The 72089-nt window shown below is 32.9% G+C and overlaps 4 protein-coding genes across 5 annotated transcripts in view; 1 reads left to right on the forward strand and 3 right to left on the reverse strand.

The window, feature by feature from the left end:
• Window positions 1-1513: 1513 nt before the first annotated feature.
• Window positions 1514-18064, reverse strand: LOC126750623 (trypsin I-P1-like). Its single transcript, XM_050460280.1, has 6 exons — window positions 16659-18064; window positions 8449-8568; window positions 8284-8391; window positions 7571-7690; window positions 7406-7513; window positions 1514-1680 (listed from the first exon to the last, which is right to left on the reverse strand). The coding sequence occupies exon 1, from the start codon at window positions 18039-18041 to the stop codon at window positions 17139-17141; it is 903 nt and encodes a 300-aa protein (XP_050316237.1). The 5' UTR covers window positions 18042-18064; the 3' UTR covers window positions 1514-1680; window positions 7406-7513; window positions 7571-7690; window positions 8284-8391; window positions 8449-8568; window positions 16659-17138.
• Window positions 18065-21051: 2987 nt separating this feature from the next.
• Window positions 21052-22674, reverse strand: LOC126734611 (uncharacterized). Its single transcript, XM_050438336.1, has 3 exons — window positions 22491-22674; window positions 21419-21513; window positions 21052-21363 (listed from the first exon to the last, which is right to left on the reverse strand). Exons 1-3 carry the CDS (start codon window positions 22672-22674, stop codon window positions 21052-21054), a joined length of 591 nt encoding a protein of 196 aa, XP_050294293.1.
• Window positions 22675-54413: 31739 nt separating this feature from the next.
• LOC126733545 (procathepsin L-like) lies at window positions 54414-66613 on the forward strand. The gene is made up of 4 exons (XM_050436883.1): window positions 54414-54615; window positions 54732-55073; window positions 62939-63227; window positions 66125-66613. Exons 1-4 carry the CDS (start codon window positions 54523-54525, stop codon window positions 66445-66447), a joined length of 1047 nt encoding a protein of 348 aa, XP_050292840.1. The 5' UTR covers window positions 54414-54522; the 3' UTR covers window positions 66448-66613.
• Window positions 66614-71586: 4973 nt separating this feature from the next.
• The window catches only part of LOC126733561 (uncharacterized), a 7700-nt gene continuing 7197 nt past the window's right edge, over window positions 71587-72089 (reverse strand). For both annotated transcript variants that reach the window (XM_050436911.1, XM_050436903.1), the window contains exon 2: window positions 71587-72089. This exon is cut by the window's right edge and continues 263 nt beyond it. In XM_050436911.1, coding sequence (XP_050292868.1) covers window positions 71666-72089 — 424 coding nt within the window. In that variant the 3' untranslated portion in view covers window positions 71587-71665.

The raw sequence follows: 72089 nt of genomic DNA on the forward strand, positions 1-72089 counted from the left end.
CATATGCATAGAGACAAGAGGGGTGTTTTATTTATAAACATATTCATCGATTTTATGTTGTCAAGCTTACACGCATTTTCAAAAGAGGAAATGTTAATTTAACTTATTGATGCTAGATTTTAGATTAAAAATAAAAAGTAGATATAGGTATATGTTATTCCAATCGCAAAAATAACATTTTTAAAGCAAAAAAAAATTATTAACATTCGTATTCCCAAAACCGCTTCTAAAAAATTTATAATGACAACCCCAAAGGCAATAGCTGATGTCATCTTGTGAAATATCATCTTGACAAACGGCTTTGTGTGTACATTCGGCATTTGTAAAGTTCTGTGTTTTTTCTTTAGTTTTTAGTTGAAAAAAGAAAAAGATTAAGTCATTTTAGTGTTTTTGTGAATTGTTACGATAGTAAAAGCTTGTGCCGTTTGCGCCGCACCATGGGAAAAATTTAACCTGATCTTTTCACAAGTATATACCGATATTGTCATAACATCGTATCAAGGGACAACCGTCGTCATAAACGTAGAATAATAAAAACTTATTAAGAAATCTATAAGAAATATAAAATATTTAATTTCTATAAAAACGCTTTTTATTAGATAAGTAGGTACCTTTACTCTAATGAAGTACGTTAAAAAAACGCATAAAGAGTTCATAAACGGTAATATTTTTTATAATTTAAAGCATAATCTTAATATATTAATAATTAATATTTATTATGTCAATATTGTTTGACGACGTCAATGGTAAAGATTACTTGTGTCAGTGAAATCAACGATACGCTGGAGCAGCGTTGCGATGTTGTTGACTTTTTCTCTAATATACGTTAGCTACATTCATTTTACTTTGAATGTTGACTTCTTTATAGAGTCAACATAAGTATAACTGTAAAATTTTTATAATATTATAAAGTGTGTTTTTTCTGCCATTTCTACACAAGGATTTGGCATCATTGCATCAGAGATGTTGCAAGCAAACAAACTGCCTATAGTTCAATGACAATGCTAATTCTAGCCTTTCAATATTCTAAAACTTCATCAAAGCAGTCGTTTATATACTCATCTAACTGTTGACAATTTGCTTGACAACGGACAATACTTTTTTATAAAAATTTCGGCTTTTTTAACTGTGTGAATCTAGCAAACGTCGAATTTTGAGTACTCTATCATTCTAGATTTCCATTTTTACCTGCGATATCAAGTTTTTATGTAACCGGCAATACAGTTTGTAGACCTCAGGGCTTAGGCTATTTAACCACAAACCTTGTGAAATACAATAACTTTTTAGTAAAATTTATTTGAACTACTTCCTGCATATTAAATTTTTTATTTAATCTTTCTCTTTCAATAAATAAATTCTTACAAAAGCAAATTATTTATTTGACAATTCCTATTTTTTATTATTACAGCTTTACTTATTAAAATGTTCATTTTAGTTTAAAAAAAAATCTAGTTTATTAATTTTCTATTAACCACTTTACATTAATTTTCTCCGGATCAAAATTAAAAGGAGGTTAAAGTTTTTAAATCCTCTAATGTGATATACAGTTAAAACAGTTAGTATCGGAGAGTACATTCTAAATTATTAAAAAAAAACATAAAAATTCAGTTCATTTCAGATTATGCTTTTAACTCTATGTACTTTTCTGGAATTATTGATGATCACCTCTTACAAACAGCACTATAAATAAACAATCATTATGAAATAGTCAACAATAGAGAAATATAATTTTTTTTTGTTTTTCTTTATCATCCCGGAGCTCATTTCGCGTGTTTTCTCAAGACGTCACTTGGTAATATTCCCACGATTTTTCACCAAGGTTTCCGTTTACGGGTATCGAAAAAAGAAATAAAGTATTTTTATAGAACACGGATGAGTTTTTAATAAAGACGGACAAAAACAACAGCATGAATATAAGCCGGACGGCCTTAGCACATTTTCTGTTTCATTAATAAGGTAAACAACGAGAAACTGAATGGTCCATACTGTTTTAAAGTAAAATTTTCCAGGATTAAGTAAGGAATGACATAACAAATACAAATTTTAACACAAGATTTATTTTAGTTCGGTTCATTACAGGTTGTCCAAGGCGCATATTCGTATCGAACGTACCTTATTGCATATCGTAATTAACCGAAACAATACGAACTAGCGCACGTATCGGACGAGCGACATTACACCGATATGTGCAATATCATATCAATCGACAACTGTCATATCAGCACGAAATGACCGTTAATCGTTAACGGTCATTTCGTGCAATATTATTATGACAGTCAGTAAAATTAGTTTGTCCTTTGTATTCTTTGAGTAAAGTCCTAAGTGAGTATATGAAAATGCCGATTTATCCAGATAGTGATGATTATTATCAATCAAATGACGATCATATTCTAAGAACTAAATTTAATTCTGAGGAGGAAATAAATGTAAGTATTTAGATTAGAATAATTTAATGGCAGTGACGTACTAAATTTATCCAAAAACGTCATATAGGACAAAATTCCACGGTTCTTTCGCGGTTTTCAATTTCTTGAAAAATTTACGCCGTATGGTCTCCTGTATAAAGTTGTTTTCAGATAAATTTAATACGTCACTGCCAATAATTTTGATCACAGACTATAGATGTCAGCTTAATAATGGCTTTAAAACTAGATTTACGTTTATTGCTTTTAAACATTATGTTTAATACCTTTGGCAGTATAAAGTAAAATATTGCACTTAAAACCTCTTTTTCTTAAATGAAGAAAGCAAAAGACGAAAACACTCCAAATTTGTTAAACACTAAGTATATGGAACTTAGAAATGAAGGGATGAGTTAGAGGTTTGAAATGCGAGTGAATGAAAAAACAATACAATAGCAGCAAAAAATATAGTGCTGATTATATATGATCTAAAATAACATTATGCCGAAATATACAGGGACGAAAATATTGCTTGACATTAAAAAGTGTAAAAATTGGGCACACCTCATTTTAAAGCTATTTGAATATACATTACAAAGAAAATATTTTTAGCCCTCTAAAAGTTACCCCCTTAATTAAAAAAATATTAAATGTAAATTTCTAACTTATAGTACCTCGTTTTAAAGCTAAATGAATATGAAATACTAATTATTATATTTAGAGTGAGGGCAGTTTTGGCTAAACAAATTTACTTAATTTTTTTTAATATTCGAACTAGTAGATATTTAAATCAAAATTGGTACAACTCCTTCAAAAGTTATTGATAGAACGCATAGATAGATGCGCGTGTAAATAAATAAATAGACAGACCGACAGATACAATTTTTTTTTTCAGACTGATTTTTTTTTAGCTCAAAATAGGTTTTGCTTATTTAGAAACATTTTTAGTAGATTTAAACAATAGAAAAATTTAGAATTTTATTTTATCTATACAAGGCTTTCCCTCATTTCACGATGTGGAAGCAAAAGGGCATGTTTCAAAAATAATTCGATAATTTAAAGACAGTTGAAATCTTTTAACAGCTTATAAACCAGCTTAGGAGATCAAAAAAGTTGTCTAAAAAAATATTAAAAGTAATAAACACAATGTTAATTGGATCCAAAAAAACTTCAACAGATATTTATTTGTCCAGAGACGGGTGAACTCATATTTGCGATTTTGGAGTTACTTGCACCTACGTCTATAAACCAAAAGGGACAAAAAGTGGCAGCCAAATTTGGTATGGAAAAGAAGGGATCATAAATAACAAATTAAAATAAAAATAACAAAGGTTATTTATTTATTTGGGACAGCCTATGACAAAATAGTTTTTGGTCCATCATATGTTTTTAATAAAAAATATATTAATTTCTATCATTTTTTTAAATGAAAAACTAAAAATTGTGTATTTTTTTATGACGTGATAAGTCTAATTTTCCATCTTTTCAAAGTGCAAACAATTGTTAAATATATTAAGACGTGTCGGATTAAACGCCTCTGAAAGTGTGTTCCTTTTAGATATAAAATAAATTTAAAAAGTAATAAATTTATAGTTTGCAAAACAAATTATCCAAAAGAAAATTGAAAAATAAAATTATGTGTTTTAAAGTTAAAAAAAAGAATCTGTTTTTTGAAATTAATCAAATTTTCTATATTTATTGAATTTGAATTTAGGTATTTTTTCCATAGGACTCAACTACTGTGCGGCACCAGATACGAAAAAATATCAAGAAGACAATTTTATTTAGAATTAAATGCACTACTTAGAAATGACCATGTAAAACTTAAAACAGGGCCGTGCTATTTTTTTAGCCAAATTAATATTATTAAATGCCACTCTATATTAGCTACTGATGGCTAGAGTGACAGTTATTTACGCTTATGTATATTACGCTAGTATTTTTTGTACCAATTTTAATTTCAATATTTTTATTAGTTCGAATATTAAAAAATAAACACGCAATTTTCCGGAAATTTTGACGCCCTGCATTTAAAACATAAAAGTTTTTCAATTTCAAAAAAATTTCAAACATTCATGTTTATACATCTTAGATACCTTTAAATTACTTTTTCTAAACACTATTCAAATTTTTATGAAAAAATCTGGGACAGGAAAAAAATACACAGGGTTATTTTTAATTTAATTTTAGGGATGGGTTTCCAAATTATGTGAACTAAACAAGATTACATGGTCTATAACAAGGACTCTGAGAACACCTGTGGATAAGGCCAGAAAACATGTTTTCAGGAGATAATATCAGTGCCATTTTAAAACCATCGTTCACAATTTGAATTAATCTAGAAAGCGACCCTACCCATCTAGAAATATAGACTGTCCAGCCCAAATGATTGTAACAATTTGCCATATTTCAAAACGAAAATCTCGTGCAAAATGTCCTGACAACCTTGTAAGCGAATTGCCCTGTATTACTGAGTTTAAATTTAAACATAACCACACAATCGAAAGCGCTGCTGCATAAATTAAAAGATCAATAGGCAAAGACACCAAAACAGAAATTGTAGAATATTTTGAACGAGGACATTCTGCAGCATCAGCTTACCATAGCTTCTGTTTAAAAAAGATGGAAGAATTTGGTGAAAAATATGATAGTTTATCTTCAGATCGTTATTACTGTCCCAAAAAAAGTGATTTCGAAAATTTTGGAGGCGACATTTTAAATCTACCTATGGGGAGAGAGCTAGTGTAAATATGTTAGTAAAACTGGAGGAAAATTTAAGTAAATTGATAGGAGTTTCTTACAAGATTAGTCAAATTGGAGATTATTACGCGGTATCATTTTGTACAACAATAATGAAAAGAGCATGTGAGAAAATTTGGCAGGCATCCGAAATTTTATTTGTCGAGCAGTAATTGTGATGTTCAAAATCATAAGATTTACTTCTTTGCTACACATTCCGTTGCTGGAGGTATACCATTAGGATGCATCATATCTACGAGTCAAAAAGAAGAAGTATTTGACGTAGCTGTTAGCAAAATTTGATTGACATTAATCCAATTATTATTCAGAAAGGGGCAGCTAACTCGTGAATCAGATACAAACAACTTCATCGAAGTAATGTTCCGACTATTTAAGGACATTCCTCTTGCGTTGAACGTACCAAAGCGTACAATTTGCCACAACTTACTGATTTTGTAATTAGTGACTTTGAAAGCTATTACAAGCAAAGAATATTGGACCTGATTTTTAATAAGATAAACAGCGCCAGTATTAAAAGGATTTATCTATCACATACAGATATGAATCTAAAACAAGTAGAGCAATTAAGTGATATATGCAGTTTAAAGTACAAAGCAATACCACGTCGGAGGAGTATTTTGTTGATATCAGTGTTGGGATGTGTAGTTGTTATGTTGAAGAGAATGGCAAAATCTGTAAGCATCAGTCTTTTATTATTATTCACTTTGGATTTGAAAGTGTACGCAACTATCTTTCCGAAGAAAACAAGCTATTATTATATGAAGTTGCTACTGGAACTGAACCTCAAAAATAACTTTTTTTGCCATTACCACTTACAAAAGTTTTAACAGAAAGTAACCCGATAACTCACAGTAAAAAAATCACACGCACAAACAAATATGGAACTAATCTTCCTGAATTAGCAGTCGAGAATCCAGAGGAAAATAAATTAAACATCGAGGAAACTATATAGAATGCCCAAGAAAATTGGTCTAAATTTATTAAAAAATTTGATGATGATGTAATGGAAGGACTAAAGGACGACCCCCGTGGTTTCTCCGCAGCAATAAATTCATGCGCAGCATCATATAATAAAAATATTACAACGTCGTCAAATCTAATAAGTGGACTTCTTCAAATGTTTAAAAATCAAAAATATAATACACAAAAATAGTTTCGAAAAACCCAAAGAAAAGGGAAAAAATAAGTGTCCAGCCCACGTCTGTCGCTAGAAAAAAAACGTTAGCAAGTGGTAAAAGGCGATGCCAAGCTGGGAGAAAAACGGAAAGTATTACAAAGAAAAGAAGCAAAGCATCTTATTCGTTAAATTCATGCGTAGATTTAAATATTAATTTAGGGGATAACAAATTTTCAAAGTAATTTATTGTAATGAACATTTTTTTTTACTTTATAAAAGAATTTATATTTTATTTTTTATTATCATAATATAAATATTATAATTAAAACTTTGTGTTATTTTCCTAATTTCAGTTTTATTTAACAAGTCCTAATTTCATAAGGACTAACATGCGAACTTACTAGTCGTATCGAACAACTGATATTGCACACTCTTGTGCAATAACGCGCGTTGAATACGTGTTTTCGTTCGGCAATTTCCAGCAGTGTAAAACACACGTATCTATCCACAACGTATCTTACGTTCGATACGGATATGCGTCCGGGACAACACACTCCACCTTGAACACCTTGAAAAATAAATTGTTTTGTCAAAAACCACAAACCACGTCAAATTTAATATTAAGGGTGAGATTTATTGACAGAAATTGCGTTTCTCTGACGTCATCCGCTCACCTCCCTCCAGTGCCCCCATGTTAATTTTTTTAATTGGGATTAGGAATCGAATGATACCTTGAATAAAAGGTAATTTTATTTTCTAAATAGCCCTATGTTTATTTATTTATTTTATCAATTCGCTCTCAAGAAATATAAATAAATGAGAATAAAGTATCTAATACCCATTTTGTTAAATGCTGAAAATGATCTCTGTTGACCTTCAATACAATTGTTGTTCAAAACGTTTGCGCAGATTAGCGAACAGTTCAGGCGTTATTAACTAATATAAAATTTTAATTCGAAGATTGAAGGGACACAAAGTCAAATGGTCTCAGAATATGTTTATTTTAAAAAAAAACTATTACACGTGCTTCGCCCTAAGGCATTATCAGATCTAAAAGTAGAAAGTAACCCTAGTATAAAAAACAACAATGCATAAACACGAATTACAATATTGAGATACGACTTACCAGTAAAGCTATTAGTTTAACACCACAAACATTTAATAATTCATAAGTAATTCGAAAATCTTCAAGGCAGTCAGGTTTTATAGCAAAGGCTCTCGTTTTTAGATTACCCTATAAAAAAATCCAAAGGGGTAAGATCGGGAGATCTAGCAGGCCATTCTACGGTACCTCTCTGGCCAATCTATTATCCAGGAATAACGTCTTTCAAAAAATGAAGAACGGGAGCAGGGTAATGTGGTGGTGCATCTTGTTGAAACATCAGCTCATTTTCTAGGGATTGATGACATCCTGCAGAAATTCCAAGTAATTTTCAGCATTAAGATTTCTATTATTATTATCGCAATCTATATGCTTGGTATATAATAGTATCGGAATAAGACTTAAAATAAATAAATATATAAATAAAAAATATTTCTTAATAACTGTGCCCGTTAATATTAAATTTGACGTGTTTGGCCGTTTTGGCTGAACAATTTATTTTTCCACATTTTCAGGATGGACTGTTTTGTCTCGGACAACCTGTATGTCTTAAATATTAAAAAGTCCCATTTTTTTTTTGCTTTAAAGACTTATATATTAATACCCTCCTAGAGAGGTCCCTTAGTAACGTTTGGAAAATATAAAATCTTTATTAAAATCAAAATGCCAACCCGTCCATTTAAATTATGCCTCAATATTATAAAAGCGTAAACTCCCATAAGGATTTTAATTTTATGCGGTATATACTGTAAATAATTTAAAAGTAAATTTAGATACTTGATGAGACTCAGTTGGCACTAACCAAATATGACGTTACTAAATAAATATAAAAGTAGAAAGTAACCCTAGTATAAAAAACAACAATGCATAAACACGAATTACAATATTGAGATACGACTTACCAGTAAAGCTATTAGTTTAACACCACAAACATTTAATAATTCATAAGTAATTCGAAAATCTTCAAGGCAGTCAGGTTTTATAGCAAAGGCTCTCGTTTTTAGATTACCCTATAAAAAAATCCAAAGGGGTAAGATCGGGAGATCTAGCAGGCCATTCTACGGTACCTCTCTGGCCAATCTATTATCCAGGAATAACGTCTTTCAAAAAATGAAGAACGGGAGCAGGGTAATGTGGTGGTGCATCTTGTTGAAACATCAGCTCATTTTCTAGGGATTGATGACATCCTGCAGAAATTCCAAGTAATTTTCAGCATTAAGATTTCTATTATTATTATCGCAATCTATATGCTTGGTATATAATAGTATCGAAATAAGACTTAAAATAAATAAATATATAAATAAAAAATATTTCTTAATAACTGTGCCCGTTAATATTAAATTTGACGTGTTTGGCCGTTTTGGCTGAACAATTTATTTTTCCACATTTTCAGGATGGACTGTTTTGTCTCGGACAACCTGTATGTCTTAAATATTAAAAAGTCCCATTTTTTTTTTGCTTTAAAGACTTATATATTAATACCCTCCTAGAGAGGTCCCTTAGTAACGTTTGGAAAATATAAAATCTTTATTAAAATCAAAATGCCAACCCGTCCATTTAAATTATGCCTCAATATTATAAAAGCGTAAACTCCCATAAGGATTTTAATTTTATGCGGTATATACTGTAAATAATTTAAAAGTAAATTTAGATACTTGATGAGACTCAGTTGGCACTAACCAAATATGACGTTACTAAATAAATATAATATTCTGTTATATGCGAGGGAGAATTTTTAGTATATTAGTTAAAACTGGAAAGCAAATTTAATTGTTTGGAGAATAATATTTAGTCAATGTTCTAGGAACGTTCTTCTAGTAAAACGTAATTTGTAATTTTGCATTTTTTGTTTTGATATAAAAAAATATACTTATTACAACTATTCAGCTCAATATATTAATAAAGTTGGGATTAATTTTATCTCATAAGCTAATTGAGAAAATAACAGTGTTAAAAAACTGCAACAAAAATTAGCAATAATAATAAAAGACGTAACTCATAGATAACACATGGTTTAATGAAGTGAGTTAGTACAAAGAAGGAATTATATCTTGATTTCAAGAATTTTTTTGATGCTATTGAAAAGGAAACTAGGTAGAAGGACTACAAAAGGTATTTGGCAAAACTTATATTAAACACGAAAACAAGATATTATAAACTATGTAACTTGAGTGTAACTTAGGTTAACACTAAGCATGTGAAATTAAGCAACCTTTAAGTCTCATAAATTTACCGTGGTACAATAAATAGCCCACAAATGATGGTGATATTATAGAATTATTAAAAACACTTAAACTAAACAAAGAGCCAGTTATTAATAGCAAAAAAGCAAAGCATATACAGCTGGTTACTTCCCATATGAAAAAACGCTTAGTGTATATATTTAATCAAATAGTTTTTAAACGGGTAATTATCCACAGCTGTTTAAACTGGCCTGGGAAAGCCATTATATATAAAAAAGGGGATAAACAATCAACCTGTAATTATCACCCAATTACCTTTATTTAATGTTATATCGAAAAACAATTTGGTTTAAAATTAAAGACTTCGGTCAAAGATGCAATTATTTTCCTCACCAATCAATAATATTGTAGTTTAGATAATAATAAAAAAATTGTGTTTTTCGCACGCGATTTTAATACTGTTAAGCACTATTATAAATTTACGGTTAATATTGGTTTGCTTTTTATATCTTTTGTTTAAATGTTGTTGCATTGTCTAAGTATAACACCTGGAATCCTCGTCTGGCAAAAATCTCCTTAATGCTCGGATACAACTCTCTGTTGACAGGTCTACTACAAGTTCCAAAAAATCGAACAATTGCACATGTACCAAGCATTATATATACTTTACTCTTTTATTCATCAATAGTAGTTATATACGAAGGTTCTGCAAAAAAAAATCGGTACCAGTAGTTCTAAATGGATTTGCCACGTTAAGACGGTCTTTAGGAAAAGGAACAAATTACTGTATTTCTGCTTTTCCCTTCAATTTTTTGCATACCACGCACTTAGTTATTATGTGTTTTATCCTTTGTCTTTCTTTAATCATCCAAAAGGTTTTACACAATTCTGCTAATGTAGCGTTAACACCAGAATGCTCTGTAGGAGCATGAAAACTTCTTGAAACCAAATATTCTAAGTGAGATTTTTTTGGTAATAATACTGGATGTCTGGCATTGTATGATAATGGTGGTTCCTGCAAACATCCCTCAACTCTTAAGATTCCATCATCATCTAGATGCCAGACCCAATATTTTTGAAGTTGTATGAATAGATCTATTATTCTCTATAGCTTGAATGTCATTTTCAAATTCAAGCCATTGATTATGTTAAATCCAATATTTTAACGCACGTTTTAATACTTCAGCAGTCGTTTTACCTTTTTTACCTCCACTCTCGTTTTCAGATTCGATACGAAACGTTTCACATAAGCTGTCACTCTTAAAAGTCGTTCAACTACTGTAATCTTCAATTTTTATTTTAGCTGAAGTATAATTTTCATCATTAATTAATCTCCTGAATACTTTAACGGTACTATATGATTTTCATAGATTCATTGATGCCTTGACGATATATCCCGTGAACGAATATTTGTTTAGCTTATTCTATTGAATTGCACGATAAAACCAACGTAAAACGATTGCCTGAAAATATCGCAAATACTTTTGTAATTTTTTGGGTTGACTTAACAAATGTTTATTCAAAGTGGCACCTAATAAACATGGACTGCATGCTACTCCGGAAGTAATCCTTTTCATTCGATATTCAACAATGTTCGGTAATATATTGGTATCCATTTCTAGAGGTTCTGAAAACCATAAAAATCTATGAGAATCTCGTTCCTTTTCTGCTGGCACAATTTGTAAAAAGGGCTTTTCAATATTAGCCTTTAATCCGATATTACCAATCCTAAAATTAAACAACACTCGAAGGAACAATCTTACTATCCATATAATTAAAAAGTATAACCAGAAAAAAAATTATGACATTTTTATCTGTGCTGACCACTAATTTTAATCGACCCTGTATACATTTTAGCACAAAGTGTTATAAAATCACATAGTAACAATGACAGTAGTATACGATAAATATTTCAATAAATAAAGACCAGGAGTTTCAAATATATTAACAAAAAACCATCTTCAATAGAAATTATAAAACACCCTGTAATATGAAAACGATTCACTTTTTAAGATTTCTGTATGTGAAGTTTCTGTCTTATTTTTAGACAAAAAAGTAATTTCGGGATACCCTGTATATGATAAGAGATTTTCATCAGGTTTTAATAAAGACATTTAGATTGAAAATGGTATCCTATTATTTAAAAATGAACTTTAGTTCCAATAAATTGATGAATTTTGATATAATAATGTTGCCATGAATTGTCTTTAAATAATTAAAATTCAGATACTGAAATATAGTAGAATTACGTAGTGCGTTTAGGGCACCAATAAGAGTAAGAATTTTATCATGTCGCAATTCTGGGATTATGAGTATTATAAATGCATGTAGGTAACGTAGGCTACTACACGAATCGCCATTACGGGACAATGCGTAATCGTCAATTCCCTAACCTGTATAATATAAATTAAAAATATAAATCAAAGGAATATGATATAAATCTAATGAATTTTACATAAAATAATGACGATTCTCTACAGTGCGATCGCAAAGATAATACGCTATATAAAAGTTCGATCGAAAAGTCGCTTAAATTTAAATTCTTAGGTAAGATTGAACTACATAAGAAGTTACTTGTTTATAAACCTGCACTAATTTTGGTTGTTTTATTTCAATCTCTCTTTAGGGGACGATTCCTGCAAGTTGAACCTTACCTTTGCATCATAAGCTGTACCAGTGGCATATAAAATTAAAAAGAAAATTCCTTTTTTGCTGCAATATAAATCAATCGCAAATCACGTGCTTAGCAACTTATCCACGTCATTCCGCGGCGTTGCACGAACATTCTCCGTTACAACCCAGACATTCTTCCATATATTAATTAACACCTGTAGCTATTAGCGTCTGCCGACGCTATACGAACCTTAAAACCGCGCTAGATTAACATGTGCTCGTAAGGAAAAATTACTTCCTTCCGCCACGAACCTTTAAAAAGTGTGTGCTAAAGCTTAACGACTTTCCAGGCTATAAATTTACTGTTCTTATGATGATTTACATTTTGATTTGCTTTTCTTTGTTGTGCACACGAGAATATATTTATTTTGTTAATTGGAGTTTCTTTATTAATGCTTCTCATTACTTATAGTGAACGAAATTGAGATGAGTGCTATTTTAAAACTTGATTCGTCCATAGTAAAATTTTACAATTGAATGATGTTGGGACTATTTCATCATTTTCAGACGTTTGTTTGTTGCCCAAAAAAAAATTACAAAAATACTAATTGAAGTAAATAAATACAGTTACACTACTGAAAGGCGTTTTAATCACATTTCTATGAATCTTCTACAAATGAGAAGTCCCTGGGTTCTGTTGAGGCGTGCCAATATTAAAACATAAATTTAATAGTAAATATAGTTAATTTATAATAAATAGTCACTGAGAAAGGGATAGGGTAAACAAAGGAAAGCGACAGAGACGTGGCATATTAATATTAATATTTATTATGTATGTTTATATATATTTTTACACTGACATTAGTTATACTTGATTTAATAAAAATAATTTTATATTCATTTAAAGTATTTTTCAGAGAATATTGGTTCATTTATTTAGATCATTATTTCAAATTTGTTAATTAGATGTGCTATGAAGTACGAAAACGACCTTTTAAAGTATTCTTTGTTATGTTAGGGAATTGTTAATAAATTTGTACGCCTCATGTTAATGTTATGCACATATGTTGGGTATTGTGGTGATTTCTTACTTTTTTAATATGTCGCCGCACTCTTTAATCGCAAAACATCTAGTCATGAAAGTGTTACTTATTTAACTGCTATTGAAATAACTATTTTATTATCAAGAAGTTGATGTATGAATACTTAAAAAAAAGAATAAAAAGTGTTTAGAGAGGTTTTTTGCATTTTGATTTTCAGTACCTTAATTTTAAAGGCCTTTTAGGGTTTTAAGAAACGCAATATTTAAAGAATAGGTCAGTAGAAGCATCACTAAAATGTCGTCAGTAAAAACGTCTTTAAATGGCCAATAATAGACGTGCAATTTACATTTTTCTTGTAAAACGGTGACACAGTAATTTAAAAAAGCAACTGGAAAACAATTTGACGATATTTTGAGTTTTACAGGTACTTGCAGGTAGAAAAAATATTTGTTAATAATTTACAGTGATACCAAAACATGTAAGAGTTATAGGTATTTGCTTTATCATATTTTAATTAATTTTTCTAACATACTATCTAGTATAAATGAGAAGCGAAACGATGAACTTGTATTTATTTTCTTTGATCTGAGCGGCATAGTCCGAACATTTAAGAATTTTAATGTGCAATATATTCAAACAATATTTTCTAAATCTGTAAATCTTATTATTGCTTTAAAAAAATTACTCTTCACTATAATTTAAATTTCAAACAACTTTATACCCACACTACAGGAACTAATTCCTTTTTATCTGCTCAAAGGCTTTAGAATATTGGACAACCACATTTTTGAAATATGTATAAAGTACAAAAAATACATATACTTCAATTAAAAAATATGGATAAAGACACTTTAGTCCTTAGCCATAATTTTCAAGATAATAGAACGACATTGAGGTTTAACCACCTTGATGGTAATTGAGGAATTGAAGCAATTTTTTTTTCAAATGTGAAAATACCTTATTGTCAAAGAACTAAAAAATGAGTTGAATATTGACTGCAACAGGAATCTAAATAAAAATTTGATATATTCTCAGCAAGATGGTGTACCGCCGTACTAAGTTCTGCTTGTCCGTCAATTTCTCAATTAAGCTTTTCCAAATCAGTGAATTGAGTGAAGAGATTTAATAGAATACGGCAGATCTAAATCCCGTTGACATTTATCTCTGGAGCTATTTAAAAACTGCTGTCTTTAAAACAGAACCTGCCTCAGTAGAAGATCTTCTGCAACGCATTATTGGAGAATACACCTCTATTGCTCAATTAATGCAGCTCAATCGATATTTAATGCTGTTTACAATGGTATGTCACATGATGGGGGTTCCCATTTCACATATCAAAGTGAGGTTAGCCGGTTATTGATATTACTTTGTCAAATATAATATTAGACGTTTCCCTGTATATCTAGATTGATGTATTTGTTTAACCCTACAATAAACGCGTCGGGTCTAATACACCCAGACAAAAATATTTGTTTCTGTAATTCTGAAAAAAAGCGCGCCAATTAGTGCGCGCTCTAGTACCTTTAGTGCTGCACCGCTACGCACAGTAGTTTTGGCACTTGACTGAGTGAGAAACAACAATTTTATAGTTAATTTCGGTCTCGCAGACCCAACGCGTTCCTTTTGGTAAGTATTATTTTTATTAATTATTTTGGTTTATTTTAAGATTTGTTTGTTTTTACAGAAAAATGGATCCCTATGAAAATGAGGTACAAAAATTGACCCAACTTTATGAAGAAGTTCCATCCGATCCTGAAAATTATTCAGATTTTGAGGCTTCAGAAGCGGATCTACAGTATGAAATCTTCAGTGATCACCAGTCTGATAGCGAGCAGGAGATAGAGGAAGATGAACTTATTGAAGAACCACTTGATCAACCGAGAGTAGATGGACGTAGTCATTTACAATTAAGTTCAAAAGACGGAATGAAGTGGAATAAAACATGCTTTCCTAAAAATGTCAGAACGCGGCAAGAAAACATAATTGTAAGATTACCCGGAGTAATTGGCCCAGCTCAAAATGCGCAAACTCCATTCGAAACGTGGCAGCTTTTTTTCGACGATGATATCGTTATGGATTTAGTAAACAGCACAAACATATATATTGAAAGTATCTCTCAGCGATTCAAAAATAAATCTGATGTACGGCCGACAGATGTAATTGAGATGCGCGCACTAATTGGTCTACTTTATCTAGCTGGAGTTTACCATGGAGGAAGGACATCAATTTAATTTTTAAATTTTGGTCGAGGGATGGTACAGGAGTGGAAATTTTTCCAGCAACAATGGCTCTAAGAAGATTTCGTTTTTTACTAAGGTGTTTGCGAATGGATGATATACATACAAGGGAAGAGCGTAAAAGTGAAGACAACCTAGCTCCAATTCGAAAAGTTTTTGAAGCAGTGGTGCAAAATTGCCAAAAACATTACTCTGTGGGAAAACATACAACAATCGACGAAATGCTGTGGGCTTTTAGGGGCCGATGTCGTTTTAGGATGCATATACCCAATAAGCCGGCCCGATATGGACTCAAAGTATTGTCACTGACAGACCCAAAGTCTTTTTATACTCTAAATATGGAAATGTATTGTGGCAAACAACCTGCTATATTCAGTAAGTAATAACGCTTCCGATGTAGTTGAAAGGCTGTGCCTACCAATATCGAAATCCCGAAGGAACGTGACAATGGATAATTGGTTCACCTCGGTTGAAGTGGCCAACAGATTACTAAATAATTATCAGTTAACCATAGTGGGCACCCTTGGGAAAAATAAGCGTCAAATTCCAAAAGAGTTTTTTACCGTACGACCAGAAAAGTCAAGTATGTTTGGCTTTACTATAAAGATTTGACTATTGTATCGTATATCCCAAAAAAAAAACAAGCAGGTGATATTGCTATCGACGTTACATCATGACGATTCCATTAATGTTTTATCTGGAGCAGTCAAGCCAGAAATCATTACTTTTTATAATTCTACCAAATGTGAAGTCGATACTGTCGACCAAATTACCGCAAAGTATAATGTTGCTAGAAATACGCGTAGATGGCCCATGGTAGTCTTGTATATGCTGCTCAATGTTACTGGTGTTAACGCTCTTGTTATATATAGAAACAATAATATTAATAAAAGCAGCATTGATAGAAGAATTTTTTTGAAACAACTTGGTATGGAGCTCATATTGGACTACATGAAGAGTCAAGGTTAAGCGAGGTTACAATACTTGCCACATGAAATTCGACAACTTGCTGCGAGGATTAGTAGTACTGAGTTGGTGGAAGTTGTCGAAAACGTTCAAAATTAGAAGTTTACTAAGTACGTTAACTAAGTAGAATATTGCGATTATTTTCGCAATATTCTACGCGAATATATTAGAATATTACCTTTTGTTTGTTTTATTAATATCTCTAACAAAAAAAATAATTTTTGGATGTACTTACAAAAATGTAGTTTTTTTCCTTTATTAGATCCTATATTCCTATATTAGCCCCAACGCGTTCCTTAGTGGTAGATTTTTTAAGACGCGTTTCCTCGATGGTTAAGAAGGTATTAAGGCTGGTTTGTTTTGAAATAAAACCACTGTATATTTTAAGTGTACGCTTCTAATTTCATTTTGACTTAATCTTCAAGAGTTTTGTAGCAATAATCAGATAAAATGACCCAAGAGTATTAATCATTTTAGGCGAAATATTCAGAAGATATTTGCTTTCCGGTTTAGGGGATTTACGACTAAAATTATATTAATTTGGCAATTATTCGATTGGCTTATACCGTCTCAATTAAAGATTGTGGCTTTAAATCAATCAAAGAAAATAGATTATCATTGCCAAGAACTATAGTATACAGTCTTAAATTAAAGAAGATGCGGAATTATATTAAAATTATTTGATGCTCACATCAGGTATATGTGACGGATTGTATTAATATAATTCAGATGTAAAATAAATCAAAAAGTATATCCTTATATTTGCATCGATTAAAAATGCGGTTGTAGAAGACTTGTACATTAACTGGTACTGCTTAATAAAATTCAAATGGCGATCCACCTTGGTATAAACACCTGGATATTCACCACATTTCACACCCCAAGAAACAATTCCATGCTGAACATTTCCACAAAGTAATGGACCGCCAGAGTCTCCTTGACAAGCATCTTTTCCGATTTTGGAATAGGTGCACAATGTTTTAGGTTGTAATTTAGGGTAATAGAGGCTGCATTCTGTAAATGATATTAAGGGAATAGAAGCACATTGCAATACAGTTTCCGTATAGAAAGACTTGGGTTTATAATAAGTATTGCCATATCCCATTACAAGACCCTGATTACACGGTGGGTTATCATTACTACTATCCCTATATGGTAGAGTCACATACTCCACATGCCTTGATTTCACTTCTTTTTTTAACAGTATTAGACCTATGTCATTTATTACGCCTATCTTATTATAACCGGGATGACAAAATGGTGTACCTTGTACCACGTCGCTTGGTATAAAGTCCATTTGATATCTGATTCCATACATTTTAGTTCGGTTTATACAATGAGCTGCAGTAAGAACCCAATAAGGACTTATTAGTGTTCCTCCACAACACTGATACCATGAAAATATACCATGCTTTCTGTAAACTGCCACCATAAATTTATACTTTTCTGTAGAACAGACGTATCCGTTCACAATACGGTAGTCATTAGTCATTTCTTTTTTGTTAATAATATTTCTCACATTATTCACTTTTTCATCTTGCTCTGCCATAATCGGCTTATGGATACATAACAGGAAATTTGTTGCTATTAGGAAAATAAGTAACGTTACTTTGTACATTTTGTGTAGTTTGGTTGACACAATAATTTAAACATCAACTTAGAGTCAGTTTGACAACATTGAGTTCAGGTTTTAGTTTTTCCTTCTAACACGACTGATGTAAAGGAATTATTAATAATATTATGCAAATTCTTTAAAAGCAAAGTAGGTTACATTTTATTTCTTATAAACATTAATAGTTGGTTGCAATAATTAGTCGACCTAGTATAGCTATTTGCAAAATAAGCTATATCGCGGCTGGTGTCTAATTAGTTTTAGATGGGGAATCTTCAATGTTTTACTTGCCCTAAGTACCCGGCTATTACATGGCGACCCTTGGCCAGTCGAATTATGGAGAAATAATAAGTTTTGTTGAAGAAAAGATTATTCTGGGCCCGATTAAAACTAAAGTGTTTCTTTTTTTACTAATTTTTCCAAATATATTGCAATGTACTGGCGATAAGCAAATCAGCAAAATGAGGCAAAGCAAATCCACTCACTAAGATTTGACAGAAAATGGGGTAGTCAATTCAAACTTTGTAGTGCAGGAGCAAGACTACAACATTACAAAGGACGTCAAAGCAATTTTGTTCATAATGGTTATTTTGCTTATTGTGATGGTGATCATAAAGTCCTTTCAAATGTACAAGAAGCATATTAGGAAGCAGATAACTCGTGAGCTTGCTGTTTCTACGATTAACTTGGCCCAGTTAAGAACAGATGCTGCCGCTTCAAACCCTATTATTAACCTTAACCAGCCCATTGACAAACGACACGAGTTAGCCGCAATTTTTAGTGACTAAAATGACTTCCATGAATGACTGAAATTACTAGCGTCTAAACTAGTGCGCGTAAATCGAATGCAGCTATAGTAGTGCGGGTATACGAATGCAATTTTATTGGATAACCAACGATAATCTACTGAGTAAGCCTTAATTTTTAATTTTATTTTTATTCCTGTTTTTATAATTCTAGACGAGTGTGTCTAGTGATGCTTTATGTTTTTTTATTAATAATATTAATAATTCCTTTACACTGAAAAGACAGGATATCTTCGCTGTACGATACGCAAACGACATCAATTTACTAGCACGAGTGGGAAGCCATGTTCACGTGTGTTCAATTAGTGCGCTTGGAAGTAAAACTTCTTTAGCTGCATTCATATGTATACATAATAAACTCCTGGACAAAATTATCGCACCACTAATTATTTTGTCAAGATAATTTAAATAAAAATAAATATGAGTTAAAACAGTTATAATATCTTTTCTCGTATAAAAAGCAGAACTGGACAAAAACTATGTTTATGCTTTATCATGGAACATGCTGCTCGTGAGGAGTGAGAATACATACGCAGGAAAGTTTTCATAATTTGATACGAGGAATGCTGCGAAGACTTCAAGCGGTCATTGCAGCTAGAGGTGGCAATACACGTTATTAAGAATTCATTATGGGGGTCTATTGTTTTATTTTTGTATCAAAATTGAAGTTAGTGAAAATCGATGCTTTTCCATGTATTGAATGTAGTTACTTAAATCTCGTTTTGTTAAATAGAATATAATTGTTTTTGTTAATTAATAATGCATAGTTAACAATGCTTATAAGTTTGCTTATTTTTTTATCTTTATTAAAAAAAATCTCTAAAAATCAAGTGGTGCGATAATTTTGTCCAGAAGTTTATATGTATGTATATACTCTCTCTTGCTCCTACAGTAATATACGAACCGTAACTCTCTCTCTTTCTATCTCCACTAACTCATATCCTTTTTTCAGACCTTCGCTTCGCCCGATAACACTTTTCGTAACGCATTTGCCAGCTTACCCCCCAACTCAAGCGTGTGTTAAGAACTTTAAAAAAAGCAAAGAACTCTGAACGTTGTCGAGCCTTGTGCATGAGACAATGACTAAGGGTAAACTTCGCAAACACCACCCTAGTTGCATTTACAAAAAGGGGAAACCGGTATTATTAGTTATTACTTGGGACTCAGTAAGACTAAATATTTAGAATTGTTCCTGGATCAAAAGTGGTAATAATTAAAAGCTCAATGTTACCTTAATGTTTTAAATATCTACAACGCGCAAGTCATGCAGATGCCGTATCATCTTGAGCACCTTTTAAGCACCGTGCAGAGACGTAAAACGGAGTCAATAAAATGATAAAGATAATAGATAGCATAGGGGTACAGGAAAAACTTTTTAGTATCAGTATCTCATATCAAAGTGTCACAAAGAAGGTTTTAAAGTAATATTTTTAGCATGGACTGCAATGTTTTTACCAAATGGCCGCATAGTCCATAGTTAATTAAAAATATCTCTTAAACTTAGAGTCTATAGACTATGTCCATATATTATAAAGCTAAAAGTTGGTGCAATTCTAATGCCATTGAGCATTTTCGCGCAAAGCGAAAGCAAAGCGGCAAACCGGCAAGTCTTTCACATTAGCATCCGATTTAACTGTTGCCGGTCGTGAGTTCGTTCAAGATGGTGAAGGTTACTGAAACTTAATATATTTGCTGTGTTTAAGACGTAAAAGGCAAAATAAGAAACAAACGAAGTTATGGGTAAATCCTATTTTAAAAGTGAGATAAAGAAGCGAGACACCAAATTTAGAATGGCCATACCACCTGAAGAAATGCTTGCCGTGACAAGGTAAGTTTATTATAAACTGATAATACATGTAAAAAACTTAAAAATTGTATCATATTTTTAAAAACAAAACTTAACATTAGGTAACAGAAAAAAAATCAATCGATCGTTGAGTCAAACAATTATTTTGGTATTTTGTTAACTGATGTGTAGTTTTGAGGATATGAGTTGGGACACACATATTGTTTTTTATAATTTTATTGCTCTTTATAATTTTGATATTTATAATTCTTATCATTTTACTATTTATAATTTTGATAATTTGGATGTGAGTTAGGACTTATATATTGTTGGTCTTCCTTGATATGATATGAAGAATGAGACTGATAGGAGTTCGTGTAGCGGGATGCAGGTGAAGGCAGAGGAGGCACAGTAACTATATAACTTATACTGTTGAAGTTCCCGTACAAGCTTGTTGAAGTGAACCGCGATGATGTTTAATTTTCCTGATAGTTTGTAGAACTTCCATTTGAAGATCAAACATCTCATTTTCGTTCATATCTCGTACATATGGTAAAAAGGATAAAAGTAACATTTCTTGGTCGGTGTGCTGGTACTTGCGCGCTGCTTGAGTAGGAGATTCCTGTGACTTCTCCAATTTATTTAGTTGCTCCAAAATGTTGCCCTCTATATCTACTTGCGTTTGTTTTTGATTGTTCGACTTTTTCTTGTTCACATTAGGAATTGATGCAGATGTCTGCACGTCTGCACATATTCTGGGGAATTTTGTGTGGTTGATAACTGCGTCTAACTTCTTTTCGCTCCTTGACCACTTTTAGTTCGCAAAGACTTAACGATAACATAAGCGAATCTCTGATATTAGACCATTTGTGCATTATTAACTCCCCTGAAAAAAAATTTAATAATAAAGAACACAATAACCAATCATAATATAAACTTTTCTTTTGTTTTAGATATTTAGCTACAGGGTGCATGCTTACAGAATTGTACTACAATTATGAAATTGGGACATCTACATTACATACTACATCTACATAAACTACACTAATATAAATTATGTATGTGCTAAAATATGGGATATATTCCAAGAAGTTTATTGGAAATAAATGACAAGAGAAGACTGGGAGAAAGTTGCTGTTGAATTTGATAAAAAAAGCTAATTTTCCAATGTGTTTTGGTGCAATAGATGGGAAACACATCAGGATAGAAAATTTTCCCCATGCAGGATTCATGAATTAAAAAAAAATATACTATTTCATAGTACTTTTAGCAATCGTTGATGCGGATTACAATTTCTTATTCGTAGATATTGGAGCGTATGGTAAGGACTGCGATTCCTCTATTCTCCAAAACTGCATTTTGGAGAAGACTGATAAATGACGAACTTGATATCCCAGGGGCTAAACCAATATCTTCAGAATTTAATTTAAAAGTCTCTCACGTTTTTGTGGCGAAAAATGCATTTCCAATCAATAAGCATATTCTAAAAGACTTTTCTAATCATAATTTAAGTATAAAACAGCGTATGTTTAACTATAGACTACAAAGAGCTCGACGATATGTGGAATGCGCGTTTGGAATATTAACCAACAAAATGGAGAAACTTGTGTTGCATAACACAGTTTGTAAAAGAGATGGATACCGTACCGAAGATCTGATAATTGCCACTGGTTCCAGAATAGAAAAATTGCCTGCGACAACTACATGTAACAAAACGGGACAAGGGATACGTTCATTATTTGCTAATTATTTTGTTAGTAAGAATGGTCAGCTACCATGGCAGTTAAGAAAAATTTAACTTTTGTTTTCATTTTTTTAATACAAAAATGTATTTTCAAGAAATAAAATAAACATTAAGCATACCGTTCTTTTTCTTTTCGACCTGTGAATGTTGATCATAACCATCTTCTAAACACTGAAAAACTTCTTGCCAACTTTTATCTCTTAGTATTTTGTTCTTATTGTTTTCATTGTGCTTATCCCATAAACACGGTTTGGATTCTACAAGTTCTATTAAGGTCACAATATCGTATTTAAAACTTCCCATTATGACGTAAAAAATCGCAAAACTCAGAAGAATATTACAAACGATTTACACAAACTTATTACAGGAATTAAAGCAGGGCAAAGAGTATTCCAGATAGCTCTCTTCCTTTTAGTTCTAAAAGATGCCAATTCCCTGTAAATTAATATAAAGAAGGCTCAAGAACAAACCTTAGAACGGGTTGGTATTTATTTACCAGAACCAGTTTTCAGTCATAACCTCATACGTAGCTATGTCTCGTGCCCGATCATTTGGTCATCTAAGGCGCAATTCACACAGAACGGGCGTATGGGGGTGGCGTGGGACTGGCATGGTAGACGCATGTGCCACTTGCATGTTCGCTTATGGGGCAATACAGATAGAAATGGCGTGGCACAGGCGTGATAAGTCACGCCACCGCCACGTCACTTCGACGCCACGAGTGGCCTACACTAGCGGTAAATGCCATATACCAAACAGCGGTTTATATTGCTTCTTTTTGTCTATTTTGTAAAATGCGGGATGATTATTTATTTAATAAGAGTTCTGTGAAGACGTGCAATAGTGTGCAGTTCTATACGACTATAAAAGGTCGGATTACTGCAATAGAAGTGCACAAGATCAAGCATGGAAAAAAAATATCAAATAAGTTCAGTGAAAATGGTAAGTATGTACGTGTTTATTAACAAAAGATGTTTAAACTCGTATTTACAATAAAAATTATACGTTTGTTTCCGTAACCGAGTGTAAAGACCGCTGGAAAAACATACGAGGAAACTACTCAAAATATAAAGCCAAATTAAAAACAAAACCAGGACAAGGAACAAAACGAGTGAAAGAATATTATTTGGCCCCACACTCTTTCTCCTTTTTGGATCCTCCCTTGAAGTCTTGTAAGAGCAAAGGCAATGTGGATCAAGAATCTGCCGACGCATCATCGAGCCACCATACAGCTGAAACGGGGTCACAATCTAATAAGCCTAAAGACAACTCCAATGCTGATGTTCTCTCACCTTATAACATTCTATCCAGTAGTTCCTCTTGGTGACTTGTACCATCTTCCAGTACGTCCATCGATGATCAACCGATAGCAATGAGAGCACCTAAAAAACTACTACAGAAAGAAGCTTATTTTAGAGAAAAAAGAAGTTAGCAGCCTCAACCGCTATTAATGAGCTCAACCAGCAAACTTACCAGTACTTTGAAAAAAAGCAATAATTGCTGGAGATCCAAAACAGCACGAAAACGAATGCCACAATCGATTCTCCTGACCCAGACCTGGCGTTTTTAAGTCCATGAATTCTGTTCAGAAGCGGCGTTTCAAAATTGGAATTTTGAATTTAGCCGAGCAAATACTATCCTCAACCATTCCTGAAGCCTCTACTATCCCAATGGATAGTTTTCAATCTTGGATTGAAGATTCGGTAAATAGAAATCTAGATTTAGTACCGCACAGGAACACGGATGAATTTTATTTGAGTAAATTTATACAATACAATAATTATTATTAGGGTAACATTATCGTTATTTTTTTTGTTTTAGAACAGAAATAAATTCACTTAAATATATTTTCTTTAACTTACATCAGCGTTATTAACAACCTTTCCTCTAAACTGATAAGTTCTCTTCAATTTGTAGGTTTCTTCTTAATATTAACCCTTACTAGTATTTTATAAAAACATTGAACACACATTCGATAGAAACTTTGAAAACATTTAGGGTACATATAGAGCTCCTGCATAGCATTAAACGAACCATCAGTTTTTTCTTTATCTAACCAAAAGGGATGTATTCAATAACTCCTTTGCCTTTGAATGTTAGCTAAATTTACAAGGTTCAACCAAGATATGTTGAACCTTCATTTTCGTCATCCGAAAGCATTGTAACTTTACAAAACAGTCATGTACGTAACAAATAAATGACAATAATCACATTGAATCCCTTTCTATGTGAATTGTGCGCGCCACGTCCGCTCCATTCCAGCTCCATGCCAGTCCCACGCCACCGCCATACGCCCGTTCTGTGTGAATTGCGCCTAAGAGTAGAAATGGTACCCAAAGGCAATACCACAGATGTAAATAGCTCCGCACTGCTAGCTGGAGCTATTTACATCTGTGGCAATACTTCTTTGAATATTGTCTCCAAAGAAATTCGTTGAATCAGAAAAAGGCGAAATTTTTTTAACTATAGGGCATCGAATTTCGGCGGGTTTAATCTAGTTATTATTTAAAAGACTACTTAGTCATCTTTAAAATAAGCAGTTTTATAAGTTTAATACATTATTATTAAGTAAAAGTGAGGAAACAGTACACCTTTATCCACACATCAAGTATTATCCAGGTAAACCAAAAAAAAAGTTAATTTAAAAATAGCATATAAAAAATTAATTAAATTTCTTCCGTTTTCAAATAATTGTATATACTAAACTCTTCGCTACATATAATAATATGCTATCAGTCATCACCGGATAATGTACTTTTAAAAAGGGAAATGCAAATTGAACCTGAGCTTCTAATTAAGAACGAACCGTAATAAAACCCAAGCTGAAACTTTTTCCCATAATACGGCGATTAACTTCGCCCCTCCGCTAAACTTTTTTATGAGTAATTAAAACTTACTTAAATCTCAATCCGTCAATACCCTTTTATCTTGTTTTACTAGTCGTACTCCTATATATTTCTCTCGGTTTTATTGTAAGATGAGAAGTTAAAACTGTAGTTTAAAGATAAGGTCTGATTGTAATAGTTAGACATAAAGAAAAGAAGAAGAGTAAAAAAGAAACTGTAGATGATAACATATTACTTTGATTGATGGTATCTCTTAAAACCCAAAAAGTAGGATACTGTAGAGTTTGAGTATCTAGACTTTTGGCCTAGCCCTTATAACTTAAACTATTAATTCTGTTTCTTAATCAATTATTTGCACTTTATGGAAAAAATTATCTAAAAGTGAAAGAGAAGTGTTCTAGAATATTTTTAATAGAATAGTAGAAATAGCTGAAAAAGACAAAGAAAAGATAGGGAGGACAGAAATTTTTTTTTATTTTTGACTATTATTAAAGACTTAGGTAGTGGTCAGACCAACATTCGTTAACTGCAGATGATACTAACTGATTTGTTTTCTTGTTTCGGATTATATTTGATTGATCATATTTTCTGAGGTTTAAAAGTAGAAAACTGTAAAGTTTCAGTATCTTCTATTTTGCTCTCGCTTCTACAACTTCAATTCAACCATCAATTTGCTGATCATCAATAACTTGAAATTGATATATAAAAAATAATAAAAACTCCAAAAGTACAGAGAAAAAAGAGTATTTGAGGAGAACTTTTTTAACAGAACACAAGAAGCAGCTGAAGAAGACTAAAAAAGGTACAAAAAAGAAATAAAAGTTTTTTTATCTTTGAATTGACTGCACAAATATTTATTAATTGCAATGATAACAAATGATTAGTTGTATTGTTTTGGATTACGTTTGATTGACCAATCACGCACGTAGGAAACTGTAAAGTTTTAATATTTGCGCCTTTACTCTAGTCTCTACAACTTTAACCATCAATTTTAGCAATAAATCAATAACTTGAAATTAATGGAAATTAGTCCAAAAAGCTAAAAATTGGTGGAGAAAGAAGAATTTCAGAATATTTTTGATAAAATGCAAGAAGCAGCCAAAGAAGAGAAAAATGAAGGCAAGAAAGTTATTAAACGTTTTTTCCTATTTTTGAATTGGCGAAAACACCATTTGTGAAGTATAGATGACAGCAGCTGTAGTTTTCGTCTTTTTAAATATATTGATTCTAGCCTTCTTCCAAAAGAAGTAGTTTCAGTAGCTCCACTTATTCTCTAGCTTCTACAACTTTAATAAAATTATTATTTTTCATAAGTCAGTAACTTGAAATTGAGGAAACAAATTACTCAAAAGTGAAATAAAGCCAAAAATAATGGTAGACAGAAGTGTACCATTTATTTGTAAAGTGCAAGAAGCAACTGAAGAAGTTAAAGATGAGAGAAAAACTAGAAGTAGTTTTTCATATTTGTTAATTGGTTAGAAAAACATTTATTAACTGATGATAACAGCTTATTAGTTTTCTTGTTTGGGATTAGGTACATTGATTAAAACTGTAGACTTTTAGTATAAATTAATAATAATAATAATAATAAAAACGTTTATTAGTTACTCAAAAAGTATAAAAAGAGGTACAAGGACAGTGAACAACACTATGTTATTTCAATGTAAATAAGAAAAATAAGAATATTATTCGTTACCCTTAACAAAATAATTTTTTACACATATAATAATAATTTATACATACATACATAGAAATAGAAGTGTGTGACTAATAGGCCATTTTATTCAGACCTTCAGAGGTGACTTTCAAGAAGTTCTCCCAAATTCTGTTGAGGCCTTAGAATTTAAAAATCGTATGCAAAAAAAATAAACAGGAACATATACCTAAAAACGGAATGCGATAGAAAGAGAAGAGGGGAAGGTTAAACTATAATATCAATTTTAAATTCCATCTTTGTATATAATATTAAATTATTTTTTTTCTTTATTATAAAATATTAATTTGCACAATACTCATAGTTATTTTTAATTAGTTTAGAAAGAGAATATCAACTTTTACTCTGACTTCTCGAACCATCAATTTGTTGATAAATAAATTACTTGAAATTGATAGAAAATGATTTAAAATTGAAATAAGGCCAAAAATCATTGGAGAAAGGAATATTTTATTACATTTGTCCTAAAATGCAAAAAAATAGCTAAAGAAGCAATGTAGAAAGAAAGTTTTATCAAAAATTTATCATTAGCATCTAAAACTTACTTCAGAACCTTACTAAAAGTCTTTACTTCTGTTTATAAAGTAAGAAGCTCCTCAACCTTATATATTTGAGATTTATTTCATTCTTACTTTGGACTTTGCCACTGTGTTTGCCAAATTGTAGACAGATCATTCATTCGTAATTAAAGAGATCAAGCTTTAATGATTATTGGTTCAAGCACTTAAATCTGGTCATCAGAAATGAATTTATCAACATATCATGCGATATATGCTAAACCGTTAAATCCCTGTGACTAATTAATTCAGTCAATAATCTATGTCACTTGCGTTTTTGTTGTGTTTTCATTTGATTAGATATCATCAAAACCAAAGTCTGACAGCCGATTTTCAATGTATGATTGAACTGTATTTATTTTTAGACGAATTTTTGTATGTTTGTATATATGAACATAAAGAGCTATATATGTATATAAATATATTGCATAAAGTTATATATAAGGTTAAGATAGGAGGCTTGCCTCAACTTCACCGTTTGTAAAAATTTGTTTTACATTTATTTGTAATATTTTTTTACAATAAAGGCAATATTTTGTGCACCCTGTCTACAACTCAAAAAGAACTGTATGTGGCAGAGACAACCAAAGAGACGTGCAACTAGATAGAAATTTTTATCCTATTGTTGTTGCTCTCTTTAATCTGTATATACTGTATTTCGTTGTCTCTAACTTTCCTTATGAAAAGCGAGCTAAGGTGGCGCCACAATACTAATCTTTCGCAATGCTAAATGTATTTAATTATCTGAGCACTCAAGAAAAAACATTCTTCCATCACCGTTTAAATGAATGCAAAAATATGGGACAACTTGTGTCCAATTCTCTAATATTTCTAAAATTATAATTACGTACGGCAACAGTGCAATCCTTCCTCAACATGAACACGTGAATTTCAATATGGCTGAATAGTTGTTGTTGCTGATTAATTTTGTTTTGTTTTACATCATTAGTTGAGATTTTGAACGAGTGCTTAAATTTTACGTATTTTATTACCCATCGGATTTAGATGAACTTAATAACAGTAGTTAGTAATTGTAGTTTTTTCCAGGATACAGATTTTAGTGTTTTGACTTGTGTTAGGAACAGAGATATATTCATTAATGTAATTGTTAAGGCTGTAAATTAAAATTTAAAAAAAAATTAAAAACTAACATAGATAGTCAAATAAATTTAATTTTAATAATAATACTTTAAGGGTGTTTTTTTAGAGGCGGAGAACTTTAAATTAAAATTAAACACAAAATATTTTATTGATGTGAACGAATTTGCTTTTATATTAAAGAATTTTTTTTGGCATTAATATTTAAAAATAATTTCGGGCATGTGACCCCCACGGCTGGCGCGTACGTGGCATAATCTAGAGGTCCAATTTTCACACACTCTTTCCAGTACTGCAGGCTGTATTTCGGCAATCACGCGTCGTATGTTGGCTTCCAAGTGTTTAAGTGTTTCGGGTTTATCAGCGTTGACATGCGACTTAACATAGCCCCAAAGAAAATAATCTAATGGCGTCAAGTCGAATGAACTGGCCAGTTTACAGGTCCATTCCTTGAAATTATTCGTTGCTCGAATGTCTCTTGCAGTAAATTAATTGTTTGGCGCGCTGTATGGCACGTGGCACCGTCCTGCTGAAACCACATTTCTGCAACGCCTGCAACGGCTTCCACAAAAAAGTTGATTATCATGTTTCCGTATCGCTTACCGTTTACTGTAACGTTCTGACCATCAGCATTTCTGAAGACATAAGGACCAATGATTCCACCGGCCCATAAAGCGCACCAAACGGTTAGTTTTTCTGGATGTAACGGTTTTTCGCCAATAGCTTGTGGATTCTCATCCCCCCAAATTCGGCAATTCTGCTTGTTTACATAGCCATTTAACCAAAAGTGTGCTTCATTACTGAACAAAATTTTCATATGAAATCGTGGATCAACAGCAATCTTTCCTTCCGCCCATTCAGCTAATGTACGGCGCAAAAGATGATCCTGGGGTTTCAACTCCTGGAGAAGTGGAATTTTATATGCTCGCAATCCGAGATCTTTGCGAAAAATTTTCCATAAAGTGGATGGACATAAGTTCACTTGTTGAGAACGACGACGAATTGACACATTTGGATCATTATCAACACTATGCTGCACAGCAGCTATCGCTTGTTGCGTGCGCACTGTACGGCGTCTTACGGGATGCGTATTGTCGACTAGAGTAAAAGTAGCGAAAACGATCAGTTTCTCAAATTAATCTCTCTGAAGGACGATTATGAGCACCATAAAACTCACGTAATACCCGATGTGTTTCTCGAATATAACCATGTCTTTCAAAATAAATTTGAACAATTTGGAAACGTTGCTCCGGCGTGAGTCTGTTCATGATGAATTGCCAAACCAAACTAATCTAAAAATAACCCAGAACTGTCGGCTGTCATAAAAAACAGTGTTGCCAAATGAAAGTTCTCCGCCTCTAAAAAAAAACACCTTTTATAATTACAAGAATAACATTTGTTCGGATTATCTGTGCTGACTATTTGCTGCTATTTTTAATTTAGCTGTAATCTTCCTATTTTATTTTTTTAATTAATTTTTATTGATTAGAAAAATGCTGCATCATAAATATTGAAACATGTGTATATGTATTTCATACACATACAAATTTAACAGTTTATTCATTATTATAGAATAGAACAGACTTATTCTATTCTCTACTAATTAGTAGAAAAACAGTTTTACCACTTTACCAATTCAATTTCATTTATTCTGGATACCTGTTTCGCTAATGATATTAGCATTTTCAGCAAAACATTAAACTTTTTTTATTTTAAGTGTTACAAGGATAATTTTAAAGGATATATTTTTTGGAATATTATTATAGTACCGTGATAATTAAAATCTTCCTGAACTTTACTTGCATTTATGTATATGCATGTTACTGTTACCGTCTTAAATTATAAATTATGAAAATAATTATTGAAAATACATGCACATATTATAGGTATACCATATACTGAAAATACAATACAAAACGTTTCAGAATTATATTTAGTTTATTTAGTTTCCCAATTTAAATGTTATCAAATTGCATTGTTTTAGTTAAAGTCTGCAATCGTTCTGAGCAATTAAAAACATATCAATATTTTTTTATTTATTTTAACTAAAATCAGCCGTTCTATCTCAGAACATAATTATGATGTTCTGACTTCTGAGACATAACGGCTGATTTTAGGTTTGAATTATGGATTGAGGTTTGAATTATGGCGACAAACGCGATCTGCGCCATCTACGTTCACCTTTCACGAAGAGAGACAAAGATGGAAAATAATCGGATATTTTATTAGCGCACAGTTGCGCTTCTCTTTGGTTGTCTCTGTCTGTAGTTTGTAATATTGTTGGGCTTCGGGATCTATAAAATAAAGTCCAATTCTATTTAAACTTGTCGACGTTTCGCAAAATATATCTAATTTTAATTATAATTAAATTTTAATTGTACACTTTTTTTTTCTTATGTTTTGCAATGCTTTATGTGGGCAAGTATAAAGAGGATTGAACTTTTATTTTATAGATCCCTACACCCAACAATATTACCAACCATATAACCTTAATTGATTACTTAATAAGAATTCTAAATGACCAACTTAATAAATTCATCTGATCAGCTGTTATTCTCTCTACTCAGGCATTCGTACAAGTTACAGTAACTACTGCCTCAGTGTAATAAATAATAAACTTGTAATAGATAAGAGCTTCAGATAAACGCAATGCCCGACTAGAGTAAAGCATTCGAAGTTTTACAGCATGATATTCACCAGTGTTTTTAAAAATGAAATTTTACGAAGAATTTTTCTTGAAAACGGTGAGTTCTAGCGAGGTGTGACTGCGGCCAAATTACCAAAACTCGACAAACAACCAATTTGAGGTAAATTTTCTTCCCACGCTTTCCCTGTGTTACCTACTTCTGAAGACAATCCAAAGTTTAGGAACTGTAGCACGTTTTATCAAAAAATCCTTACATTTATTGAAAATATTTACAAAAAACCGTCATCACCTCTTCGTCTTTAATACCCTGTGCGTATCTTAAAAACTAAGCAGTTTTCGAGCATACTTTATATGAAATTTTAACGTTTTTTGGGACATAAGAAACGTGGTTCAAATATTGACGTCTAGTTTCGAGACCAATTTTTCTTGTACGCTTAAATTTATAAAAAACGGGTTCTTTCATCTAATAATCTTAACAGATTAACCGAGACATTTAAAATGATACTCTTGTATCTCCGCAAAGGGGATATTAATTGTGTCGCAAGACTTTGCAATTAAAATCAGCGTCTAGTGTCTATCCTGGTAGATTTCAACAACCTCGACGTGACGTTTGAGCATTATCAATGTCGTAACTTGACTTTAACTTTACAAATCACGACTAGGCGGCATAATATCCTCGTGACTTCAAAATTTGACCAGATTCGAAGTTCGGATTGCCCCCTTGTCCTTTTGTACCCAAGCCGAGCAAACTAACTGCTTTAATTAGACTTAAATTGTCAGTAAGACCGAGGCAAACCCGCGATAATCCCGCATATAGAACGACCCTGTTACCTACTTTAATTGGTTACGTTTCCAACTCGGCCACCGCTAAGTGATTTTCCTGATTTGGTAGTTGGGACTAATCGGATAGATTGGGGCGTGCATATGTTATGGAAAATTAAAGTACCCCTTCAATTTTTAATGGAATATATCGGTATATTCTGTTTAAGTATTAAATAAACCCTTAAAGTTCGGCACGCAGTCTGCCAACCAGTCTGTATGTTAAACTTCTTGTATATATTTAAATAACTTTTACTTGAATTCTTGTATAGCCTTATTATTATTTTATTTATTCTTATTTATTTTTTATAACACACAATATTCAATAATGATATTCTTAACAAAAAGGTAGGATATAATACTAACCAGGTAAGTTTACATAAATAGCACCTAGATGACTTAAAATCTTTATCTGCTTATAACAAACAAAAAAAACTCTAATTATATCCATAAACCTTTAACTAATGAAAAAATTGTGGCAATGTATAGAAAATCAACAAGGCAAAAAAGAAGAAAAAAAAAATCTATAAAAATTGGTGTCACAATGGAAATTATGAACTGATGCGGAACTTCACCTGTACTAAAAATCAAGTTAATTATATGTAACAAGTTATTATTAGGTTAGATATAAATGACTTTTCTTTATAAGTTTAATATAAATTTTATCTATTCCAGGAGCACTGTAAACTTTAAAGTACTTACGTGTTTTATTATTTCGTTTGCATCTACATGTTTTAGAAGCAATGATGGGAAGTTGTCTGTGACAACTTTTTGTTCATTAATTGGTTTTTGAATTTTACATAATATATTCAATTAAACTAATTTTAACAAAATAGTCATTAGAATAATTTACCATACTTTTATTATCAAGGAATCAATCTACTATAGGTGGTGTGGTTTTATCTTTATTTTATTTATCATTATTTATGGCATCACTCATCAAATTATCGACTTTTTGCAGATTGGTTCCCGCATTTTACATCTCTTGCTGAAAATATTTATTTATTTTTTTAGAATTGGAGATAAACTCGAGATCGATAAACAAGGAGACCGCACAGACTCTATGTGTATTTTGCAGAGACATTTCCTACACTTAAGTGATGATTGTCCAATTAGCAAAATAATAATGATATGCAGCCTTTGGTCCTTTACAGACTTAAGACTAGTTTCATTATTTTGGCAAACCCCGCATTTTGGATAAAAATTTTATCCAAAGGGTAGACAATCAAATTATCAAATTTGTTTATTAAATTTGAATATCGAACATTTACGATGGGATCTTTCCATGGGGCCAAGACTATATGCATCTTTCAGGCCTAAGGTAGCCATATAACTTTTTTTTTTGTTTATGAGGTGAATAACGGTCTTATGATCCTCAATCATAAAATGATTACATCTTACACTCTTATTAGGCGACTTTCAGTTGATTTATTAATTATGGGCCCTTTTTTGACATCAGATTTAAGAGTTAGAAAAAAACTAGAGATGAATTGGCTATTACGTGCTTCAACCCTACTCAAAGCATCTGTCTTAAGTAATTCCATTATTCCCTGTGAAACTATTAGAGGACCATGAGATTTTCCAGGAATAAATTTTTGTATTGGGACTTAAATCCCCTAAAACTCTGAGTATTTGACAAGATAATTTTGTCTGATGTATTATAGCACACCTTTTTAGAAAAATATTGTAAACGGCCGCCAGGGTAACTAAACTTGGCTTAGCTAGTCATCGATTGGGGCAGCTAACAGTGCTTCCCCAGTTGTCCTTCCTAAATTACAACAAGCAAGTTTCTTGCGAGGAAATGTCTGCATATAAAAAACTTCAGCACGAAGACGACCTGCATCACCTAATTAAGAGCTCAATGCACAATCCGCTCCCCCTCCCTTTTTTCATTCCAGAAAGAGGTGATTGCCTGTCCAATAACCGACATGCTTATGCTTACTTCAGCTTGCCACCGCATTAGAGGGCAATCCATCTGTTTAACTAAAATTATCTTCTTTAATATAATACTAGCTGAATGCCCGCGGCGTTGCTCGCGTGAAAATAAAAGAAAAGTCGAAGAAGGCCTCCAATAATAGGACATGCAACCCACAATTGCCACTCCGTTTTTCTTAAGGTCAAGGTGCGCGATTGATATAATATAATTATTATAACCTATCGTTCGTGCGACGTCAGATGTTCGGCTCGATGCACACGAGCGATTTTCATGGCGAAGTTCGCTGCGAGCTCGCCGCGAAGTTTTTTCGCGCGCATGTAGCAGACCAAAGGATCAAATGGTGCGATTCACACGTAGGCGAAATCGCAGCGAATACGCCGCTAACCGCCGGCGCTCGCCGGGGACTGCTACTTCGCGACGATTTCGCGGCCAAAATTCCTCGCTGAGCCTCGCTCTGCGGGTAAGCAGTACTTGTTGGAACATTGAGCAATTCACACGGCTCGCGTCATTATCAGTGGTGTGTATTATATTAAAAACACTACGACATGTGATACATTAAAATTCTTAAAATTTTGCTTAGAATCCAAAAATGTAATCATATACAGGGTACTCCATACTCCATTTAAAATAACAAAGACGTTGCCGGTTTGTCATAGTAGAGGCAACGCTTCATCGCTAAAGATATCTATATATATGTGCCCAATGGTCCTACAACGTTGCCAAATTTTCAAAATTTCCTAATGTACATTTTCTCTACAATCAACATTTAAAATGAACACCCTGTATGTTTAGTCATTTTTAATTAAGTAAATCATTATTACTAGAATTGATTATTTCTTTGTTTATTATTTTATTTCATAATGTTAGGTATTAGTTCACTTTTACTGTTACATATTCATTATAAAACAATTCAAATGATTTGTACGAGTTGAGATGAAATAAAATATTGACAAAGTAGCAAAAATTATTTACCTTAATGTTACAGCCAACATCTCTACTAGGTTAACTGCAAGTCGCATAACTCTATTTTCACCTTTTATTTTATCTTCCAATTTATTAGATAGTTCGTTGAATGACCGAATACTCGTAGTTCAAGAATTTTAAGGGATCTTCTTGTAGATCACTAAATAACGTCACAAAAGCTCCTTTCAGAAGTCTAGCACTGACAAGAGGATGTACCCAATTTTTTCTTTTTGAGTTTTTGTACAAATAATGGTACGATAAGTACGCCACTGCAACACATCTTGAACCATCTATGCTAAAGTCGTAAACGTAATGAAAGTCCGTTGAACGCGATTTCTCTTAAATAAACTTGCTCGTGTGCACTGTAGAACGGCGTTCTAGCGGCGATCTCGCCGCAATGACGTCGCGAACGAAATCGCTCGTGTGCATTGAGCCTTCATGTCGCACCTCGAGTCGCCTCGCCCGGTCTTGTCGATCCACGTACCAGCGCATTTGCCATACTGCACAGAAAATGTTATCGGCTTAAAAATTATATTGTTTTTATAAAAAAATATACGCAATAAAACAATTAAAAAAATAGTGTTGAAAGGTCTCGGTAATCAGAGGATTATTTAAAAAAAAAGGTCGTGTAAATTGATGCAATACAACTCTCTCACGAACTTGCTGAAAAATTTGGCTTAGTGTTTTAAATATATAGATTGAATTTGGGGGTACCAAGTAACGAAGCGTTTTTAAGAACCATATATTTTTCTATTAGGGCCATTTTTTCTTGTAAATCCAGTCTAGTTCAAATAATACAGTTCCGTGTTTGAAATCCTCTTAGAGGGGGCCAGAGCACTTCTAATTTTTGGAAACATTGATACCAACTACAGAAGCGTCATAGTTTTTCTTTGACCTTTGATAAAAAGGCTCAAAATGTACACCTTCTTAGCAACGAGCACTTGATGTATGAAATAATAATAAATATATAAACGTAACTGTGTTCATAAACAAATTAAGTAAAGTAAGTGTATTTATATGGCATAAAGTTGGCGTATAAAATAATAATCTAGATAAAGATGTAATTGTATTCATAAACAGTTTAAACCAAATACCTGTGTTTACCTGTTTACCGGACAGCAAGCCCCTGGTCTATTTAGTAATTTAGCCAAGTTGTAACTGTGTTCATAAACAGTACAAGCCAGATACCTATGTGATCCGGATAGCAAGCACCTGGTCTATTCAGTAATTTAATCAAATTATAACTGTGTTCATAAACAGCTTAAACCAAATACATAATATGTGTATTTGGATGGCAGCTAATTAAATTTGAGTCATCTATGTATTCATAAACAGATTGACTCTATCTATTGTGTTCATAAATAATAAACATTAACGGAAACAAAATTTGGGACCTAGATTCGTCTAAGTGCGGGTATACACGATCCGGTTTACCGCATGGGATATACGTTATGCACTAAGAAAAATTCCAAAATTTAATTGCTTCGAGACTTTTATAAAGAGATAGTGTCTTTATTGCTTATAATTATTTGTGATCTTAAAGCAGAAGATCTTTTGCGAGAGTCAGTATAACGTAAACATTGAAGGCATCCATATTTTGAAAGTGGTGTAGAAAAAACAATCTACAAATTTTATGCAACAATTCGGCAGGATAATGATAAGTTTTTCAATTATAATAGAATGTCTAAAAAATCATTTGGTGAATTGTTAACTGTGTTAAAACAAGATACTCAATGTAATAATTTCGGCGAAAATGACTAAAAACGCGCGTTACAACTGGAACGTGTATTGCGATACCTTTAAGTATGTACATGTAAGAAAGCACCGAGTTGTATGTAAGAAAACACAGACACTCCACATTCATAAATCGTCATCATAAAGTGTCCCATAAAGTGTCCCATAATGTCAAATAAATAAGGCTAATGGCTCGGGTGACGATTTCATAAAGAGGGCCCTATTGAGTTTCGAATCTAGCTGGTCTGGCACGGAATATATTCTCACACGGCCAATCCTGACACTCAATTCGTTCTCGAATTGAAACAAAAATCCAATGTTAACCTGGAACAACAAAACAAACGCCAGTCAAATTTTTCAAAGTTATTTTGGTTAAAACTATTTAGTGTGGAAGCATGTTATATGACACAAAAATACAAGAACTTCGTCTTTCTTTTTAACATTCTTTTTCAAATTTCTTTTTAGCAAAGCGTGAAAACTTTCAATGTTATAGTAACATCAGTGTGAAGCATAAGCTCTCAACGTAATTCAAACATTGTTGTAAAGCATATAGGCTTTCAACATAATTCGCAAAGCGTATGAGCTTTCAACGTTATAAAAATTCTAATGCAAATCGTAAAAGCTTCCAACACAAAATAAAATAAAGCAAATACTGAAATATTAACTTGTCAAACCAATTTGCTTCCGCATATCAAAAACAAAAAAAAAATAATATTTTCCAATTACCTAAAATAAACAAGCAGAAAAAGTAATAATATATCTCAACATTCTGAAAGTTCGCCTGGCCAAACTCGGATCATGTCTCTAGCAATAACTCTTTTCCGATTAGTTGACAGATTTTTTAACTCAAACCTGTCATTTGGCAAAATAGAAATAACTTTGTATTTCTTGTCCAACTTTGCTAAATGACTGTCACCCGACGGATGAAAGACAAGATCGCCGATTGAGATTTCTTTATTGAGCCTTTTTGTTTTGTCAAATAAACTTTTTGAATAATCCGCCTGTTTTCTCATACGTTCGTATGCCAGTTGCCGATCTTTCTCTAAACTCGCTGGTGCATTAATTAAAGGGAGATACTCGGTTAGGGTTCGTATATCGCCATTACTACCTTCTAGCCCAGTTAGTAAATAAATTGGTGAAAATCCCGTAGTTTTTTGTACCGTCGTGTTTAAAGTGGTTTGCAACTTTATAACATGCTTTGACCATTCGGACTTAATTTCAATTTCTGTGCGTAATAAATTCAAAACAGTGCCCACATACCTTTCTACCTGGCATTACCCCGAGGTGTACCCTTAGCAATTAAGTGTTGACGTACGCCCAATTCTAACAATATCTGTTTTACAGACTTGTCCGTAAAATTAGTGCCTCGATCACAAATCAAAGTTTTTGTGACACTGAACATACTTAAATACAATTTAAGAGCGGCACTTGTCTCGGGGCCAGAAAGGGATTTAAGCGGCACAAAGAAAATATATTTTGTAAAGGAATCAATGATGAGTAATAAATGTTTAAACCCCTCGATAAACACAGGATACGGACCCACACAATCAGCATGCACTGTCCAAAAAGGAATCGGTTTTCTGTCAATGGGATGTAGTTTGGTATGTTTGGGGCCGGTGTGAGCTTTACCCACTAAACATTTTAGACAATGATCACAATATTTCTTCACAAATTTTGCCTTTTTTGGAAACCAAAAGAAATGATTTATCTTTGCGAATGTTTTTGATAACACCAATGACAATTTCTAATAACTGACTATCAGTTAGATTAAAATCTAGAGAATTTAAAAGAATATTTTTTTTTGGCATACGCACAGTACGAGGTATCGTCATTGCTAGTGTACAAACAGGCTCTTCGCAACTTTTCGCTTAGATTTCTCTTGGCCGGATAAAGATTGCATAACTCAGTCCTAAAGTCCTCCCAGTTTCGCTGTAACGGCCTCCAAGCCGACAACCAGTCCCTTGCTTCTCCAGCCAACCCACTCGAACCTCTGGCAAGTAACTCATGATTAGACCACTTAAAAGTTTCACCCAATTTTTCCAATTCATTACACCACCTTATCGCACCGTCATCGTCATTTCCCGGATTAAACGTCGGAATGTCCACTAACGTCGACGCAGCACTTTTGTTTTCATCTCTAAGCGCTTTTAGAGAGTCGGTTCAAATTTTCGCGAATTCTTCCATAATTCTTGTATCCACAAGACGCGATTAAGTTTTTCTTTTATTTTACTGATTTAAAGCCGTCCACGAAAACAATATCGAACAATAAGTGATACTTTTAGTAAGCCGATCCCACTTCTGATGTAAGAAAACAACGAGTTTTAATTAAATTATTATTTAATAAAACGAGAAATCTTAAAATAAAACAGAACAAATTTCTCTGCAGAAATAATGTATCGCAGACGCTGTCTAAAATTCGAATGTCTCCATTTCTTTTTTAATAGCAAAACTCTTACTTAAAACTTAAAACTAACACAGACACTACGCTTATGGATGCGGAGTGTCTGTGTTAGTTTTTTATCGTCATCATAAAGTGTCCCATAATGTCAAATAAATAAGGCTAATGGCTCGGGTGACGATTTCATAAAGAGGGCCCTATTGAGTTTCGAATCTAGCTGGTCTGGCACGAAATATATTCTCACATACACGTGTTAGCTAGGACCATCTCGTCTTCAACTTGGGTTTCTCTTCCATCGATGCGGTACTAACGCATCGTGTATCGCCTTCTATTTAAACCTATGGGTTGTCGTACCAATGTGGTACCGCTGCGTTTCTACCACGTCCGCTGAAACCGGATCGTGTATACCAGCACTAAAATGAAGAAGAAACAAGACTATACAGTATACCTACAATCTATTGTGTTATCAATAGTTTTTTCAAATTTATTAACTTTGCGAACGATATCACTATCACTACTATGATATTGTCTTTTACGCGTATGCATATTTAAGGCCTAAAACGTAAGAGAATACAAAGAGAAATCTTAATTACAAAGACAAGGCCTAATATAATCTGTAATTTATTTGCTGCTTCCCTTCTTAAAGTCTCAATATCTTTCTTATTGGTGCAATTTATAAGAAAACTACCATTTTTTGTACTTCTAGAATTCCTGATTTTTAAATCTGTTGCCTTAATTGTCTTTGTTATGTATTAACAACACATTCTTGCTAATTAAACATAGTTTAATTAATCGCAAAGGTATGAATATATAGTTACATATGTAACACCCAAAAAACTAATACTAATAATATTGCCAAGTCGCTATCTTAAGCTGTGTACACATAGTATCGACTATGGTGTGATAGTCGTATGCACTATATATGTATATACCAAGCACTGCACTATTGGTGAATTTCTATTACAATCTCTTTAAACTCAGCTTTTACCTTTTCTATAGCTTGTTTTTGTTTTGGTGTTATAATACTAGGTAGGTTTATTTGATCATTCTGAGACGTTATCTGGCCTTCGGTAATTTGACTGTCTACATGAGCCTTTTTGTAGGTCTTCAATTTTATTCTTTAATAAAGTAATTATTTCTTTCTTACCTTGAACCATAAGATGTTAAGTCTTTAAGAAGCTCAAATTTTTTAAGTCCCAAAACCTTAACCTCAGGCTAAGTAAGATATGCGTAAGACTTTCCTCTGCAAATGTCGCAAATAGTGCATTCCTGCTATCACCAGAACCTGTGCACACTTCACACTCCAATTTATATGACATTTTTAATATAATTATACAAAATTTTGTACAATTACAGTTTAATGCCGTGCACTAACTCTCGAAATATTTTTAAATGTAAATATACTTTTTATCCACGATATATTTGTTAGTACATTTCTACAAGCTTATAACTAATTTTTTAAATTTTCTGAGTTTTGTTATTACAGCATAATACACTACACCCTAAACCGTATAGTAAACGGTATTAGTTTTATTTAATTTAGTCATTTTTATCTTACAAAAGTTAAGGAAATTCGACGAATGTAAAATGTTAGCGGCAAAATACAACACAATATATATTATGTATATTTTTTACTTTCTAAATTCCCAAAGCTTTTAAAGGCAGTTTTACCTTTTTACCTGCAAACCCATAATGTATGCTGCCATCCAGTCTTTATTCTCCGCAAATTAGCCTATTCCCTAGGTACATATCGTGTGCATTGGGTCGTAGCGTAAGCGCTTAGCTCTGAAGAATGATTTATAAGCAATATGGGAATATGTATTAATAACTAAGTTTTGAAACCGTTTTGGTCCTGGTTTACAATTTCTTGGGAAAGCTTAGTATTATCTAGAGACTACACGTTTAGAAACAGCAAACTGGAAATTATATTTTATTTTAATATATCATACTTTTTATTAAATTTCGAAAGGCAAAAGGCTGAACTGAAAGAGTTTAAGGTCAAAGGCGCTTGAAAGATGATTATGAAGATGGTTTTGTTTTGAAGGTTTAGGTTCAAAAGGTTAAATAGAAACATTTTGGTTAAGCATATGGTTAAATCAAAGCAACTTTTATCACCGATTGATGATTGGTTATGATAAATCAATTGTTGGAAAATTTTATCATGGTTTTCTGTTCATTTGTGATAGCCTTTGATGCCACAAATCACTTAAATGATCACTAAAGCACGAATATACCTTAGGAGCCTTACTTCGACCTCCATTGTCTTGCTTCAAACCCAATCGTTATAACTTGATTAGACATATTAGTTAATCGGGTTCCATATTTGTCAAAAAAAAAACCTTAAGCCCTCTCTGCAGAATTCTACTTATTGACGATAAATGTTGCTGAATTTGGAGCATACATCATTGGCAGAAATCATCCTATATTGACCGTCTAATTTTACACTAATGTATACTATCATAACATCCATAAGCTTTGTCCTTCTTCGAATCTCATCGTTTCTAATGTGGTCTCTTAAGCTAGTTCCCAGCATGGCGCGCTCCATGGCTCTCTGGGTTGTTCTGAGTCTTTCTGCGCTCCTCTTTGTCAGTGTCATCGTCTCGAGTCCATACGTTGTAACGGGTAATATGCAAGCCTCGTAGACTTTCCGCTTAAGATTAATTGGGATGCTTTGGGATTTTAAAATGTATCCTAGTCTTCCGAATGCTGCCCAGCTAAGTCTTGTTCTCCGGGATATTTCGGCTGTTTAGTTTTGTTTTCCCAGTTTGACAGCGTGGCCCAGGTATATGTATTCCTCGACGTTTTCGAGAGCGTGGCCTTCTACTATAGTTATTACTGTTTGTTCGTTGGTCATTATTTTGGTTTTGTTTAGATTCATCTTGAGTCCGATTTGTTTTGATGTTCCTTGCAGTTCTTCCAACATATCTTTTAGCTCGTTGATGTCATCACTAATGACAACAATATCATCAGCAAATCGAAGGTGACTTAGTCGAGCTCCATCTACGTTTATTTTCCCATGGCAGCTTTTTAAACGAGATGTTATAAGAAGAGTAGCCGAACTAAAATGGAGATGGGCAGGTCACGTTGCAAGGTAAGACCCATCTAGATGGACTAACAAAATCATGCAATGGCACCCAAGAGGCACAAAAAGAAATGCGGGAAGACCACCAACGCGGTGGCGGGACGACATCCAACGAATAGCAGGGAGAAACTGGCTCCAAACTGCCCTAGATAGACAAACATGGAAAGCACTGGAAGAGGCCTACATTCAGGAGTGGATAAATACAGGCTAGAGAAGAAGAAGAAGTATACTATCTCTTTAGATACAATCTTTAGATCACTGTTATTGAATTTTTTAATTTTAGCACTTTCCATAGGAAAATCAACAAATTAGATCCTGTTTTTAGTTAAATGTATCGAAGCATATGAGTTCAAAAGTCATGCATCACTTTTTAAAAAGACAAACGCATTTTGCACTTTGGGCACCTGGACCTAACAAACAAGGTGTTCCACATTTATAACAGGTGGGTATCACTTTTGACTCGGCAGCAGCGTGGTCCGTTTTATGTACTTTTTAGACAAACCTATTTCCTTGGTTCTACAGTCCTCTACAGCACTACCCAATTCTTATCCAATAGCTACAGTTTTAACACGGTCGCACTACACGTCTTAAGCAGTTTTTCTCTATGTTTGCCATATAACTTCACTTCTTTGTTCAGTTCTTTGATCTTGTCGAAGTTACTGTTTTCTGGTTAAGTCTCTTCCAGATTCTTTCGTCTTTGTATTAATTTTTGAATAATGTCTCTATAATTTTAGTATATTTCGTTGTCCGTTTCAGTAAAGTTTCTTTTTCATGTTGCCTCTATGCTTAATACTATCCCGTTTATTATCCAGGGTGTGCGTGTAGTTTGTTCTCTTATTTTATGCACGCTTATATTACTACTTCTGTCAACTAGATTAGTTAATATCTTGAAGAGTTCTTCAGTAGCCTGTATTACGTCACCTTTTTCTAGTTCATTATCCCAGTGTGTTCTTGATATGTTAGCAAACTCTATTTATAAATTTTTATAGTAATTTGTATAGTTTTTTAGTAACAATTCCTGTTTTATCTGTGTCGTTATTTTCTCTTTGATCCATGTGCAAATTTGACATAATAGGATAGTGATCAGTCAAATTAGATTGCAAAATGTATGAAGAAACTGTTTGTCTGGTTAAGTCTCTTCTTAATGTAACGGCTGAGGGGCAAAAGATCAAAAGGTCCACAAAGGTGTTCTTCATCTTCTCGTAGTATACGCTTCCTTATTTTTCTGTCCAGTAGTCTATACATCATATCTAAGCGAGACTGTTTTTGTAGCATACAGTGCTTTCATTTTAAAACAATCCATCCTTAATAACTTTATTAAAAAAAAAAAAAAAAAAAACACACGTCAAATTATATATAGAGGGGGACGTTTAATTATGCATTTACTGAAGTTCTGTCAATCACCTCCTCACCTCCACTCAACTGTGATATATCATAGTATATAAGGAGCGTAAAATTCTCTATTCAACGGTACCAAAAAAAAATGAAATCGGTAAATGTGTAAGCGAAAATGTCTAGAAATAATGAAATGAAAGCACTGTATATGGCAACTTTAACAAACTTGCTCTAGCATTACAAATAAAAAGTTTTGTTTTTATGTTTTTATGTCATTGTTTTTTGGGCAAACAATTATTAATGTAACTTGAAAGCTGAATCCTTGCGATCAAAAATATCTCTAAACAGCTGGATTGCTTCATTCTAGTCTGATATAGTCCAGGAATCTTTCAACTGATGTCACTAAGTTCAACACAAATTCACATTAATTAGTATAGTCTAAAAACGGAACAATAATGCATTCAAATTAACCACAAGTCTCCCAGATCAAGTTCATATTGCACCCTGCCTGACTAAATGCATCAGAAATTATGAGTAATGCGTAGTTATAAAACGCACTACCACGGTTTATGAAATCGATAAAGCACAACGAATTGTGTAAAAATTGTATGCACAACACGAATCGTCTGGTAGCGGCTACTACCATAGTATTAGGGCTGAGTACTCCATCGATATTTAATACATTGTAAAATTACTGTAATGATTATCTTATTAATGATCACCTTCTCGTTGAATCAATTAATGTTCATTAATAATTAAATAATGAAGCTCCTGCTATTAAGATATTGAATCAATTTCGAGCAGACCAAGATTAACTTAAATCATAATAAACTTCTAGTTAATTTGGGTCGTGTCGGAAATTTTATAAAAAAAAAAGGAAATTATTTTGTTCTAAGCAGAACCTAATTTAATATAATTACCTAACAAAGCAAATTAAAACAATTGCAAAGACCTGATACTTTAGCACTCAATATAATGAAAATATATCTATGATGGTTCGTGTATTGATTGGGACTTGACTGATTTTAGTACCACTATGCTGATAAGAAGACGAGAGATAATCATAATATAATAGTCGCTTGATTAACTGCAAAGTTAGTGTAATAATTATTTTATTTACGTCCAGTTTTTGGTTGAATCAAATCAATCTTCTAATTATAAATTAATGAGTCCCTAGATTATTATTATGATAAAATCAAGACAAAGCAGGATTCATTTAAATTAAAATAAATTTCTAGTTAATTTAGGCCGATATTGCTTTTGCATTGATTATTAGTTAATTAATTTTCAGTATCGCTGTGTTGATTGGTTGATCAGTTACAGGAAGATAAGGTCAACTGAGTTAAAATGAGTTTTACAGTAAGAGTGACTTAAATATCTGTAAAAGACATGTATATGTGTACGTGTAAGGCATATTTTCTAGATCCAGTCCTTTGATTGCCTGTAAAATAACGGTGATTATTATTTTATTAATTTTCAGTTTCTGGTAGAAGTAAACCGAATTTGAACGATTATTAATTACTTAGGCAATACTTATTCAACCAGGCAGATGTAGATTCACATTAATTATAATAAATTTGGGGTATAATAACTTTCATTTAATTTATTTTCAGTATAGCTATGCTGATTAGTTAATCAAGAAACAGTGGCTTAATTACCGAAAAAAATATTGTAATGAATATTTTAATATATTTCAGATTTTAAATTTGAATCAAGGCAATTTTATTAAAAAGAAAAATGACCTAAACTGATTAGTGATTAATAAGCCTTTAACAATATTATGACCATATTTATTCAATTCTATCTGAATCAAAATTAATTTAAATAAAAATATTAAAGGAATTTTGGTTGCTTATTAATTTTCCGTAATTTTAACTATGATTGCCACTTAAATAATATCGCTGTGATGCTTAGTAATGAGCATTATCTGAATAAAAATAATTTTATGTCTAAGACCTTTTAAAATCACTTTGATCATTATTTTATCAAATTTCATTAAGTTAAATCAACACAATGTTTATTGATGACCTTTTGAAATGACAATGATAATAATTTATTATCTTCAAAAATATCTAGTGACTGGCAATTAAAAAACGTTTTCTGATCTTCTTAGCTGTTTCTAGTACCTCTTTTTTTCTATATAATTTAACCTGCGTCGTAGTTTATTTTACTTACCATTTTGTTTTTTTTTTGTCTATTTATGTGTAATATGTAATTTATGCTTGACTGCTTATAAAACCCGATAGCAAGGGTCCAACTGCCATTATCCACGCCAGCTTTGATGGCGCGTTATATTAGGCAATTAAACCAGCCTCACCCGAATAAACACATTTTCACATGAGGCGTATTTTACACTAACAACGGTGCCAGCAATCATCGCATGTAGAAACTCAGTTGGGAAACTCTCAACAAGAGAAACAGCATCCATTGAAATATATTTTAGACACATAAAATCTTTGTGCTGTCGCTGTTTCAGACCGGCTAATCCATTACTGCACGTAAGTAGCACTGTTGCTTTATGAAAACAAAAAGCGATTCTCTTTGCATTGACATCTCTTGCATACGGAAACTAAGGAAAGCAACGTACACATACATCGTTCAAATGATAACAATTAATAATGCCACCCCATCATTTATTTCATTCTATATAAAGCAAGAGATATACCTGTGTTTCGAATTACTTATCCGAGAGATAGGATTTAAATTGCAAACCGCATTTCTGGCAATGTGCAAGCGTCGCGACGCGTTTTTATTCTGGCAGGACTGCTGAATAAACAAAAAGGCTTTACAACCGGTAGGTAGCGAGAATATTAATTGTTTTTTTTGGTGAAACTTTTTAATTAAATTCGCGTATGAATGGTTTTCGATCCACATTTTAAAACTCCGTGTAATACAAGCAATATTTTAATTTTTTTATCCATTTATTAACAAGCTATCTCTAACTACTTTATTTAATCTAGAGCCAGTTTTGACCATTTTGGATCTCTTTAGGCTAACAAGTGGGCAGATGGCGCATCAATGTTTGATTTATGGAGAAAATCGAAATCTTCAACCTTGACAATAATTAGTATAGTTTTTTTAATTATTGACTAAAATTGGAAATCAAGTCTAATTTTTTCAGGGTGCCTTTTTAAATCTTTTTTGGGTTATTGATTGCAATTCAATGACATGCGTATTATAGTTTACTAATAAATTCATTTTTTTGTAATAAATATTTTACTCTCATTTATTACATCCTTTCTTTTCATCCATTGTAGAGGCCCGAAATTTAATAATAAATAATATAACTCGATTTGCTGAAAAGAAAGAAATTATTTCTTTTAGCATTGGACTATACTTCTTTTAAATAATTTTTTTAACCACAATGTCGATACAAAATTAATAATTAAGTTCTAGCTTATGTTTACTAAAACTTGATCCAGGCGTTTGTTATAATATTTAAGAAGGCCAATATTATGATGTTAGTTTGCTAGTCTGCTTGTTCTATTAAGGAAATTATTAAGACCATAATTAGTAATGTAGATTAAGCAGTGAAAACCATCGGTATCTCTTGTTGTTCTCACTGGAGCATCAATATTGACTTTTGGAAGTAGCTGAGAATCTCGGTTTCCTATGTAGTAAAATTTTCTATGTCTTAAAAGGAAATGTCGGGCAGTGATGAAGGCTGTATTTAGCATATTAAATTTATTTGCGTCATTGTAATTTTTTAAGTTATTTAATGCAATTTAAAAAAAAAATTGTGCTCATTTAGTTGAAGAGCATCAATATGTATCTCATAGAAAGGACAAAAACAGACAGCATACACTAAATGATGATGGACCAAGGCACAGTAGTGTTTTTATAGCGGCAGTATTTGTAAAGTCTTGAATATATCCTCCTATAAAACCAAGCATGTGAAAAGCCTTGTTGATAACAATATCTAAGCGATTGTATCAAGAGTGACACACAAAGCGATCAATCATATAGTCAAAATCAATAGTATTTCTATAACGCGAAAAATTTACAATTTTACATTTAGCTGGATTAAACTCCATACTAATTATTTCGTACCAAACTACCAAGTTATTTAGATGATCTTGTAATTTGTCAGAATCATCAGGGGTTTCGATTATTTAGCTGAATTTTTATATCATCGGCAAACAACAAACATAGGCAGATAGTGAAGCAATCAGCTATTGCAAGATATGATCCTAAAGGCATTCCAGATAGAACTTGAATAGTTTTGGAAAAAACAGTCTACGACCAGAGAAATATCTCTTGAAATAACGTTTCATCAATCCCAATCATTGTTAGTTAATGCAACAACATATTGCGGGGTACTCAGTCAAACGCCTTGAACAAATCAGTGTATATTGTATCCACTTGATATTCCTTCTCCAAAGCATCCAATAAAAAGGTAACTTGAGTTAGAAGCGCCAACTGCATAGATTTACTTGGTTTAGAGCAAAACTGCTGATTTTACATACCAAGCTTTTAAACACCTTGGGGACTGCACCGAGTGTGCTAATGGGATAATAGTTTTGTCTCCTTTACCAGGATAGGGTTTGGGAAAATCTTTTTCCAGTAGTCCAGAAACACTCCAGTTTGAAGGGAGAGATTGAAGACGTAATACAAAGGTCGAAGGAGATTAAACATTAACTACATTTATTTAGGAGTAAAGTAACCACACCGTCTGGTCTAGGACCCTTGTTAATATCCAAAGATGAGAGCTTGGTAAATATACAGAGTGTTCTGAAACTATTGTGCCAAAATGTAAGGGTGGGTAGATCTCGCCAAAAACCAATATTTTTTACTAATTAACCCATAGGCGCATGCGCATGCGTTCAGTGATAATAGCACATTAAGGTCCGCGCAGTGGTATCCAACCTCTGACACGGAAAACGTGTTTGTACCGGAAACTGTGTTCGTAAATGACATAAAAATTCAAGGAATATTTGGGAGAGTTTATTAAAAAAACACGTCTTAATTTAAAAGATTAAAATTCTAATATAATAAATTCTGACCACCTGTTTTAATGCAATTGTGACAGCATCATACCATTTCCTCCTGTACACGTTGAAATTCTTGAATTTCAGCAGCAGCCGCAAGAATCCTTTCTACTAACTTTTCTGCTGTTTGAACCGGATTGTCGTACACAAGCGCTTTCATGTGACTTCATAAAAAGAAGTCGCATGCGGTGAGGTCTGGTAAACGTGAAGGCCATGCATTTGGTGCGCCCCTGCCAATCACACTTCCCTAATATGCCTGGTTCAGATGTTCCCTTACGGCTAATGGGTAATGTGCTGGGGCTTTCGTCGTATTGGTACGACATGTTTTATCTGACATTTAGGGCTAAAATTTCTCCATTTAGTTGTGGCAAGAGATACGGGCCAACCAGAGTATTGTGAACAAGTTCTGCCCAAACATTCACCATAAATTTTTGTTGAAAACCACGCAGGTGCGTGCAGAGGGCGGGAGTGCGTGTGGGTTCTCTTTAGACCAAACGTGGCTGTTGGAAATCCTTTTGCGGGTAAAGGCGGCTTCATCCGTAACACTAAGGACGGAAATTCGTCACGAATCGTTTGTTTTAAGACCATTGAGCGAATTTTAGCTGACGGGGATAATCCTCAGGCAGAAGTGCGTGCACCTTTTGAAAATGAAATGAATGCAGTTTCTGTTCGTGTAAAGCCTCCCATACCCGAACATAGTTTATTTGCAACGAGTGCGCTACAGCTCGGGTATTTATAAAAATAGATTCATCAATTTACGCTAAGATTTCTTCTTTCGTGCCTCGTATATGCACTGTGCGTGGTCTTTCTTCCACATTATGAGGCTTCTGCACATTAAATGGTTTGTTGCCATAAACAATCCAGATGAATAACGCTTCAATGTTCAATGTTCAATGATACATAACGCGCATCTTCCATTACCATCAACAGTGCTATAAGCCAAATGTAGGTCTGCTAATTCAGCGAATGCAAAATTCTCCATTTTAAACGGTCACACTACGATTTAGATGAAGTTAGGTTTTACCCATTGCCACGATGCAATAATAAAAGAGTAGCTTACGCAATGTGCATGTTCGGCGTGCGGCGATTGGTCTTGGACGTCAAAATCTATATACCTGGGCACTCAATATAGATATACCTTATGTATGTACATAATAATAATTATGTTAAAATTTTTTGTTGTGATACCTATTAGTACTGAAATAAGGCGCATGCGCCTATGGGTTCATAAGTAAAAACGTTTGTTTTGGCGAGATCTACCCACCCTTACATTTTGACACAATAGTTTCAGTACCCTGTATATAATATTTTTATGTTAAGATGAGGGAGATGGGTCATTTATAAGTGGGGACGTAAATAGTATAGTGTGAATATACTGTAGAAAAATAAACAGTAAACATATAAGCAGTCTCCAGCATAATAAAAGCACAAGTTTGCTAAAACTATTAACGATAGACACTCGGTTATGCAGCATACTAGCAAAAACAAGAAAAAATCTTCATACTGCATTTATTGATAATCAAACAACATTTCTGGCTGATGCAGTGCCTAAAATATATGTATTTAAAATTAATCCGATAATTGTTAAACTCCTATAAAATAGAATGACGAATTAAAATACCCAAAATTAACATCTCACTTCATGGTAGATCATGAGTACTAGTAAAAATGATACACTGAATGTATACAACGTGTTTTTTTGGGTATAATAGGAACGATGTCAAGGACACCGATTGCTGCCCTATAAAACCTGACAGGGCTCCACTACACCTAGTATAGGATACGGTACTAGAACGTGACATATTTTAACACGCCAGTGCCTGACATATGAATGGGTGGGGTGTTCTGTTTATGATGGATGTGTCTTTGTAATTGTATGGAGCTTAGTAGCTATAAACATTTTTTTGAAGAGTTGAAGAAACAGTACCAGCCAGTCTACGATGATCTACAGTTTCATCCTTAAAAAACACAGATTGTGCATCAATTATCTCCACAAGATCCACCTAATAGACTTGACTCTTGTAATTATTCGTTTAATGTTGTTGGGAGAAAGACCAGATCTGATGGATGATTTGATTATGCCGATGAAGCTCACTTTCATTTATCAGGTTTTGTTAATACAGAAACTTGATATTGGTGTACAGAAGACCCAATGTAGTTGTATGGGAAACTGGTGCAGTATTGCAAGCTTTGAGATTATTGCACCGTATTTTTTTAAGGAGAATAATTAAAATGTAACTGTTACCTTGAAGCCTTATTTGTAAATGGCACAAGCAATTTTACTGCTGAATTACGGAGATTGAGAGTTAAAGATCTCGAAATAAAGTTTCAACAGGATGGGACAACTAGTCACACCGTTAGAATAGTCATGCAGTTTTTAAGGAGTAAGTATCCTGCGAGATTAATTTCCCGAAGTTCTCAATTAAAGAAGCTATGAGACTATTGTTGGTTCTACAAAATATCCAACAGAACCGGGGCGACAGTCTAGTATCACTTAGTGCATTACGATTTTACATAGCAATTAACCCACTTTCCAAAGCACTCAATAACAGCACTGACTGACATATATTTTATTGTTGAACATAATTACCTTGGGATCTGTTTTACTTAGGATTTGAACTTTTTATAAATTAATGTGAATTTATTTTCCACGGAACAACATTATTTACAAAATTCTCCATTGACTGATTTTAATAACCATTGAATTGAATTGAATTGTCGAAACAGTAGGCTGCCAAGGCAGTTGTGCATATAGGTCTCCTGATGGACCCGTCATGCCCCACCGGGGGTTACCAGAGCCCAACGGCCTTAGAGAAACCGATAAGGCTCTCTGGTCTGAAGGACTTAAAGTTGCTCGGTACACTGAAAGTGTTACCCAAGTATTTAAACCTCGCGCGCGTGAGTGCTGGGCATTCCCCCACTACATGGTCAACGGTTTCATCCTCCTTACAGCACCATCTGCATTCCGGGTTGTCCGCAATACCGATAGTATGAATATGGCTTCTTAAGTGCCAGTGACCGGTTAAAAGACCTGTCACTAGCCGAGTTTCGCGTCTTTTTAGGCGTAGTAGATTTTTGGTGAGACAGGCAGAGGGCCCACCTATGTGCGCTTTGGCCTGTCTCATACCAGGGGACTCAGTCCATCTTCGGTGGATCCACTTGTCCAGCAGACCCTTCATTGACGCGACCGCAACGCATTTGGCGATACCAACTATGGGTTCCGGCCCCATCAGCACATTCGCGGATCCCAGTCTGGCAAGAGAGTCCGCTTTCTCATTACCTGCATGGCCTGCGTGGCCAGGTATCCAGACGAGCTGGACCCTACATCCAACCTGTACCAGTTTTTTCAAGACTTTTATGCACTCTAGTACAAGCTTGGAGTAAGCTCCGCAAGGGTAAGCCTTTGCGGCCGTGATAGCCTTAATGGTAGCTCTGCTGTCCGAGCATATTGATACGACTGTATTGCGGTGTCCGCAGCTCAGGATTTTCTGTCCGCATTTTAATACAGCAAATACTTCGGCCTGGAAGACAATGGCGTGCTCCAAATATAGCTGCAATTCCTCGAAAAGTCCTTTACTAACAACAAAATAAAATTTGAATTTAAAAAATGTAGGAACAATTTTATGGGATGCAAAAAATGATGCAAGATATAAACTTACATAGGCCGGAAGAGGAGAGATCATTGGAAGCATGAATCACATTGAATCCTAGGTTCGCATATCTCGGTTTTGCTCAGACTGGAGGAATAGAAAATCAAGTGACAAAGGATAAACTGATAAAGAGGTTCGAAACTAAACCAAAGTTAATATTTAACTCAAAATTATGAGCTACAAGATTTGCATACAATTCTTTCGTTGCACCAGTCATAACTTACTGTTTGAAGTATTCGCTTGGTCAAATATTGAACTAGAAGAACTAAATTAAAAACACTGGTAGCATCACACCAAAGTCTGCAAAGAGCGGTTTAATCTACCATACAAATAAGGAAGAAAAGGAGTCACCGATAAATCTTCAGCTAAAGACGTTTAATCAGACCGTAACTATACGCTCATGACAATCAAAAATACATGGATTGGAAAAGAACTTTATGGAAAATATCACTACAATTTTCACAACGAAGAAATTGACAAAGACGCCAATACTGATTTGGCCAATAAGAGGATACAAATGATATCATGTTATCATAGCAACAAGATCCTATTTTAAATATATTGTGAAAAACCTAAATGTAAAAACGACTTAATGTCATATGTATAATAAAGCTCACGAAAATGTGGAACATCTTATAAAGGTATGCGAAACTTTAGCTCCTAAACAACGCACGAATGATTAAATATCGAGCTGTGTTAGGAACTTAAACTAAGCGAGAAGATAATACTATAATACCAGTATAACTCAAAGACGATTTTACAGAAAGTAACGAGTTTCTTTTATATTAGGATAAAGAAATTCAAATGGATAATATTTTTGATAAACAAAATAAAACAATTTTGATATTTGACGTCGACAAAAAAAGATAGAGAAGTATACACGTCTATCAGATGACATAAACAGGACGTGGCAAGTATAATACTTAAAAGTTATTCCAATAGTCATTGAATCAGCCAGAGATGAAGAGAAATACCTAAACATACTAGATTTACCCTTGAATATCAAGAGTGAAATTTAGAAGGCGGTAATTCTGGGAACTTGTATCTACTGTGGTTAAGAAGATGTTAAACATTTTTGCAACGACTGAAACTTCTCTTTCATAGTTTAAGCTTAATAAACTTAAACTACAAAAAATTTAATATAAAAAATTAAATGTATATAGAGCATATTTTTTTAGATATTCCAGTGATTGCTGGCATATAAATATAAATGTACTAGTACTTCTGAGAAATTTCAGTTGGGTGGAAATAGGTAAATCGGATCAAAACTTTGGAACCTTCACAAGGTCAGTTCCCTTGATTTTTTTCCATTATGTCACGAAATCAGAAATAATCAAACATAACGCCTCTATATGAATTTTAAAAGTGATTTCTTATATGATTTCTGGATTATTTGTAATTTTCGTTCCAGATATTAAAATTAACATTTTATTTAATTCAGTATTTTATGTTTTTAATGCATTCGAAATCATGCGTTTATGACTATCAGGCATTTGAAATATTTTTAAATGATTGTTCTGTCGAGACAGTTTTATTAATTTTTTATCTTAGTATGAGGTAATGTTTTATTTTTCTCTAGGATTCCAGAGAACATTTTAGAATTTCCGGGCATTCAAGATTAGTCATTTTATATGTATTTCAAGATTATAGGATAATATTAAGTTCCTTCCTACAGTTTCCAATTATAATAGGCACTTAAATCAATAATAATATTTCTGTACCCAGATCTTGGAGGTCAGGTCAACTTCAACTTTAAAAACCTCATTGTGGCTTGTCAACGACCAACTGCATATTCTAAATATATAATTCCAAGTAGCAAAATGTAATTAAACGCCAGCTAATTTAATCTATCAAGTGTAAAACTTTCCTTCCTTTATATAGATTTTGGATCTCTTAAAATGGGTGTTACCATCTCTTGCTTTGACTCCACAACAAGATTAAGAAATCATAAAAATTCTCTGAATAAACGCTTGAAAACATAAAAATTAATCATTAAGTGATTTAAGTTACATAGTTATCTAATCTACAGATTTCTACGAAACGATAATAATTTCTTTTCATTAAGGGTGGTTCTTAATATATCTGACGATGTCTGGTTCTAAAAAATACCGAAATCCATTTTCAAAGGTTTTACAATTGATATGCTGTTATCTAATGATAAGAAATGGCAAAAATAATGATTTCTAAAAAATTAGTACTAAATCCACTCAAATCATAGAAAGATTAATAAAGATAACCGAGTACTTATCAAATAAATAAAAATCATATCAATAGATCATACATTTTTGGCCAGTATATATAAATTTATATTTTGTCGGGTACAGAAAGATGCTGCTTAATTAAATTTTAGTTACAAGTTTTTTAATTCACATGGATAATTAATCATGTATTTTAAATCAAGTGTTTTGTTTTTTGTTTTATTGAGTGCGCCCTTGCTCTGCGCCCAAAATCATACTATGACCTTTAAGGTGTTTCAGGTAATTTTTTCATAAGATTAATGAATCATCGGCAAACATTCTTTGTTCTATTACCAAATAATGGAAGAATCGTGGTTCAAGTACCATGTTACCTGTTTTTTTTTAATTTATTTTAGGCAAGTTTTAATAAAACTTATCAGCCCACAGAACTGACTCTACGCGAACAAGTTTTTAATCAAAACCTACAAAAAATCGAGGAACACAACAAAAAGTTTGATCTCGGACTGGTCGCCTACAAAACTGGTGTTAATTCATTCACAGATTTAACAGAAGAAGAATTCTTGGCAAGATTTAAAACCTTACCTTTGGAGGAAAGTTTCATAAAAGCGAACTCCGTACAGGACAGTAATCAGTTTAATATAAGCGAGCTACCAAAAAGCATCGATTGGAGAGAGAAAGGAGTAGTGACAGCAGTTAAGGATCAGGGGTCTTGTGGTGGATGTTGGGCATTTAGTGCTGTAAGTATGGAGTAATATAGGGTAAAGCAGATCGGGTTTCAGTTCATCTATCGGTATTTCGTAAAACTCTTTATAGAATGTTTCCAGAATAGTATACATAATCTCATTACTTGAGCTCATTTAAGCTTCCACGTAGTCTTAAATCATTAGGATATATTTTCTTCTTCACTAGAAATTACTTGTACACTTCAAATTGATAATATTTGTAGTTATGATGCTATTGCATATCAATGTCTTGATTTTCCAACTTTATTCATTTTCTCTATCCATCCCGCTTCTTTGAGGTTTACTTTCTGATTTCATTAGTAAGAAACCCTTAATTATTATTAACTTCCATGAGATGAAGGTCTGGTCCTTTGATCTTTAGAAGGTGTTCACCTTAAATTGGAAACTGCTGGAAAAATTTACTTTGAACCCTTTGATAATAGTTGTGACATAAGCAAATATTTAGAGGTGATGTGGTGAATGATGGGTATTTAGTTTTATAAGGACCATGTAAAGCGAGTTGCTTCCTAGCTCATCTATTAGGCATGTGCTTCCAGGCATAAATATAATTAGGACCTACTTTCTTCTTTATTATATTTACTTGCTTATTTCAAATTACTAATACTTATCCTTTGATACCATGTCTTTTTGATTCTTGTAATGCCATTGTATGTCAATGTTTTTATTTTCTTCAAACATATTAGCTGCTCCGTAGGTCTTTCTCTCACTCTATTCATTTTACCTATCCATCTAATTTAATTACGGTTCTCTTTTTATCTTCGGCGCTAAAAAATCTCCAGTCAACATCAACTTTTACAAGATGACGGTAATCCTTTGATCTTATCGTTACTTAGCAAGCCTTGAACCTAAACTAGAAGCTGCTGAACAAATTTGATTAGAACTTGTTTCAAATTGATCGTAGTAGTGATATTAGCTCAGAATTAGAGGTTATTTATTGGATGCAAAGCATTAAATGCTATAAGTATGTATACTCTATCAGTGTTTCCTAGAATTCTGTATGGAGTGGTTCCAGAAAAGTATATTTCCTTACATCAGTTTACATAGACATCTGCCTCCAAGCAGTCTGAAATTATTAGAACTTTGCTTCTACTTCATCATATTTACTCGCTTACTTCAAATTGTTAATATTTGGCTTTGTGATGCCATTGCAAATCAATGGCTTGCTGTCTTTCAAAGATATAACCTCCCCGATATTATATCTTTCATTTTCCAACTCTATCCATTTTTAGTGAAGAAATAGTCCATACTTGCAGTGGAGTCGTAGATTAAGAGAAAATGAAAATCCTGCAATTTCCCTCTACTTACGTATTAAACATGATTCAGTTTTTAAAAATTCCCGACATGTTTCGGGCACATCGGTGTCCATCATTAGGGGTTAAAATTGGTATCAGTTATACGCCCTAGGGTTTGATTCTATGTCAAAAAATCTCTATTAATTAATTTATTTTTTAATAATAAAATAAAACAGATAATAATAAATATTAAGATTGAAGGCAAGACAATGACAATGGAATTTTATTGTTTCTAAAGTAATACAATATATACTTATAGCAATAGAGTACAGGCATTACAAGAGAAAATATCTTTAAACAAAAACAAAATAAAAAAAAATCTGCTGAATCATAAAGCACCGTTCACAAAAATTACAGTTATAAAATAGGTAGCGAGGCAGAATTATTTAATATAAAAAACTAAAAACAGTAACGTAAAAAATTGGATATAGTTATAACCTATACAGGGTGTTTCAGAACTAAGGGGTCAAATTTCTGGGGGATGTTCAGTGCAACAGAAGAATCCATTTGAGTATAGGAACCCATGTCCGGAAATGCGTCACTACGCCACTATGGCCCTAAGACGCGTTAAAATTTATAAAAAACATTAATTACCTAAATAGGATCTGCACGTTTATTTTTACCTTTAATACCTACATGAAACCATATCAACAATTATTTAAAATCAACGCTTATCAATGTCAGGTTTAAAAATTTTATAGCTTACAATTTTTAAACATTTATTGCTAATGGAAAACTTTACCAATCAAGAATTGACGGATATGCATTTGGCATACAGAGCAACAAACTGCAATGCACGAGCAGCATCGTGGTTGTATCATGAACGTTATCCCGAACGACAGCATCCTGGATACAAAAAGTTTATTGCGGTTTACCGGCGGCTCGCTGAGACAGGCATGTTTAAGACCAAGATGCATAATAGTAGTGTTGCTCGAACCGTAAGAACGGTCGAATTTGAAGAAGAGGTGCTTCAGCGAGTTGCCGATGAACCATCAAATAGCACACGTGACGTCGCTAAAAATATGAATACGAGTAACGCTTCTGTCTGGCGGGTACTACACGAGCAACAACTCCATCCTTACCACTTCCAGAAAGTTCAAGGTATGACTGCAGCCGATTATCATCCTAGAGTTCAATTTTGTCGATGGCTTCTGGATCACATCATATCACAACCAAATTTTTTATGATATGTTTTGTGGACCGATGAAGCTTCTTTCACCAGAGACGGTATTTTTAATAGTAGGAATAGCGATGTTTGGGACGAAGAAAATCCTTATGCAATTTTTTCAAGAAAACATCAGAATCGTTGGTCTGTCAACGTATGGGCAGTAGGGCGGAGCAATGGTTATAGGTAAAAAAAAATCCTTTTTTTATTTAGCCTAGCTTCGGAATAATTGCTTTTAACTTAGTTAAGAAAATTGGTGAATTTTTGTCAAAGTAAATACTAAGTAAAATCTTTTTTTGTCTCCATCTGGGGTATAGCTTTTCTAGAAGCAATTTTTGCTCGAATAAAGCCATCTCTAGCCGTATTTCCACATACTGATGTAGACGCTTCAGTCACCATCTTATCGTTCGACTGCCTAAGTGTGGCATGGGAAATTTAAAATTTCTATGGTATCGGGAACATTAGCAACCATTTCTCTAAGATTTATTTCTGACATGCCTTTTGTCAATGGAGGCTCCGTAACTTCATCTGATTGCCAATCAATAAGCTCTGTATAATCGGTAGCATCAAAGTTCAGTTTTGGCACTTTAAAATCACGAAGCTGGTGATTAGTTTTAGAACTACGACATTTTAAAATTCGGCGCAAGCCCAACTCTCTAATGTGCTTTCTGTCATCTCCCAGCATTGCAATTAAAATGTTTTCTGAATGGGCAAAAAATGCGTTTCTTTGGATAATTTTATTTACAATGTTTTTAAATTTTCTCGGTAAATATCGAGAAGCTTGAATTAAATGTTTGGGTCCATACTTACAAGCAGGTTTGAGCTTTATCATGAACCACGTTGTAGCATATACCTTAACAACAAATTCGGCTAATATATTTAATTTAGTCGATGGTTGTTCTATTGTAACATACAGTCTTAATATTCTGTTAGCTGTTGTCAACCATCGTGCATGGGACATCTTTCCTGGTTGTTTAGCGCTCAACTGAGAGGAAATCTTACCTTCTCCTATTGCTAAAACCATTTTGGTACTTTTTTGGTAAAGTACTTTTGGTCTGTACTTAAATCGATAAAATTTATTGGAGGCAATTTGAAGTCAGGTTTATTAATCCGAAATGGCACAACCGGATATTTTTCACACTTACCTAGCTGCTTCCCTATGGGACCAGTAAATCCTCTAGGATCATTGGTCTTACCATCTATTTCTAGAACTAAGTGACGAAGGGGAAGTTCATTACAGTGCAACAGACATATAAACCAATGAACTGGTTTTCCTAAGCATACTTCTAACTGTTTTATAACACCATTCTTAAACCCTGTATTTACAACTGTGCCATCACATCCTACAACCGAAATGTTGTTAAAATTTTCACCCAAATAATTTTGAAGAAAATTAAAAAGACTTGTCTTGATACTACTGACACTCCCGGAAGTAGGCGTCACATGACCTAAGTAAATTGAACCTGGCTCTGCAACAAGAACTACATGTTCCTCGGTTATTTGTATAAGTACAGCATTTACCAGGAGAGACGCATTTCGATCTGAGAGTCCACCCCTGTCACATACCTCAGCCACATTAGATAAAACTAATCCTTTTTTGTAAGGCATTCTTGAAGACGTTGATGCTTATGACTCTTGAGACTTAGCACAATCGGCAGATTCTTTGTTATAGATCGGGTTGCAGTAGTCGTCCTCTGTTTCTTCACTTTCATTTTGAATCCTAATACAGTCTAAATTCGAGTCTTTACTTTTTTCAATTTTCTTCTCAAATCTTTTTTTTTTAAGCTCTTTTCTTCCTAAAGTCTTTAAATGGCCTTGGTTGTTTTAATATCAATTTTGCCAATCACCATTTGTCTTGCACCCCTCTGGTCTTGTAAAAAATCTCGTTCTATAACAGGAATCTTTACTTTACACTTACACAAACCAAAACTGGCACATTTGCACGGAGAAATGTCGAATAGCTTTAAGCTATTGTCCTTAAATATTTTAATTTTATTTCCTAGTTTATTTTTTTGTACTACCTTATACTTTTCATTATAGTCTTTTATTTTCTGAATTATTCTTTGGTCTGGAATGATAGGAAGAAAAGCCTTTTGCCAAATGTCTTTAATGTCAATAATAACTTTTTTACAAATGTCTAACACGCTTGGATCTTTGTTGCTCTTATATTTAAAACGTTCACGATACCACAAGAACAACTTTAAAACATCAGAATATGTTGGAAGAACATTACCACTAAGTTCACATGGTGTCCCAACTATTTCGCACTTCACAGGCGTTTTCGGCATTTTAAAAATGTTAGCACTGAAATAACTTAATAAAAAACTGTATTTAATCACAAATACGTGCGTCGCAGTCAGTCCCGTTGCGTAAACTAATTCGATAAATTAAATTAACAAAACAAAAGCCTCCTACGCGCGCCTCCCCCTTCCACGACAAAGTAAACAAAGACGGGATTGATCAGACAAGTCAGTGCTGGTTTGTTCATGAAAATATTACATGAAAATAGGAACCTGAAAATATTTTCGCGAAGCGTTATTTCTTTTTTATTGATGATTATTTTGTACCTATTGTGCACTCAGGGATGCCCAAAATCCAAAAAACCATTAAATAAAAAAATATTTAAAAAATTGGATTTGGATAGTTGGATTGGAAGTTTTCTAAATTTTTGCATTCAAAAAGGAACCTGAAGACGTCATTGCACAATGAAAATTTTTTTTTTAATTAAATTATAACCTTAAAAGGCAACTATTCGACACCCGGGGATAAGATGTTTTAAAATTTTTTTTTATTGCTCCGCCCTAATGGGCAGGCATTGTTGATGCTTATTTAATTGGACCATACCTTCTACCGACACAGTTAACAGGACCTATTTATCTCCGTTTCTTGGAGGAAGTTCTCCCAGAACTCGTTGAAAATGTTCCACTAAACGTTAGACAGCAAATGTGGTTTCAGCATGATGGAGCGCCGGCTCACTTTGCTGTACAAGTACGCGAGTATTTGGCTCAGCGGTTTGGGCACCGTTGGATTGCCAAAGATGGAGCAGTTTCTTGGCCTCCTAGGTCACCCGATTTAATGTCGCTCGATTTTTTCTTGTGGGGACATGTAAAGTCTTTAGTCTACGAAACTCCAGTAGTATCAGAGCTAGACTTAATTGGACGAATAAGAGCAGCATTTGAAATCATTCAAAACGAGGATCAAATTTTAAGTGTAGTCCTCCGAAATCATGTGCGGTGTTTAAATCGGTGTATTGAGGTTGGAGGAAGACATTTTGAACAATTGTTGTGATGGTATCATATACAAACGGTAAAAATAAATACATCAGATCCTATTTAGGTAATTAATATTTTTTATAAATTTAAACGCGTCTTAGGGCCGTAGTGGCGTAGTGACACATTTCCGGACATGGGTCCTATACTCAAATGGATTCTACTGTTGCACTGAACAACCCCTAGAAGTTTGATCCCATTGTTCTGAAACACCCTGTATAAACTAATCACTAACCTAATTTTACAACAATAAATAATTACATTCACCCAAACCATATTATGTGTGTTATAAGAAAAATGAAATACTAATTATTAATTATAGAACCTCAGTCAGGAGAAAAATAATACAACTTACGCACTAGCCCCAATAATCAGTCCATAATTAAAAAAAAAAGAACAAAATTACTCATTAATTATGAAGCTTCTAAGTTGGAGAATATTTAAAAAAATAATGTATAACAGGTTAAAGTTTTTGAGGTAATATGTTGTTTAAAAAGCATATAAAGTTGTGCACACTAAATACAACCTTATCAGAAGAAATTAGACCCTGACGAAGAGGGGCGCCCTCAAAAAATATGTGCTGAAAGGTCTGCTTTACATATATTGCACATATCGTCTATAGACTATAGAGTAAAAAAATCCATTAAAGTAGCCTTAAAAAAACGGCAATTGGCAGTTCGGACTTGGCAAAGAAACTTTAAATACTTAAAAGAAATTCTCTTAAATTGTAAATATTTTTTCGGCATTTGAACGTTTGAAAAACAGCTTTGAAAAAGAGGAAATGCCGAAGCAGATGCAAATGCCAGGTCTTTTTGAACATAAACCTGTTTAAATTTATCCAACAACAAAACTTTATTCTTCTTTAGGTACTCGTTAATGATATAAATGACATGCCAAAATCAATTTTTAAAAAAAATAAATTCTTTACTTGCTGAATTCAATTATAACAGTCAGGGTTTTCAAATTCTAGCTGTCTCTTATAGCCAATTTGTGGGCAAATTCAATAATAAGAATCAAACCCTACCCTCCAGGGAGACCAATTTGAAACTTTTTATCCCCTGATGATAGACACCGGTGTGCCCGAAACATGTTGGGAATTTAAACAAAATAAATCATGTTTAATAAACAAGTGCAGAAAGACTGAAGGTTTTTCATTTTATCTCTATCCATACATCTTGATTGAGATTTTTCTTCTATGTTCAGTAGTAAGAAAATCCCAATCATTATCAGCATCTACAAGATGAAAGTGTAGGCTGATCTTGTTTTCATTTAAAAGCTGTTGAATCTAAATTGAGAACTGATGCAGAAATATGCTTAGAAACTGTGCCAAATTGATAGGAATGGTGACAGAAGCTTACAATTAGAGGTTATGTGGTGAATATATTATATATTGCTTTCTATTTCATCTATCAGTATTTTTTTAAAGTATTGATAGAGTATTTCCATAATAGTAAAAATTTCACAATTACTTTAGCACACTTGGACATGTGCAAGAAATCTAAAATAATTAGGACCAAGTTTCTTCCTCATTATATTAACTTGCCCATTCCAAATTAATAATATTTGTTTTTCTGTTGCCATTGCATTTCAATAGCTTGATTTTCTCCGAGCATTTAAACTTCTCCATAGGTATTTAATTCTCCACCTCTGCTCGTTCTGCCTATCCATCTATCTTGATTGAGGATTTCTTCCTATGTTCATTATCACCTTCCACAAGATGATGGTACTCCTTTCATCTTGTTTCCATTTAAAAGGTGATAAACCTTAAATGTAAACTGCTGAAAAAATATACTTAGAACCTATTGTGAATTGATAGGAGTAGTGAAAGTAGCTAAGAATTAGGCGTTATGTGGTGGATGTTAAGCATTTACTGGTGTAAGTATGTTTCTTGATATTAATTCAGGATGCCGTTAAATTTTCTTGAAATATGTTAAAGTATTCAGGACCAATATAGAGTAAAGCAGATTTATTTTTTGCTCTATTATTACCATTTTCTCAAACTCACTAAGGAGGAAATTTCAAATTCCAAAATAGTAACAATTTGTCAATTACTTTAGCTTAGTTAAAACGGCAAAAAAAATTTAATTAAAACCTCTTGCAAATATATTATGACGTAGCTTAATTTTCTTTTAGACAGGAACCTTGGAAGGTCAGCTGGCAATTAATACAGGAAACCTGACATCCCTAAGTGAACAAGAACTTATAGACTGTAATACGGCAACCCAAAAGGGATGTAATGGAGGTGTGGTTCAGTATGCATTGTCTTACGTGATTGAAAACGGAATTACAAGTGAAGAAAACTACCCTTATGTTGGCGAACAAAAATCATGTAAAAGTAAAAGGAACGCAGTGCGTGCTGATAGCTACGTTAATATTAGGTCATATAACGAAACTGACCTTAAGTTAGCTGTGGGATTTGTAGGTAGGTAATTTATTATATATATTTAAATTTAGTTCTACAGCATTACCATTTAAGGTTTTATTAGGTTTTGAGTATGAATTCTATTTAAGTGCTCTAAAATCCCCCGATTGACTCTTGTAATTTTTTCACATTATTAGAGAATCAAATTCTTATTTCTCAAAGGTTTTCTACTTTTATACTAATTTCAAACCATTAGCACTGTATCTGCTAATATAATATCTGCTATCTAAGGAAAGGTACAGCACGGGTTGTTCGGCTCGGTTGCGCAGTAAATTTGTTTACGCCGCTGCCAAAGCAACGGTATCGATCACCCCGATTTGCTATACACAGTGCTGTTGCGTTAATTCTTATATTTGTCTTCTGTGCCTTTAAATTAAATTAAATTAAATTAAATTAAATTAAATTAAATTAAATTAAATTAAATTAAATTAAATTAAATTAAATTAAATTAAATTAAATTAAATTAAATTAAATTAAATTAAATTAAATTAAATTAAAAAAAGGCGCGCTACTGTCGCTAATCGCGCGTTATTAGGGGACAAAACTTGGCGCAGCTTTGAAATAGATGGTGTACCTTTCAAACCTTACTTAAAACAAACTCTAAACCTAACTTTAGACAAACTCTAGTACCTTCCTTTTTAATATACATAAATTATGCTTAATCAGTTTGGATTTAGGGCAAAAAATCCACAACTGATGCCCTTATTTCTTTAGTTGAAACGATTATAAATGGCACTGAACGTAGGGACATTGTGGGTGCAGCTTTCTGCGACCTAATACAAGTAGTTGACTGTTTATCTCAAAGCTTCATCATTAATTTGATCCCGTTAGTATTGACCTTCTTAATATTAGAGAAACCGGCATCGATTTATTTCTGTAAATGGTAAATGCCCGGGCATGAGTAGTATAACATGTTGAGTACCTCAGGGCTCGGTAGTAGAGCCTATACTCTTTTTAATTTATATAAATGATCTGAGTTTGAGGCTAAGGGCGTACCTTGTACTATTTGCTGACGATACTGCAATCCTAATAAAAAATCCGAATGGTAAAGAAGAAAATCTCAGTATTTGTGCAGTAAAGCAAGGAGCAAGTAAGTGGTTTGCTACCAATAAATGATACTAAAATACAAACAATGGTATTTATCTATAGGAAGGAATCTAGTTTGGAACCAAGATTCCTAAAAAATGAATTACCCAGAAAATCATCAATTAGTCATCTCTTATAGCATATCATTTTTTGTTTATTTCTCATTGCAACTATGGTCTTCTTGTTTGGGGTCATTCTCAAAAATACAGAGAAAATATTCAAATTGCAGAGAAAGATTATCAAAATTTCGTTTTAATAAGGGTTACAGGGAGGATTTATCCGAAAACTTTAAGGAAAATGGCTTACCTACCTTGACAGATCTATACATTTTATTTTGTCTTTAGTGCATAAAGAATAATTTGAAGAAGTACACTGATCAAGATGATATTTATAACTATTCTACCTGCAAAAAATTAGGAAATCAAGTTAAGTTATCTCAGGCTTTGTCATAATACATTGGATAGAGTGTCACCTATTATGCACTACTTTTTTTTCAATAAAATACCCAGAAATGTTTAAATCTTCGAGTTTAAAAGATGTCTCCAACAGTGGCGAAGCGTACGAGTAGACAAGGTAGACACTGTCTACCCAAAATTATCCAGTTATTTGTCATTAATTTATCACGTAATTATTTCATGTAATTGTTGAATTAAAATTTAAAAAAAAATTAACACAGAACGTAGTCGCTATCCTTACTATTATTATATAGTATCTAAACATGATTAATCCGAATGCGTGCCCCGCCTGCCGCACCGATTAGGATAAAAATGCAGGGCTGACACCCAATTAATGTATACGAGCCCCAGGAAGACACATTGATATTTGTCTTCCGAAATTTGGAGCATATCGAACCAAATACGCATCAAGCAGGCTACAGAGGTCCGGCCGCATTCAGCCTATTACGTATGCAAAAATTATTCGCGGGGAAGACATTCGAGCTTTTGTCTATCGAAGTCGACCAGCTATTTTATTATGCTGTTGAGGGTTATTGTTTATGAACACGCTTGATCCGGTCGGCCGCAATACATCTTAATTTTTGTCTGCATTTGGTGGGGGCGCGTGCTATAGTAATTTAATAATTAGTATTTTTATTTTTGGGTGTATAGGAAAGGTTTTTTTAGTGGATATTTTAGTGATTATTTATGAACGACTGTTCGATATCGGCAATTGTAATATAGTTGTGTTTTTTTTGTAAGTACTATTTATTTTTATCTATCTTTATTTTTATGCTAGTAGTAATTATTTATTTCTTTTTTATATCACTACATAATTTTTCTCTTTGAGTTAATATTTCATGTGCTTTCATTCTGTATTTCATTAAAGTGAATAATATTAAAGACACATTTTTTTCTAATTAACGATTTTTATTGTTTGTCTACCCGAAAAAAAAGTTCACGCTTCGCCACTGGTCTCCAAGTAACTAAATCTGTCTTATGCGAAAGTGCAAACTATAAAATGAAGGATGTTTTGAATAGATCTGTGGTTATCCAGGCTTAGCATGTGTCATCATGAAGGGTGCTGGATTTTATTATTTATTTTTGTTTTTCGTTTAAGTTTTGCTAATATCTGTTCTATACATGGTCGAATTGTATATCCTGATCACTTTATCCGGTTTAAGCCCAAAAGAACTCACCATCGATACTAAAATTGCACGTATCCAATTGTACTTTGAAAGTGTTACTTGGTTATTCACGCACACGCGCATCAGGCACTATTGGTGTAGGCGTTTTTAAAAAGCGAGAAAATGAATAATTTTATTTCTCAAAAAAATAAAATCTATACAACTCGATAATAATGTTTAATCATTTTAGGACCTGTATCTGTAGCAGTAAATGCATATCTATTAAAAGACTATGAATCTGGAATAATCAACAGTCCTTGCTTAGATGACGTTGATCATGGAGTTTTGGTTGTTGGCTATGGTACTGATAATAAAACCAATTTGGAGTATTGGATTATTAAAAATTCTTGGGGAAGCGAGTGGGGAGAAAGCGGATACTATAAGTTAGCTTTGGGAAAACAATTATGTGGCATTGCTAAGCAAGCTTGTTATCCGGTTGGAGTAAGAAATAGTGCTGGTAGCTTAAGTTTTAGTATTATGGCTGGAATTTTAATGTTTTTTTATCTACTGTAAGATGCTCTATAAGTTAAAGACTATAATTTTTAACTAATTTTACTTGAAAAAAATGTGTACAAAGATTTAGTTAGTTCGCACTTTAATATTACTCTACCCACTAAATGGTTTTATAAGTTTAAAAATAAGAAAATAAATAAGAGAATATTAAGAGCTAAAACACATACTATTTTCGTATTTTTTCAATATCCTTTAAAATATTTAGGATAATCGACTATTTTTAAAGTTTTTTAGAAATAAGTTTCACGTTTTGACTGACAATTTTATTACCGTCTGATTTCAAACAGTGAGACAACAAATTTTAATAAGTAATACAATATATGAATACAATTTCTATTAATTCTTGCATTAAATGTCTTAAAAGAGAACTGTTTCTTTTATTTATCTCTGAATTATATCAATGTATGGCTCTTGTGACAAATCTATAAGATCTAGTGCGGTTAGTGTTGTATGCTGCTTTCAAGAAGAAAACAGATTTTTTTGAACAAATTCACAAAAAGCCCTACATTGGATTAAAATACATCCTTGTTTACTTCCAATAGCTTATTTTTAATACATATCGCCATCTATTAAATTATTTATGCAGTCAGCTCCAAATAGCATACGACACTGGATACAAAAATAGAAATATACATTATCGACACACCTGTTTTAAAAGTGTTTGCATGGGTTGGCGATTTAATTATTGGTGCTTGATAATTGGTATTTTGTGAGGTACCTGAAAAAAGAAAAATCTAAAATTATCAACATATGCACAAGAGTACGCAGTAAGCAATGCATAAGAGTACGCAGTGCGTCCTCTTAGACTTTGCTTGCAGTGCATACTCTTATAAGTAATAAAGCTCTAGTGAATATAGCATAGCATAGATATCAACGTTTTTTTTTCAGATTAACAAATTCGAAATATGAGCCGTTACAAAAGAAAAAGTGAGCGGAAGCTAGTGTTCACCGAAGGCAATATGGAAGAGGTTAGGCAAAAAATTGCAGATGGTTTTAGTAAAACAAGCATAGCCAGGGAAATGGGAATAAATCAAGCAACACTAAGCAAACGGTTAAAAGCAGGAACGATCGCAGCTGCTTAGGACGATTAAAAACTGATATACCTTTGGATACGGAGGCTAATTTAGCCCAACAAGTAAGGGACCTGGATTTTAGATTTTATGGGATTACCAAGAAAGATTTGAAAATAGCGGCTTATAAGTTTGCTGAAGCTAACAAACTTCAGCACAGTTTCAGCAATATTTAAAAAATGGCAGGTAAAAGGGTTATGTCAAAGACACAAAATAGTACTTCGGCAGCCAGAAAAATGTTCAATGGGTCTAATAATGGGTTTCAATAAAAGCCAGGTAGATCGGTTTTTTAAAAATCTTAACACTCTTTATGAAAAAAGAAACTACCTACCAAATTTAATATAGAACATAGACAAAACAGGGGTATCCACAGTACCTAATAAATTACCGAAGGTTTTATCCAGCAAAGGCAAAAAACTGGTCGGAAAAGTAGCTAGTGCAGATCGGGGACAACTTGTTAAAGCGGTATGTTGTTTTAGCGTGACGGGGACATATATTCCTCCGGCTATGATATTTCTTAGAAAAAGGATAAAAGATGAGCTCTTTTTAAATGCACCTACTGGTACTACTAGGTTAATTAATTAAGTTTTAGGTGATGATTAAAGGTAATTATAAATTTTAAGTGACTTTGATAATAGCATTTGCATATCAAGTTACTAAAGACAAGTCGAAGTATTCTTGTAAAGAAATAGTCGCTTAGAAATTACAATTTCCTTAATGTTATAAAAAACTTTAAAAAACATCTAGTTGACACTGACAGTTAAAACTTACACTTACGTCAAACTAATTGAAAAAGCCTTGTACAAAAGTGTTCGAACTTGCTACTTTTTTGTCACTCTATATATTAATGTTATCCTTAATAAATAAACCTTTTTAGATCAAGAAAATTCAATTTGCATACCTGAAAAAAAAGAGAGAAAAATACCCTTAAATCCCTTTATTTTATCGCAGACCATATTCACAACGGCCACAGGACAGCATACGATAAAAGTAAATGGTCCAGTTCGCCCCCGGTAAATTTTTAAAACTATTTCTGGATGACCTGGTTTGCATCACATAATAGACTTTAAACGGTGCATTTATGCGATATAGGGTTAGAAATTGGAATATTTAAATAAATTTGGTATCCTTTATTTACGCCAGAAGATAACCGATATGATTGAAAGTTTTAAAAATATTTTTACTGAAGGAATTTTTGTCTAAAATATTTTTGATCACGTGAACAGCTAAATCATCTTGGTTTAATTTAAATAAATAAAAAAACTGGTTTATTAACATCAGACGAATGCTAAGCACTATATAAAGACTATAATATCCCTTAATGCATCGATTAAGCCCTAAAGAGCCGTAGAAACCAAGTCGGAATCTGTAAATATTCGTCACCGTTTTCGTATTGTTATTTTCAGGTCCCAAATGTGCACCCGGTTTGCGAAACACGTAACAAATATATCCATAAAAATACCGGTGGATGCTGCTTTTGGGAAAACAGTCATGGATTGACTTCGTGGCTGGATTTCGCCCGATATTACGGCGAACCTCTTCATAAAAATGGCGCTTTTATGATTTACCAAGTTTTGGCCTTCGTATATAGAATCAAAATAAATTCTTTTATATAAGGTGATCGAAATTATGATGCCAAAAACGTGTTAAATTATAAAAATTAATAGGTTTTTTGATTCAAAAGTTAAATATATAACCCCTGAAGACTTAGACCTATCTACAAGACCACATATGAAAGTATCCAGGGTGTCATTAAAGCAAATTATAAGTTTAAACTGTCTTTTATATACTTAAAAACTATTTTAAGAGTAATTACTAGAAATGAGTTGGCCTTATCCTGGTATCCACTTAAAAGACTTACAGACAAATGTCTAGTCTTGGACTCTGAACCGCATAAATAAGACTAACAATTGTCTGCCTACATGACTTGACCCAGTATCAATTTCTAAGTTTCTAAAATTAATATGAGCACTATCGTTTATTGGAGTACTGACAGATTTGCAGTCATGCATACCAAATTGTTTAAATACAAATTTTAAAAATATTAGTTGGCTCAGTTCAGTATATCCCTTTTTTAAGTTCTACTTTGTAATCAATAAATCTCAAGTCCTTAATCCAAAAATGTTTGTTTAAAATAAGTAAAATAAGTTTTCTACTTCTCTTAAATCCATTCCGAAAATAAGTAAGTCATCAATATAACTTAATTAAAACAATTTCAAATACATTTAAAATACATACAACTATCATTCTCTCACCTAAGGAAACTTTGCCTTTTCATGAGATAATTAAATTTTGAATTCTAACACCTCCCCACAGGGCTAATTTATATTATAAACAGTTTTAGCAAGATTTAAACTTTTACCTGCTAATGTAATAATATACAAGGTGTCCTAGACAAAACAGTCCACACTGAATATCTTGAAAAATAACTGGTTTAGCCAAAAACGGCCGAACACGTCAAATTTAATATTGAGGAGGACATTTATTGATTAAAATTGCATTTCACTGACGTCATTTTCTCGCCGCCCAAAACCCCTGTCAAGTGTCAATTTTTTAAAAGGAAATAGCGGTCAAGTGATACCTTGAATTAAAGGTAATTTTATGCTATACATAGCCCTATTTTTATTTTTTTAATTTCATTCATTAGTTCTTAACAAGTATAAAAGTGTATAAGAAAATAAACCTGATTTTAAATGAACAAAATTAAAAGTATCTGCGTTGAAAAAAAAGAAAATATCCAAAGGGGTAAAATCGGGAGATCTAGCAGGCCATTCTACGATACTTCTCCGACCAATCCGTCGTCCAGGAAATAATCGAGTCGTGCAAAAAATGACAAACGACAGCCGCATAATGTGATGGTATCCCATCTTGTTGAAACAACAGTTCATTTTCTAAAATCTTATCATCTTTTTCAAGTAACTCAGTTATTCTGGGATTGATAGTACTAAATACGAAAGGGTTTAACAATATGATCTTCCAGGATACCAGATCTTACTTTAAGTTATATGTTTCTCGAAATAAATGAGGATTAGTGTTGCTCCAGTATCGACAGTTATCTGTTGACTCCACCATGTAAATAAAAGGAGCATTCGTCGGAGAAACAGACATTGTACAGCCAATTTCTCCTACTATTTAACCTATCACTAAAGTACTCACAAAATTGTACACGACGATTAAAATCATCTTTATTTAGCTAATATACTAGTTTAATTTTGTAGGCATGATATTTCTGTGATTTTAATATTTTGTGAATAGTACTTTGGGACATTCTAAATGCTGTAGCAATTTTTTGAACAGATGTATTAGGTTCCATTGCAACATAACCCAACACTAAAATTTGTTGATATATTATTTTATTTTGTTGATAGTAAAGACGTATTATTTTTTTCTTGCAGCGTATAAACCATTGTTATCAATACTATTAATATCAGGATTAGATTAAACAAATACTTCATGCTACTGCTGTTATTGCTTACTTATCTTAGCTCAATCACTCGACACACACCTTACCATCATTGTCTTGCTGAAAACCTTAAGATACCAACTATGCCTTAAACTCATTGTCTTCCTTTACTTTGAAAACCCATTTACTTTCTATATCTTTCTTATCTTAAGGACATGTCATTTCACTCCAAGTATTATTTTCCTGTAATGCAAGTTAACTCTAGAGTTGGGTGATTGGAAGTTCTGTGCGATACGAATTTATACGGATTAAACTAAAATGGATTTCACGATTTATGAGTAAGATTCGTATCATTAATAAAAATCATACGAATAGGACCCATCTGTAGCTCAGACGGTTCCAAATCCGTCAGAAATTGTAAAATTTTACGCATGTATTAAAATACCTGACCATTTTTTGTTATCTCCTTTACTTGTACTTACTAAATAACTGATAACCATATCAAGAATGAAAAAGAAACAGACTTACAGGCTCAGCCTTAAAAATAAGATAATAATGGGCACTCAAGTATTGTGTATACGACGCAATGCAAATTATTAAAATATTTTTAACTTGTTTTAAAATATGGATTGAGTTGTTTAGAGGGTCTAGTAAAAACTGAAAAAATGTGGTAAATACTTGCTTCCAATTTTTCACAGAAACATTTTTTTTATTTAAAAACTTTTTACAATATATATTTCCAGGTCTATGTGGTTGAGCATTCAAGAACATTCTGAATAGATGCCGATAGTCCTTCCTGAACCTGTGGCAAAAGTACTTCCTTATTGCATCGAGGTATATCTTCCCCAAACATAATTTTATAAATAGCAACAACTTCCTTTAAACCCGTACCCAAATCACCTTGCTCATAACTTTCTTTTACCAGAGACACAGCTTGGTTGGCATAAGCAGCCAAACATTCAACATCTGAGTCAGAGCAGTTGTTAAGAGTTTCAATATCATCTTTAATTTCACTATTAATTTCTAGTAGAGCTGCAGTTGTGGACTTAAGCCCACGTGTTAAATTAGCTGCCAACCTGTTGTTGCACCACCCATTATTTGTGAACGCACTATCAACGGTGGCAAGAATGTTGTCTTGTTCGGCAGATATACAGTTTAATAATTTAGTT

The sequence above is a fragment of the Anthonomus grandis genome, chromosome 1, assembly GCF_022605725.1.
Source record: "Anthonomus grandis grandis chromosome 1, icAntGran1.3, whole genome shotgun sequence".
Taxonomy (NCBI): Eukaryota; Metazoa; Arthropoda; class Insecta; order Coleoptera; family Curculionidae; genus Anthonomus; species Anthonomus grandis.

Coding starts and splice junctions, on each gene's coding strand:
- LOC126750623 (XM_050460280.1), bottom strand. CDS start 18,041: ATGTACAAAGTAACGTTACTTATTTTCCTAATAGCAACAAATTTCCTG.
- LOC126734611 (XM_050438336.1), bottom strand. CDS start 22,674: ATGGGAAGTTTTAAATACGATATTGTGACCTTAATAGAACTTGTAGAA. Junction 21,514..22,490: donor GGTCGAAAAGAAAAAGAACG/GTATGCTTAATG, acceptor ATTTTTTTTCAG/GGGAGTTAATAATGCACAAA. Junction 21,364..21,418: donor TGGTCAAGGAGCGAAAAGAA/GTTAGACGCAGT, acceptor GCAGACGTGCAG/ACATCTGCATCAATTCCTAA.
- LOC126733545 (XM_050436883.1), top strand. CDS start 54,523: ATGTATTTTAAATCAAGTGTTTTGTTTTTTGTTTTATTGAGTGCGCCC. Junction 55,074..62,938: donor GATGTTGGGCATTTAGTGCT/GTAAGTATGGAG, acceptor ATTTTCTTTTAG/ACAGGAACCTTGGAAGGTCA. Junction 63,228..66,124: donor GTTAGCTGTGGGATTTGTAG/GTAGGTAATTTA, acceptor TAATCATTTTAG/GACCTGTATCTGTAGCAGTA.